The sequence below is a fragment of the Mauremys mutica genome, chromosome 7 (assembly GCF_020497125.1).
Source record: "Mauremys mutica isolate MM-2020 ecotype Southern chromosome 7, ASM2049712v1, whole genome shotgun sequence".
Taxonomy (NCBI): Eukaryota; Metazoa; Chordata; order Testudines; family Geoemydidae; genus Mauremys; species Mauremys mutica.
In genome coordinates, this window is record NC_059078.1 from 111,723,836 (window position 1) to 111,795,924 (window position 72,089).

The 72,089-nt window shown below is 40.3% G+C and overlaps 1 long non-coding RNA gene across 1 annotated transcript; it reads right to left on the reverse strand.

Annotated features, from left to right (window-relative positions):
* Nucleotides 1–35,586: 35,586 nt before the first annotated feature.
* On the reverse strand, nucleotides 35,587–49,323 carry LOC123374095. Its single transcript, XR_006581002.1, has 3 exons — nucleotides 49,235–49,323; nucleotides 47,580–47,732; nucleotides 35,587–35,782 (listed from the first exon to the last, which is right to left on the reverse strand). It is a non-coding gene; the product is annotated as an uncharacterized LOC123374095 (long non-coding RNA).
* Between the last annotated feature and the right edge of the window lie 22,766 nt (nucleotides 49,324–72,089).

Below are 72,089 nucleotides of genomic sequence, written 5' to 3' on the forward strand. Positions count from 1 at the left end.
TGGCATGACAGACTACACAAATGTTTCCAAAGTATAAGAAAAAGACAAACTCTTTTGGGGTGGTTAGAGACAGGCACATCCCACCCAAGATAAGGTTCACACTATGCTTGGGGTTTCTTTCTGGATGGAGCACAGATTTGACCTCGGGCCTAAGGCCCCTGGTTCTGAATAAAAGCTTGGCATGTTCTGTATTTTATTGTTTTTGTAGAAGAGCAGCACAGCTTACTGATGTAAGACTGCAGGACTGCTCTTCCTGTCATGAAGAAGTGATGTGTATCTCATCAGGCCATCACAGGGAGCACCATTTTACATAAATGTAAACATGGAGGTTATTCCCTGTTGACACAAATCTGTGCTCACTGGCAAGGTCAATTAACTGTTAAATATATTTGGTATGACTAGCTCCTTGCAAACAAGCACAAGGTGCTTTCATGAAGTCGAGCTGTGGCTCTTTGGCTTTCCAGGAGAATGTTGTGGCAATGTCTTTTTAATTGGTGGGGTTTTTTTTGGGAACAGGCGGAAGCTGGTGCTTTGCCAGGATTATGTTGCCTTTCTTCTTTTGGACTATTTTCTTTCCTACTCTTTTCCCTGTGTGCTTTGTTATAATAAAGACATACAGTATTCCAGCCCTCTAACAAATGTATAATAGATGAGTATCTTTTAAATTAAATAGAACTTGAGCTGACCTGTCTCTGACTTGGATTTCTTAACAGAATAAAGCAGAGCCTTTCCAACAGTCTGAAACCTGTGGTTCTTCAACCTTAATCTAGGTATGATTAGTGGTTAATGGACCTTGAAAAGTGCCTTTATTTATAACTGCCACAGGTTGCTGTTGTCTAGATACCAGTCTCCAGTTTTCTGTTCCGTCTTGAAATGATATCCATAATAATGGGGCACATATAATTATGTACCTATATGCTATATTTTCTTTCAGAAACCACCTTCTTTGGAGAATGATGTCGTATATTTCTTTGACACTGGAAACAATGTGCTTCTTTATTCAAGTCACTACTGATAACACCGTATCTGTTACATAGACAAGACCCAACTATCAAGTACTCTTCATGGAAGAGAACATCCGAATATGGGACAATTGGCCTGGGTTCCAGGAGGTGAAATCACAGCAAGGGGTAGTAGTGAACATGAGATTGTTTTGCAGCCAGATGTTCTCAAAACACAAAAGGAATTCTGTGCCACTGCTAGGTGAAATGGACTCTTGCCATTTGGTGAAATCCATTGAGTAGCCTCTAGGTCAGGGGTGGTCAATTATTTTTTGTGAAGGTCCAGATTTCTTGGTCAAGGTATGGTCAAGGTCCAGACTCCAGAGAAACATTTTTCATGACAAGTGCACCTGTTAAATGAGCACATACAATGGTGTGTAATGTATCCAGGGCCTATTGCAGGGGTAATCAATAAGAGGACCGCTTGCCAAATCTAGACTGCCAGAGGCTTTTGACCAAACCACAAAACTCTGGGGGGCCATGGGCAGTTAGTGGGGGAGGGCAGAAGAGTGACTGGCTGTGTGCTGTTCGGCTTGGGGGAGCTTGTGCCTGGGCTAATATGTAACTCGGGGGAGGGAGGTGTCCCCCACCCCTCTTAAATGGATCCCCATCCCTGTGGGGCTGACAGCAGGAGTCCCGGCAGATGCCCAGGGCTGAGTCCTGGCGCACCTCCCATGGGGCTGAAATCCTGAGTCCCAGTGGGGCTCCTGCTCCTGCTGGGACTCGGGGTTTCAGCCTCACCTGAGGTGTGCTGGGATTCATGGCTTCAGCTGCTTCAGTTCCGGCATGCCTCCTGCAGAGAGAAAGCCTTGGTTCCAGGCAGTGCTGCAGCCCTGAGTCCCAGCGTGAGTCCCAAGGGGAATAAAGCTCCAAGTCCCAGCCACGCGCCTTCTGCTCACACCAGGACTTGGGGGTCTGGCCCCACCTGAGGCACGCTGGGACTGAAGCACCCCCTTCCCCAGGGCTGAAGCCGCAAGTGCCAGAGTGCCTCAAGCAGGGCTGAAGCCCCGAGTCCCGGCATGCTTCCCGCAGTCCACTGAAAAGCCTCTCATAGTCCGGGTTTGAACCTCAGGCTGCCTACTGACTACCTGTGCTCGAGCTCATTTTCTTTTTAAGACTGTCTTAGGGCTAGTCTATGCTAGAATCGCTACAGCAGTGTAGCTATGCCGCTGTAGAGCTGCTAATGCAGACACTCTTCCGACGGGAGAGAGCTCTCCCATCAGCATAATTACTCTACCTCCCCAAATGGCGATAGCTATGTTGGCAGGAGATCTTCTCCCATCCACATAGCATTGTCCAAACTGGCTCTTAGGTTGTTGTAATTGACGTTACTCAGGCGGGTGGCTTTTTCACATCCCTGAGTGACATAAATTATACTAAAGTAAGTGCTAGTGTCACTTAAGAAATCACTACTAGAGGCTCAATCCAAAATTCCTGGAAGGCAACTGCAGTCTTTCCACTGAAGTCAGTTGGTGTGGATCAGACATTACCCAGAAGTGATCACATCAGATACTACTTGGTTTTAATTGTTTGGGTCAGATAACAGAAACCGGATTGCAACATTACGTGATCTCTGCCAATATTCTTGATACTTCCCAGTCAGGGTTCAACCCAGAATGTGATACAGAATGTGGAATGCGTAGGTGATCTTATGGCTATGGCCAGAAGACAATCATCTCTGCTAATACTGTTGAATCTATAGTTATCTTTTGATATACTAAATCACGAGTGCTTCTGATTCTTTATATGGTCAGGCAGAGTTGCATTAAGCTGCCATTCATACTCCTCAGGAATAGATTTCAGAAGACAGCTACTTCTGTCAACCCTGCAATCAGATCTGAATCTAACATTCCCCAAAGTTTGGGGATATCCAGACTTGGTATTATCATTTGGGTCCATTTCTATTTTGCAATATTTATTATGAGTAATATTATAATGGTTGTACCTAGAAGTTTCAGTCGTGATTGGAGCCTATTGTGCTAGGCACTATGCAAATGTACAATAAGAGACAGCTGATGCTCCAAAGAACTTAAAGCTAAATAGATCAGGGTAAGAGAAAGGAAGTACTGTCTCCTTGTTACAGAGGGGGAACTGAGGCACAGAGAGATTAAGCAACTGGCCCAAGATCACATACGGTGTCTGTGGCAGAGCTGGGAAATGATTCCAGAGCTCCTACATCAGTTCATTGTTTTAACCACAAGATCATCCTTTTTTCATATACTATTTTTATATATATAAAAATCCATCCTTGGATTTTAATTTTACAATAACTGCATATGTAATTAATTTTATATATAATAGTTATCCATTAATTAGAACTGGAGATGGTCAGGAAATGATTTTTCCTATCCTGATTGGGACAAAAAGTAGATATCTCAAAAAATAAAATAAAATAATTGTGAACTGAAATTTGAGAAAAATAATGATTTGCGTCATGTTTCATTTTGTATTTGACCATTTTCTAAATGTTTAAAAAACTATCAATCATTTTAACTTTCTGAACAAAAAGTTGTTTTGAGCAAAAGAAAAAAAAAGGAAGAAGAACCACCTTTTATTTTGAAAATGTTAAAAGGGATCATTTTGGCAAAACTTTTTTTTTCAAACAGGTAAATTAATCAAAAACAACCCTTTCCTGTGAAAAATTTCAGTTTTAACAAATCAGTTTTGTCATACAGAAAATGTTTCAATGAAAAATTCCCCACAGCTGTAATTAGATTTCTCAAGGCCGAATGCATACACTTCTATCAACCCATCTGTTTTCTATAGTACCCATCATCATAGTTTCTAAGTGCTTGTCTTACTATTAATATTTTTAAAGTGCTTGCTTAGATTTTTAAACCACTTTAGTTTGAAATGTCTTTTCATCAGATTTCTTTTTCCTTTTAAAACTATAAACAGAGTGTTATTCTTATCTGGCAGACCTGCATCTCTATCCTGAAAGATGTCTTAATCTACTAGGAGATTAATTCTGCATCAGTGTGTTTTAATCTTGAACACATAACTCAACAGATGAATATTCAAAAGCAAAAATAATTCCTCTGAGTTCTTTTCACATAAGGAAATTAAGCATGGTGACAGGGCAAGTGCAGTTTTGATGCCAAAAATGGGGAAAAAAGATGGAAATGGTATGTAGCTAGCACATAAAATATAAAGATTTTGGTTGAAAAAAACATTAAAATATAATTATGTGACGTTCTTCTTTAGCATATTTTTCTGATGGATCAATTACTTAGAAAAATGCAAATTAGGGTAGATAGGATTCTGATTGTCATATATTATTTTAATATAGTCTCATTTCATTATTTATCTATACATTTATGAGCTTTGCAGTAAAAAATAGCATTGAAGGAAGAGAACCACCTGCACAATTTAATAAATAGTCTTTGAAAGGGATGATTTAATTGATTAATAGTAAACACGTATCCCTACATACAAATGTGCATCGAATAAGACATCCTTTCATAAGGAGTTTTCAGTCTAATGCAGGTAAGACAAAAAACAGAATAATAGTGCAGGCAAAAGAGACCCTTGAGAGATCATAGAGAGTCAGCAGTAGGGAGAATTCATGGAAGAAATGGATAACTGACAGATGAGAGGTGAGAGACACATGGTGCAAGACATGAAGAGTCAGCCCCAACGGTATAAATAATTATCCTTCCATTCTGAGCTTCATGTTTCCATCCCTGGCGCCCCCTGTGTTTGATGTAGTATCTCATCTATTGTCTACCAACGCTCCCATCTTCCATAAGCACTTCTCATACTGATCTGTTATCTGCTCCAATATTTTCTGGCTCAGTTGGTGAAGGAATCAATGTTTTCTGGGGCAAATGGATCCATTCACCTTATTGGTTATTCTGGTGCTTGCTGGTGCCAAAGATTTGGGCACACTGAATCATTAAAAACTAAGTGGGGAAATGGGATAGCAGGAGGAAGCACGAGCAGGAGAGTGCAAGAGGGGAGGACTCCTGTATCATACTGAGAAAGCAGGATGATCAGCGAGTTATCCTAAGTGCCTATACACAAATGCAAGAAGCCTGGGAAACAAGCAGGGAGAACTGGAAGTCCTGGCACAGTCAAGGAACTATCATGTGATTGAAATAACAGAGACTTGGTGGGATAACTCACATGACTGGAGTACTGTCATGGATGGATATAAAACTGTTCACCAAGGACAGCCAGGGCAGAAAAGGTGGGGGAGTTGCACTATATGTAAGAGATCAGTATGACTGCTCAGAGCTCCAGTATGAAACTGAAGAAAAACTGGAGAGTCTCTGGATTAAGTTTAGAAGTGTGAGCAACAAAGGTGATGTCATGGTGGAATACTGCTATAGACCACCAGACCAGGGGGATGAGGTGGATGAGGCTTTCTTCCGGCAGCTAACAGAAGTTACTAGATCACAGGCCCTGGTTCTCATGGGAGACTTCAATCACCCCGATATCTGCTGGGAGAGCAATACAGCAGTGCACAGGCAATCCAGGAAGTTTTTGGAAAGTGTAGGGGACAATTTCCTGGTGCAGGTGCTGGAGGAACCAAAGAGGGGCAGAGCTCTTCTTGATCTGCTGCTTACAAACCGGGAAGAATTAGTAAGGGAAGCAAAAGTGGATGGGAACCTGGGAGGCAGTGACCATGAGATGGTCGAGTTCAGGATCCGGACACAAGGAAGAAAGGAGAGCAGCAGAATACGGACCCTGGACTTCAGAAAAGCAGACTTTGACTCCCTCAGGGAACTGATGAGCAAGATCCCCTGGGAGAATAACATGAGGGGGAAAGGAGTCCAGGAGAACTGGCTGTATTTTAAAGAATCCTTATTGAGGTTGTAGAAACAAACCATCCTGATGTGTAGAAAGAATAGTAAATATGGCAAGCAACCAGCTTGGCTTAACAGTGAAATCCTTGCTGATCTTAAACACAAAAAAGAAGCTTACAAGAAGTGGAAGATGGACAAATGACCAGAAAGGAGTATAAAAATATTGCTCAGGCATGCAGAAGTGAAATCAGGAAGGCCAAATCACACTTCGAGTTGCAGCTAGCAAGGGATGTTAAGACTAACAAGGAGGGTTTCTTCAGGTATGTTAGCAACAAGAAGAAAGTCAAGGAAAGTGTGGGCCCCTTACTAGTGACAGAGGATGTGGAAAAACCTAATGTATTCAATGCTTTTTTTGCCTCTGTCTTCACGAACAAGGTCAGCTCCCAGACTACTGCACTGGGCAGCACAGCATGTGGAGGAGGTGACCAGCCCTCTCTGGAGAAAGAAGTGGTTCAAGACTATTGAGAAAAGCTGGACGAGCACAAGTCCATGGGGCCGGATGCACTGCATCTGAAGGTGCTAAAGGAGTTGGCGGATGTGATTGCAGAGCCATTGGCCATTATCTTTGAAAACTAAGGCGATCAGGGGAGGTCCTGGATGACTGGAAAAAGGCTAATGTAGTGCCCATCTTTAAAAAAGGGAAAAAGGAAGATCCAGGGAACTACAGGCCAGCCAGCCTCATCTCGGTCCCTGGAAAAATCATGGAGTAGGTCCTCAAGGAATCAATTCTGAAGCACTTAGGGGAGAAGAAAGTGATCAGGAACAGTCAGCATGGATTCACCAAGGCAAATCATGCCTGACTAACCTAATTGCCTTCTATGATGAAACAACTGGCTCTGTGGATGAGGGGAAAGCAGTGGATGTGTTATTCCTTGACTTTAGCAAAGCTTTTGATATGGTATCCCACAGTATTATTGACAGCAAGTTAAAGAAGTATGGGCTGGATGAATGGGCTATAAAGGTGGATAGAAAGCTGGCTAGATTGTTGGGCTCAACGGGTAGTGATCAATGTCTAGTTGGCAGCCAGTATCAAGTGGAGTGCCCCAAGGATCAGTTCTGGGGCCGGTTTTGTTCAATATCTTCATTAATGATCTGAAGGATAGCGTGGACTGCACCCTCAGCAAGTTTGCAGATGACACTAAACTGGGAGGAGTGGTAGATATGCTAGTGGGTAGGAATATCATACAGAGGGACCTAGACAAATTAGAGGATTGAGCCAAAAGAAATCTGATGAGGTTCAACAGGAGAAGTGCAGAGTCCTGCACTTAGGACGGAAGAATCCCATGCACTGCTACAGACTAGGGACCGAATGTCTAGGCAGCAGTTCTGCACAAAAGGATCTAGGGGTTACAGTGGACAAGAAGTTGGATATGAGTCGACAGTGTGCCCTTGTTGCCAAGAAGGCTAATGGCATTTTGGGCTGTATAAGTAGGGGTATTGCCAGCAGATCGAAGGACGTGATCATTCCCCTCTATTCGACATTGGTGAGGCCTCATCTGGAGTACTGTGTCCAGTTTTGGGCCCCACACTACAAGAAGGATGTGGAAAAATTGGAAAGAGTCCAGTGGAGGGCAACAAAAATGATTAGGGGGCTGGAGCACATGACTTATGAAGAGAGGCTGAGGGAACTGGGATTGTTTAGTCTGCAGAAGAGAAGAATGAGGGGGGATTTGATAGCTGCTTTCAACTACCTGAAAGGGGGTTCCAAAGAGGATGGATCTAGACTGTTCTCAGTGGTACCAGATGACAGAACAAGGAGTAATGGTCTCAAGTTGCAGTGGGGGAGGTTTAGGTTGGCTATTAGGAAAAACTTTTTCACTAGGAGGGTGGTGAAGCACTGGAATGAGTTACCTAGGGAGGTGGTGGAATCTCCTTCCTTCAAGGTTTTTAAGGTCAGGCTTGACAAAGCCCTGACTGGGATGATTTAGTTGGGAATTGGTCCTGCTTTGAGCAGGGGGGTGGACTAGATGACTTCCTGAGGTCCCTTCCAACCCTGATATTCTATGATTCTATGTCTACATTGCATACCACTGGCAGTGGTGTGTAGGGTATGTGTAGCTACATGCTGCAGCAAAAAGCAGGCTGCATCACACTGTGGTGTGTAACTACATGTGGCAGTGAAAGGCCCTGGCAGGGTGGAGGCAGTGGGGAAAGGCTCTGGAAGCGGGAAGCTGGTATAGCCTTTCCTCACTGAATCTCCCTGCTGGAGATTTTCCTCACTGGGCTCCAGCAGCTCCACACTGCTGGAACCTTTCTCTGCCACAGGGAGATGTCAGAGTCTTTCCCTGTAGCCTCTCCACTGCCAGAGCCTTTCCTCATTGCCAGATCCTTTCACTGAGGCAGGAAAGACTCAAGGAGCAGGGAGGCACTGGGACACTACATTGCTAAACATATCATTGTGGACAGCAGAGGCACTGCTTGGGTGCATGGAGAGCCATGTAGGGTACATCCCATATGAGTTCAGGCATGTCTTTACTTACCTAAGAAGTGCCTCACTGTCTACACTGCTATTTATACCTTTGCTGAGGGGCGTGCAGTGTACTTACTCTACACACCACAGTGAGGAGTGTACAGCATAGATGGACCTGAAATGTGGCTGAATACATGTTTTGGTGAAGATTCACATTAAGAAGGGAGGCAGCATATCTATTGATCACAGCAGGACAAAGTTGGGCTTGCATGACTTAGTGACCCATGCTGCATATTTCAGGAGTAGCCCAAATAGGTTCCCTGTGGCCTCTTTCATTTAGTCCCCCTTGGCTGAAAGTTGGAAGCTTCAATGCTGCATGGTAAAGGAGGAGGACAATGTGAAAGGACAGCTCTCATTAGACCAAATGCAGGGAAGGTTCCTAAAAAGATAAGGACTCGGATCTCTCAGAGTCTTTATTGCAGAAAACAATTAGCTAAGAGACTTCACTTAATGGAATATGCATTGTACTGTAACATGAGCCAAAGATATAGTTATAGCCTTCTAATAACAGGAAAAAGGAAACAAACACAATGCTGCATATATTGGATGCTTTATATGGTTTAGTCTTTTTTTTCAACTGTTGATGTAAAGTATTTGATGCTTTTTGTTGCTCTTTTCTGGTATTTAAGGAATTTGAAGTATGTTTGGTCTCCAGAACTTTAAACTATATTTACTCCAATGTTTACATGGTTTACAGATAAATTACTGATAAGGATAAGGATTTTCTTTTCACAGATTCAGTGAAATAGTTGAATGATTTGACTTTTAATCTAACTATTTAAACCTCCTAAATCCGCTGGTAGGGGGACCATCCCTTCCCACTCCCCCTCCGTAGGAGATGCAGGGAGTGCTAGCCAATATATGTGGACAACAAATTACTGGAATCATAGAGGAGATTCCCAGATGGTGCAAGTCCCTATAGCTCCATTAAGGACCCTACACCAATGGTCTGCAATTTAGGACTGCCTGGCATTGTTGGGGCTGTTCCAGGCCTAAGAATCAGGGAGCCATAAACCTCTCTTTTCCTTCTCCGGCTCTAAGTGGTTCTCTTCTGCCGCAGAAAGTCTTTATTAAGTGAGTATGTAACTCTTTGCAGGATTGATCCTTTGTTAAAGTCACATGTGTTTTAGCTCCATTTAGATTGTGAGATCCTTGGATCTGTCACTGACCATATTTCTGAGGAGCAGCTAGTACAATGTGACCCCGATTCTCACTGGGTTCCTAAGTGCTATACAATACAAATAATCATAATAGCATTTCCTGGACACACATGAAACAAGTGTTTCAATCTAAGCAGGGCATTCGTTTTTTAAATGTTAATTTGAACTATCCAGACAAATGTGAGCATATTCCAATGGCCAATAGCAGTAATAATGGAATCTAAGAGTAGAAGATAGTTATGTTTGAATAAGGCAAGTCATGCCCATGCTCCTTGGCAACTCTAGAGAGACCCCCACATTTCCAGCTGACATCTGAGTGGAACATAAACTTGTTCCAAAAAACTGTTAAGAATGGAAAAGATCAAATTTGTGGTTTGTTTGATTCAGTTTTAGGGGTTTTTTTAGATAAACACATGATAAAAATGAAACTCTTCCAAATTTACTATCACACACTTTGACTCCAACATATTGAATAGGACAGGAACTTTCTAAGCGAATGGAGCACTGAACTCCTGGTGACTTTCATTGAGAATTGGATGCCTAACTCCCTTAGGTCTCTTTGAAAATCCCTGCCTAACGTCGTTTGCCCACTTAAAAAATGAAAATAATCCAGAGAGAAGTGCATGACAGTAAAATTGGAAAAGCTTCATTTTTATCATTTGTTTGTTTAAAAAACCTGAAACTGAATCTTTTGTCAGGTTTCAGAGTAGCAGCTGCGTTAGTCTGTATCCGCAAAAAGAACAGGAGTCCTTGTGGCACCTTAGAGACTAACAAATTTATTTGAGCATAAGCTTTCGTGGGCTACAGCCCACTTCATTGGATGCATGCAGTGGAAAATACAGTAGGAAGATACATATATACACAGAGAACATGAAATAATGGGTGTTACCATACACACTCTAACGAGAGTGATCAGTTAAGTTAATAGCTCACCTTAACTGATCACTCTCGTTAGAGTATGTATGGTAACACCCATTATTTCATGTTCTCTGTGTATATATCTTCCTACTGTATTTTTCACTGCATGTATCCGATGAAGTGGGCTGTAGCCCATGAAAGCTTATGCTCAAATAAATGTGTTAGTCTCTAAGGTGCCACAAGGACTCCTGTTCTTTTTGTGAATTTTTTGTCTTTTCCATTCTTAACAAATTTTGGAACAAGTTTATATTCAGTTCAGATGTCAGCTGGAAATGTGTGGAACTCTCCCAAGTTGCCAACAAATGATGTGCATTTGCGAGGGAAAGATCACAGCAGATACTCCATTTGGATTGATGCAGTAATAGGGAATCTCAATTGGTTGCTAATTAATGATCGTGATTCCTATTTATGTATTAATGTTTTTATTATATATTTTGAGGTCTAAAGGACTTCATTACTCATGGTGAGTAGTATCTTGGTCTTTGAGTAGTCTCATTGATTTCAACTCAACGTAGGTTAAGGTGACATAATCTGGCCCTTAGAGCGGAGATGGAGCCTCTGGAATTTCTCCGTGTTAGGCTGTCAGGTGTCCAATAATCACCTTGACACTGGCTCCATAAAACAGATGAACACAGATATAACTGTATGTCCCTTGCTGTGTGTTGACTTTGTTAATGATCAATAAACCTGGCCCACACAGGTTTGAAGCATCCCACGCCTCTGTTTATTTTGCAGTGTTGCTATGCATTATACTGACTCAAACCTTCTTTGGGGGAGGGACACTCTTACTCAGTGATCATATTTACATGTTATCTGATGCATGGCATTTTCCTGGTTTATATAAACAATTATAAAAAATAACCTGGTCAAAGAGATGGCATGGTTAACACCTGAAGTGCTGCACTCAGTACATTGCAGTAGCTCTGTTCAGTAGCTCGAATTAGCCATTTCCCAGCATCTGATTTGCTTGTGTGTGTGAAAAAACAACAACCCTTCATGCTTTGCAGACCCATGGACTCCTGCATATCTTACCTATGTATCTATATGTAATGCCAGTGTCTTACTGCCGGATTGATACTCAGATGAGGGTAAAAGATCACGTGTGACTTCTCATTTATAACTCTCCTGCTGAGCGATCATTGTGGCTGAAAGGAGCAATGTGTCTTCTTAATTTTTATATTTTTCAGTTTGGCTTCCCCAGCCCCCCAGGATAATTTCCTAAATGGTCTTGCTGCTTTTTGTGATAAAAGTCCAAAGTGTCTATTGTACCCTGCTTTGAACTGTTAGCAGTTCCAATGCAATCATAGAATGGAGGCGGTAGAACAGAGCCTGTCTCTGCCGTGCCAAAAGGAAAGCTCTCATCAGTTTCAGGTTGAAGTGCAGAAGCAGGGCAGTGAGAGAGCAGTGTTAATAAAAACACTGAAAATGAAACGTTAGCATGGGGTGGTGAAAGAGCTCAATTTTATTTTGTTTTCGCACATTAGGTTTTGCTTAAAGCAGACAAGCACCAGGGAGAGCGTTCTGAAAAGGGGCTTTGTATAGGAGCTAGAGTTCTATCCATCAGATTTGTCATTTCAGGAATGTAGCCAGATGTATTGACTTGCTAGCAATTGCACTGGTGCCATCTGGCCTGCTGGAGGCTGTATTAAAGATGGAAAAAACTGAACAGGAGAAATGAAATTTGTTCATCATGCCATTACCCTTGCTGCTTATTTAAAGAGGGGAAAAATGTAACTTCTTGGCAGGAGGTTTACTATTTGAAAATCAAATATATGGTTTTAAGGAACACGAGTTCCAAAACTCAACACCAAGCAATGATATTTATATGAAGACTTGAAAACTGGCCTCCACTGTTGTCATTTTGTATGTTTTTCAGTATAAAAGCACTTTCAAACCCTACTGTTCTGAGTGGAATGAAAAAATATCAACCTTAGCCCACTGCAATATCCAAAGTGAGTCACTCTTGATTCTCTTTAATATCTGATGGGTTCACATTCCCTTTTGTAGTTGTCTCCTCTTTTCTGAGTACTGTACTGTATGCACAATATTTACTACTTTAGACAGGGGAGTTGCTTTCTATTGTATTCTAACTTAAAATCATTCCTTTGCTGACTAATACAAACTGTTCTCCTGTATAAAACTATACCTATTCCATTCCACTAAACCATTCCTATAAAAAACTAGAACTATGCTTACATTTATTGTTTTTATATCAACACTCGCCCTGATGTTCCTATTTTAAAGACTAAAATCCAATAAATGTCAGACCTTAAATATTTCCATACATTCTTCCTATCAAGGTGGATCTTTAAAATTAATATTAGAAGAACTAGGATAAAGTTCACCATGAACTTTCTATCTAGGTACATAGGACCCAATACAACACTCATTAAAGTAAATGGAAAGGTTTCTTTCACAACAGTGAACATTGGATCAGCCCCTTGAATGCCCCTGTAACTGAAATATCTGAGCTCTTCACATGCATTGATCAGTTGTTCAGTGTAAGGAAGCACCACCCTTTTACAGGATGTGGTGTACCCATCCCTTTGTCCATGGCCAACTCTGTTTATCTGAACCCACTTTTCCCTGGCCATTCCTTCCGCTTCTACACTTAGGTCCATACTACCAGAGGATTCCCCAGGAGAATCCTTTTGTAGCCAGGTAGGCTGGGTTTGGAGCTGCAAAAAGCAGCCCCGACATACCAGTGTACCACTAAGCAGAGCCATTGATATGCACTGCATCTCCATTTTTGTCCACTTGCAGTATCCTAGAAATAATTCCAAATAGCTTTGCTTTTAATGAGAAGGATGTTTCTATAATATGGCAGCTGAAGTGGAAGGGGCTGGATTTTCCCCTCAATGCATTCATTGGAGGGCAGTTTTCTGTTGCTGAGTTGTTGGGTTTTTGTTGAAAATACAGAATGTTAAAACATTACTAATGTCGTGACAGCAGCAGACTGAGAGTGCTCCATGAGATGAGACAGAGGACAAAATGCTCCTCTGTCCAGGAACCACACACTGACTAGGTCAAGAGAAGCATAAAACACCACAGAGGAGGAGAAACAGAGTTTACTCTGCTTGGCTGTCTCTCTGCAGGAACTTCCACCCATGCAGAAGTTGTGACCGGAGTTTGGTAGTCATAGGAAAAGTGTAAACTGCCCACGTCAACTACTGAGGGTTATGATGGGGAATGGAGGACAGTGGCCAGTTCTGAAGTTTGAAGGAGGAATGAAAGAGAGATTGGGGGAGATGGCAGAATTGTATAAATGTGGGTTCAAAAGCAATAATGCTTCTCCTCAGAATTTCTGTCCCTTTTTCTAAATCCCATCCATATGAAAATTACCAATAAGATGTAAAATTATATATTTTCATCCAAAATATTAGAAAAGTCTCAGTGGTACAGACCTTCAGCATAGCAATAGTTGATTTTTTGGAGTCAATATAGCATTATATAAAATATTATGCCAATTAAAAGAACTAAACAAAATTCAAACTAAGTTGCAAGCTTCAACAAAAGAAACAAAAATAGTGTGGATATATTTTTTTTGTATAATTTAACATATAATTTCTCATTTATCATATACACACAGAGATGTAACCAAATAATTCATTTTACAATTTTTAGTATTTTAGAACCATTTGAGAGAATACTGATATAGATATATAATTTATATTTTATCATATGTTATTAATTTAGGTAACATACACATTTTACATTTTTTTGCTTCTGAAGTAAGAATTATTTTTACAATCAAGCCATTATAATATTATTTAATTATATAGGGCTCAAATCATTTTTTTAATTGCAGTTTATTATTTTCTTCACAAATCTGTTTTTAAGGGTTTTTCTGTTTTTTGTTTTTGGTAGAAAAAATATGGACAGTTAGTTATTAGAGGAGAAATTTACCCCAATGCAGAGAGCCAGTACAAGACATATGTGCAATGTAAGTCCCACTTAAGTCTGTAAATAAGACTTAAGTGAGACTCTAGAGATGTATAGACCTTGTTGTGGCCCTCTGCACAGAGGCCATTTATACCTAGGATAGTCTTCATTATGATTTTTTTTTCCAGTGGAGTTCCTGTTGCTAAGTAATCTTTGGTATGTGTTTAGTACATTCAACATCAGTCTGTATCTAGTCAGGTATATCAAATAGCGTGGACCCATTCATTCTCTGTTTTTGTTGTTGGTATAGCTGATTGGGAATTTTGCAGCTAAATGGTTTTTCATTGGAAAATTCTGATGCATCACAACTGAAATTATTTGTGGGAAAGGGTCAGTTTTGACAAATATTCCAACTGAAAAAAAAATTGAATTATTTTTTCCTGTTTCAATAGTTTCAAAATGAAGGGGTTTTTTTTTTGTTGTTGGCTTTTTTTGATTTAAAACAACTCCTTGTTTTGAAATTTTAATTAATTAATTTATATATATATATATATATAAAAAGAATTAAAAAGGTCAACACTGAAATGAAAGTTTTTGAAATTATGAAAACTAAATATTTCTCTTAAACCATCTGTGATTTTTTTTTTCAGATTATCAATTTGCAAAAGCTTTTGAGATTTCGACATTTCATCGTGATTTAGGATGGGAAAGATTTTCAAAATCTCAGAAATTCTCATGGGATTGAAAACCCTTTCCCACCCTGCTCTAGAGCCTGCATGGTCTTTTATGTGGTAAATATGGCACATCCCTTGTGCAGGGTCTCTGCACACCAGTGAATTTCACCCAAAGACATTTGCTTTCAATCCAAAAGATGCTGGCTGAATTTATGGGAAAGTCTGTTTAAAAAGTTGCCTAACTCATTTACACTGCTTATGGTTAAACAGTTTCACATGGAGCATTAGTATTAAAAATATAACAGCTCATCTAATTTCTCAGTATATTCAATCTGATAGTTTGGGCCAAATTCTGCCCTTGGTGTAGGCATGTGCAACTCCCATTGAAATCAAGGATGGTTTTGCTTATGAATCTGAGGATGGTACTTAGCCTATTATGTTTTTAAATGAATTCAGATGAACAGCAAGTTTTGATGTAAAAGATTAACAAATCTAGTTCACTACAGAGGATAGTGGAATAATGTGGCTATATGATCCAGAACTGGCTGCAGAGTGTAACATCTATGCAAGACACACTTTTTACATAGATTGATAGATTAAAAAACTAGAAGGGACTATTGTGATAATCTAGTCCTGCCTATATAACAGAGGCCATAGGACTTCCCTGAACTAGAACATATCCTTTAGAAAAGCATCCAATATTGATTTTTAAATGGTCAGTGATGGAGAATTTATGTATTCTTTTTCTAGTGTATTGTACACCCTTATTTAATAGGTTTCTAATTAACTCTACCTGTGTTAGCCAGGAAGGTGAGGACTAGATGGCTTTACCTGCAGGTCTTTTATATAACGTTCATCAAAGAAGGGCTGGTGATTGGATGTAGTCATCCACTTCTAGACCACTCATCATGTGAAATCTGGCACAATGTGGTGGTGGCTTTTGGGCACTACCCGCAAATAACTGTTTGGTAGCCCAAGTGAATGAGTTTGTGGTCTCATTCCTTTTTGTGGTTGACAAGATTCCAGATTATAAACACTGCCATTACATTTGGCAGGTAGTTAGTAATCTCATTGGCAACTTCAGCAAGGAGCCAAAGGACTCAATGGCCTGGGGATTGACTTACCTTTTCAAATCAAAGAATGGTTCTCCAGAGGGGGAGTAGAGGCTCTTTGATAAGGAATTTGAGGAAGCTTGCACTTTTACTGCTTGTATTGTACCTGCTTCCTGGATAAACAAAGTATTGTGAACTCCAGGGTTAGGTATCATTCATGAGTGCTATGTTCAACCAAAAAATTAAAAACATATTATAATGCGTAGCCAAGATCCTGGCCTTTTGGTTCTTAAACTCATCTAAACATGGCCCAGGATTTACTTTCAGTGATGTCAGGATTTCACCCCAGATACTTGGAAGACTGCAAATTGGTGCTTTGCTCTAGAAAAGGCCTGCTATGAATGAAATCTCATTTCTTAGGAAATATGTTTTCTTTCAACTCCAGATTTTCTAATATGGAACATCAGCTCAATGTATTAGGGTTGAAATTAGGAATGTACTATCCAATGAGAAACAGCTGTGAGAAATGGTTCCTCTAGCATTGCATGTCACTTCTGTTATGCTGCCAAACAAAGACAGATCTTGATAACTGAAATGACTGCCGCCTTGCTGTTCCCTTCTACAGTTCAGGTTTGTCTGTTGCAAATGTATTGTTGTGCTTGGTAGAAGGTGTCTAATGGGATTCAGAAGAACTAGTTATTGCACACTACTTTGCTAAGGCTGACTGCACTGCTCTTAAGTGCACTTAAAAGTCAGCTGACTAAAAGAAGACATACTAGGAAATTCTTGAACTGTTGTTGTTCTCATTCCTATGCTGTCCTTAAGCCCCATTCTGCTGGCTGTTCCCAAACCCCCATATTAAGTGCAGTATTAACCTAACTTTGCAATTAAAATGTGCAGTGTGCACACAGTTTTATGCTCTCTCACACTAAACACCCACACGCATGAACGTGCTCACACAAACACAGAGTATTACATGGAGGCCCTTAGTTAAATCACTGTCCAATCAATAACTCTTACATTAAAAACACTACAGTATATGTCCAGTTTCCTTTAGTAGGTGATAATAACTCTTTATTTTAGTAAACCTGACACAGGAAAGCAATTTTAGTAAACACAATACCCAAAAGCAATTTCGAAGTTACTTACTGGTATCTAAAGCAGAATAATCCCATGCAGTTAGATTATTTTCTTTGGGTCCACTTTCCAGCCTGTGTTTTTTTTTTAACCTTTTGAATACCCCATTATCCATCTACTCAGGTGCTGCTGTTTCCTCATTCAGCATAAGGTAGCAGGGTAACCAAGATATACAATATTATTTAGATAGGTTTAACTATCTGGCTATACTTTGTGCGCATGCACATTGCCCTGAAAACATGCCTAACTGGGGAAAAACTCCAAACACAAAAACAGGCTGGGCTTGAGTGCACTGTAAAGTTGTACCACCCAGTCAGAGCTCCCCACAACATGGAGGGGCTGCATGGGATGCATCTTCCCTGGGAATTGTACCTCACCAGCTCCATATGTTGATACAGTTGGAGAGAAAGCTCATGACCCTGCATCTTCTCACCCTTCCCTGTCCCCTTTTGGATGATGTGCACCTACACTGGGAGTGTTTGTCCCTAACTTTTGTGCATGGCATGGAATATTGTTTGTGTCCTCCCCTTCCCTGAAACACCCGCAAGGATAAGCTGGCCTTTTATTGTTGAAATTACTGTATCAGCCATTCAGTAACAGCAGTATCAATGTCTTTCAAAAAGACACATTTGTACTAGCCTGACATAAAGGCTTTAGACTATCAAAACCCTTCTTTAACCATGCCAAGAAAATAATTGAAAGCATATTTAACTATATGAATGTAGAAACCTAGAGGAATTTCACTGGTATTGTGGTTAGTTAAAGACAAATACTGAGAGACATTTAGACCATGGTTTTTATGAGCCACATATTCATATCCCTGAAATCTGAGAGAAAGTCTCTAACAATGATATCCATTTTAAAATCCATTTCAAGGTTCTTTTGAATTGTTCTTGTATGATTTTGGCCACATCAATAATTTTTACTGTGGGAGCACTCCAGTCATGAATCTGGCCTTATTCATTGCAAGCAATTTGAACCTTCTTTAGGCTATTGTGCTTCTTTTTTGACCACACTGGAATGCTCTTCAGCTAGTTTTCCAGCTTGGTGGATATTTTTTTCCCCAAAGGCAACCTCTCTCCAAGATTGCAAAACTCTCCCTTCAGATCAGAGCTTATAGGCTCGCTCTGTGTTATCACCTGACAACAGTATCATAGCTGTCAACAGCAGATCTGAAGGAATTATTTACCCAAGCTGCAGTGAATTACAGAGGACAGGAGTCTATCACCCATAAAAGTCTTTCAATTTTCTAAGTCTGTTTCTAGTTCTAATAGCTTTAATCTGTCCTCAAGCTGGATTTCCCTCTTGTTTTAAATCATACTCAAGACACCTCCTAATAAATTAGTTACATGATTTGTAACCATTCTACCCATTTATGTATGAATTTATTTTATTTCCTTACATTTTTTGAAGTCTCTATAGGTGTCTACCCAATGTTCTGGGAGTGTAATATCTTTTTGTACTTGTTACTTTGTTGTTACATTCATGATTAACACTTCTGTGTTTGTGTTGCGTTAACACACACATTCTTTAACTTGCAATTCTGGGGCGGGTTAATGCAAAGTGGGACAGGATTAGGATGTGGGAGTATGTCAATGTTAATGCTCAACTAGCGGGATTAGGATAAGGCTATAATTGAGCAATTCAGCTAACCTGGGATTCATTGGAGGGTTTTCAGAAGTACAATATACTGGCATGTCAATGAAGGGAACTTTTGACTGTCAAGCAAATGTCATATTGAAAGGCTCTAATTGCATGGTAACAGGGTTAAGCACTTATCTCATTCTGCATGTATAAATGTAAGAATCGCTGCTGTTTTTGGCAAAAGGTATGCATGAAAATCAGCATTTCTGAATGTTTAAAGATAATGGGACAACGAGAAATGAAAAAGTGTTTTGTCTGAGGAAGTCAAGAATGGTGGGCAGATGATAGTATTTATGAAATACCATTAAAGACACACTATCTGGTAGAATTTAAAGAGACTCTGAAGTGATAACTAAGCTCAAGGGACTTTTAAAAAGGCATTTTAACAGAATGCCTAGTGCCAGCAATTTACTAGATGAAGACAGATGAAATTTCACATATTTCTGTAATCCCTCTAGTTCATGGATTGAAGTTGGTAAAACTGTGTGGCTTTAATAAATTCATCAGAGATGAAATTCACCCCTGTGCAGAGGACCCTCAAAATAGGACTTAAGTGGGAGTTAAATGATATGTATGCCTTGTTCTGGTCCCCTGCACAAGAGTGGATTTCACCCTCAAAGCATACAGTTCTGCCTTTCAGATGTGTAATATCACAATTTAAAATTGGTGAATGCACCCTTGATAAATGACCCCAAATCCATACTATTTTAGAGGGTCCGAAAACACGGATAATTTTTGTAATGGTTTTACTTTCTTATATACCTGCACTTCCAGTCATCACATCATTGACTTTAGTTGGTGTGCTTAAAGTGATCATATTGCTTAAAAAGTCACGCAATTTGTCTTGTGTGTGTTTATATCTGAATAAGTAACGAAATATTGCCTTGTTCTGATGACATCACAGCTATGGGCTAAGACTAAACCTTTCCGCCTCTGGCTGATGGGGTGGGATTTTTACTCTGTCTGAAATATGGTGTGTGTGTATCTATATACACACACGCACTACACTGGCAATATGCCAGTTTGTATGATTGTTTTATTGGGTGTCCACTGTTATTAAGCCTTCCTGTTTCCCTCCCATGCTTTCACTTTATACTTCTGAACTGCATTTCTGTAACCAATTTGCATTACTCTATATTAAGTTTCACATGCCATGTGTCAGCTAAGTTATACATCAGAGTCAAAGCTTTGAATTCGTTTTGTTGGCCTTGCCATATCTACTACTAACCCAAATGTGTGTCATCAAGGGATTTCACTAGTTTTGAGATGTTTTCTGTGTCTGAGGCCATGTACGTACTGGATAGATTAAAAATTAGTAAAGGTTCAAATAATGAACCCTCTGGGACTCCTCACAATACAGTTTCCACACAGCTCTCTAAAGATCCTCTTGTGTTCTGGTTTTTGTGCCCATGCAGCTATTGAACTATTCTGTTGATGTATGCAGAGACTGGCCATGCCATCCTATGTGTGCTCTGATCTTGACTTGGGAGCCTTTGAGGGCTACTGCACTACACAAATAAGAGCCCGATTGACATTTGTTATATGCTACAGCTGGTAGAAGGTGTATTTTTATTTATAATATTTGTAAATCAAGTACTTTAGAAACTATCTTATGTTGGCTATAGTTAGGTTTTTCTGAAAATTAGTCACGGCACTATAATCTTGAGGACTGTCTAATACTGTCCTGTATCACATTTCCTAATAAGAATCAGATCCTGAAGATTCAGCAATGGCAGTCCACACAACATCTTTTTTTTTTTTTTAACAGTTCTCTTGGTTCCTGTATGGGCCACACATTCAGATATCTGAATACTATGTTAGGTTTTGCCTATTTGCTTTAAATGTTGCACTCTGCGGTGAGTGGAATGGATACAATGGGCCTTATTCTTTTCTCATATACACCACTGAGCAGAGAGTCAGGCCCAAATGACTTAATTCTGATCTTACACTGATGCAAAACAGGAGTAGTTCAGCTGAAGTCAACAGAGCTAGTCCAGTGTAAAGCTGATGTAAAGAGATCAGAAACAGGCCTATTCAGGCTCTCAGTCAAGGATAAATTTACTCATGCTAGTGGCAGTATGTTCACAAAGCTTTGAAGTGCTGGTTTGTCAGAGTTCACAACAGTTCACTTCAGCTCCAAATAAAATATTATCTGACTTGGCTTTCTAGCACCAGTAGATGTAACAGTAGAATGGTTCTAATTCATTTTATGAATCCAGTTTTCTTACACTAGGTTCTTTATTGGCATTCGTGCAGCACTTTCTTTAAACAGCCTTTCACTGAGGAATAACAACAGAGTGTTTATATAGGACAATAGAGCAGACATCGTTTACTGTACAGGGTTGGATTTTAGCTTATGCAACTAAAACAAAGGGAAATGAACACCCCCATGTGGTATAACCTCTGTACAAGTTTAGATTTGTTATTTTAAAGTCTGAAACTCTGTACTATTTTAAGTTTGAATTTTTGAACCATATACTGTATAACGTTCTGTGTTCTATATGATGCTTGGACACAATGGCTGCCTTATGTTTTTAAATTTAGTATGTGTACAGGAAGACAACTGCCACCTTCTCTGAAACTTTTAACAATGTTTCCTTGTTGCATCCCATCTAGCCTCCTAGCTCTTAATAGGCTGTATTACAAAGCCACCTCACATTTAACAAGTCAGTTTTCCAGTGCTAGCTCAGCAAGGAGTCTGCAATGATTTCTATACATTATATCTACATTGGTTGATCTATGTGGAAGAAAATTGAATCTTTTCAGCCACCAAGCTCATATGGCTTATAAAAGTTATCAGCCAGAAGCTCCAGTAATGGATGGGCCAAAGTCAGCACTTCACAACTGTACCACATCCAATTTTGGGGTGGAATTAGATTCAGATTTCTGCATCCAAACCCTCCTCGATGATTTGGATCTTTGAGGGACCCTAAACTCTCAAGGGCCCTTTTTCCAGTTCATACTGGGCCAAAATATTTCAAAACAGCCATTCCCATGCAATTTCAGCCCACGCAGTAGAAATTTTGTGAAAATAGCTGACTTAATAAGATTTCCCACATATTGGGGGTGAATTCTTGCAAGAAGAGCTCTCAAGATTGTGGCACTGCCAATCTGAACCTGAACCTTAACCCTGAAATGAGATCCTCTACTCCCTGTGGAATGAGTTTCAGGGCTGACCCGCAAACCTGGAGGTGTCTAGGGATCTGTGTCCCAGTACCATGAATATCACCCCGAATACACCTGCTCATCTCCCCTCCGCTCACCCACTTGCTAGCAGTGCAGTTCTAATAGAGTTCCACTACCCAAGATGCCACTGGGGCCCATCCCCTGAAGGTAATCTGCTCCATTGAAAGCAATCAGCAGAACAGGAAATACAATCCCAGATTCTATTATCTTTCCCAAGAAATCTCCATGAGGCTGGAGGAAGAGAAAATATGCTTTCCCTGGCCCCAGCCCTACTAAATCTCCCCTCTCCCACTGCGCATATCCCACTCCCCTAATAGATCCTACAAAGAGAAGACGGTGTCAGGGAAGAAGCTGAGCCATCTTTCTGTATGGAAAAAGTGGGGTGAGATCCATGCCTGAAGGGAATGCTCTGTATGTGGATTGATGGGTCATGATGTGGCTATAAGTGAGGACACCAGTATTTCAGCTACAATCAGTCCTTGTGACACATGGGTCCCAACTGCTGAGATATACCCTTAATCTACTGCTGGATATCTCTAAATGCATATCCTAGCAGAACAGGGTAAAATTAAGGACCAAATTCTGTTCTCAGGTCCCACAGTAAAGGCAGCTGAGAGAGCATGTCCTAGGGCAGTATTTTACTTCTAGTTAGAAAATATTTTATAGTAACTATTGGAGTTACACTTACTGATTTGCAGCACTTCTGATGAAGAGTGCTTTTGCTCTGTTTCTGCTGGGGAATATAACCCCCCTTGGAAAAGAATCTGATTTAATAAGGAAATTCAATATTTGTGTGTGAGAGACACAGAGAGTGAAGTCTATTTCTGTTCTCTTCAGTAATGAATATATTAGGGGAAATTTGAAAGTAATCTGGAGGCTTCCTTGGCAAATCTTTGATTTACTAACAATCCAAGCATGATACTTATAGAATCAGCAGCAAGTATCTGATATGAAGAAAATGCAATCTGATTTATAATCTAGCTAATGTAGCCAATGATTTTAGTTTATTATCCATTTATTGTGTGATGTTATGATTCATCAATATATTACATATATTTATTGTATGTAAATTAGAGTTGATTTTTGGGATTATAAAAGTATAAGACTGATCAATATTTAGAGGAACCAAGTAGGAGACATGAGTAAGACAAGCTGAAATGCAAGAACCTGTTGGTTGAGGCCTGCAAGACTTAAGCTTAGCTAGTTTAGGCCTTGGAGACAAGAAATGATGGCGTAAATCAATGACCGAGAAATAACCCCAAAATTATGGGAAAAGAGGTACCAACTGGTAATATTGTGAAAGTGTAGCTGGGAAGATTAAATTTCAATGATAACATGCTGTAACAACAAATACTGTCTCCAGCAAGTGCCTTAACTGCAAGATAAAGGTGGTACATCAATGTTAGTGAGAACCTACACATCCTATAGAATTCGGGGTCCCCCTTGTGTTTCTAGGGGACAGAGACCAATAAGAAACAGAGGGCTAACACTTTCATGTGCATGCACAGAAAATAGGTATAGACAGAATCAGAGTATAAAAGAAGGGTGCCCAGAATAGGAAAATTGAGCTTCCTGTGGGAAACTCTTGCAGGAACCTCTCCCGTATTGATAATTAATCCACGAGAGCGCCAACAAAATCTAACACCATCTTGGAGGATGTGAGTATGTCTGTAGGTATAACTGGCACAAGGTACTTATCTTTAGGAATTATATATTCATTGACATTTATAATGTTGTTGGTAACTTTAGTGAAATTGCTAAAAGATAGATGCTCTTGTAATTGTATGTGATATTTGTCTATGGTTTCATGTGTTCCTATGGGCTCTAAATCCAGAACAGAGATAACCCTATTGAACTTGAGACTGTAGCCGCCTGAGCCCAACCCACTGAAGTGTGATTAACATTAAATAGGATAAAAGGCTACACTAATCATATGATGTAAGTGATATACTACAGTCAAATGCATAGCTGAGAATGCATGGCTTGGATTCCAGTGGCTCAAGACGTTAACCTCATATTTAAAGTTAGGTGCATAAACCTGTGTTTATGAGCTTACACTGGATATTTATTAGTAGTATTTATTTATATTCCTAAAGAACTCTTCCCTGTAGTATCTAGACTACGGTAGGTGCCCAAGTTTAAATTCTGTGTTTGAAAACTGGACCTTGTGTCTACTAATTACAATATTTAATATGCTGTAGCAGTAGGTGATTGTTGAATAACCAGCTATTGATTAATAGTTAACATTTGGGGGAAAAGTTGCATTGAGGACACTTTTTGGACTCGGCATTCATTCTGGAACTATTGCCAGTAGCTTGCTATCTCAGAAATATATATAAATATATATACAATATATAAATAACAGTGCTTTTGTCTGACTATGCCGATTCACCAGACCCAAAATGTTTTGCAGAAACTTATCTGGTTTAACAAACTTAGAGTGAACCACAGACAGGATTCCAATGGAAGCCTGCCTAGTTTCCTGCTAGCTCGCTTGGTGGGCTGCTGGGGAGTTTGAGCTTCCAGCATCTGTGGGTCCAGGCCAGTCCTGCCAAGCATACTTCCTTGAGGTTGGGGACCCAGACTCCCTGCCACAGAGCCAACAGCTGGCTGCTTCATTTTGAAAAAATCCAACCAAAGCAGTTCAGTTTTTCCAGAATGAAAAATATCTGAATTTCCTTTCCACAGGAAATGTTGCCATTTCAAATCAGACCAAAAACTCTTTCAAAATGTCAGAATTTTGGAGGGAGCAGAAATTCAGAGTTTCAGACAGCTCCACTCAGCACTCCCAGTTTGGGCCAGACTTTCAAAAGAGCTCAGTACCCAACAATTTGAGCTTTTTTGAAAATCTGGCCCAAAGTCTCACAGTGCACTGACTTCATCTTTGAAGACTTGAATACAAATTCTTTTATAAGCACAAGTGCAAAATGAATTTAATGGCCTTGCCTAGAACGCAGTTTGAACGATTAGCTGCTGCACAAGAGAAACCCAGATCTGGAACAGGATAAGTTGTAACAGGTTGAGACTGAGCTACAGTGCTACAAAGGCATGTGTAGCATTTCACAGTGTTTCTCTGTACTATGCTGGTACAAAGCAGTGCTATTAGTCCAATTAAAATAAGTCCAACTGCTATACAGAGACTCCAAATATTGGCCCTTTAAACTTGAACTCTCCTAATTTTTTGCAGAGGGACTGATCTTTTGATGTCTGCTAGAGTAAGATAGCAGCGAGGATGATGGGTCTTGAATCCTGGTCCACAGGAGTCTTAGGAGCTAGGCTACCCCAACCTGCCACCCAATGACCTGCTAAGAGCTGCTAGAATAGCAGCTGAACTCCAAAAGAGGACTTTACTCCTGGCATCTGATAGGTGGAACCCTGTGGGTCCTGATTAGTCCCGAGCCTCTGTGTAACCCAAGCACAGGAAGTTGTCCATACAACTAGGTTCTCCCTGTTCAGGACTGCTTCCCCTTCGATACCTGCTCTTATTGCCTGCTGCTGATCTCCTGGTAACCTCACCCTGCCTGACACCTGACTCCCAGTTTGCCCTCTGGCCTGTCTTGGACTCTGATGCCTGTTTCTGATCCAGTCTGACTTCCAGCCCCTGCTTTGACCACCCAATCATGACAGACTTGATGCTGTAGCATTACTGGGTGCATGGTAACTAAAGTCAAGAAAATGATAAGCCACTTGCAGGCATTTTGTGAGTGGGACAAAAAGGGGAAATTCACTGAATAAATTATTTGCTCCAACTCTAATTAGGTTGGCAAGTTTTAAGTGCGATGATCTCATTACAACACAATTGTGAAGTCAAAATAAACTATCTAAAGAAACTAGCGAGTGGTTTCTGCAAAGTTAAAATGTCTGTAGTGAGGCAAAGTGGTCTCCCTCCGAGCCTGACAATGAGGGCCCACTACACTCCCCCTGGTGGTTGGAGCCAAACCAGCTAGCCCCTCTCCCGCTCCATGGAAGTGCAAGAATGGGACAGGAATTATAAAGAGAGGGCCCCACCACTCAGTTGGCACCAAGCCAGGGAAGGATGCAGACATCTCAAGTCCTCTTCAGGACTCTGGACCAGGTCCCTAGACGCCCCACACTCTGCCACCTGAGGGGACCAAGGACAGAGAGGAGTTACTGGGACTACCATTGGCTGTCTACCCAGAAGCTGCTGAGGATGTGTGGCCAACAGAGCCATGGCAACAGACTACAGTAGGAAGTAGATGAAGGGAACCAGCCATTAGTCCAGTTGTGCTGCCAGGAAGTGAGTCAGCTTGTTTCAGTGAGATCCCTGCTGACCCGTGGTCAGTGGTGGGACCACATGCCACTGTTAGGGCCCTGAGCTGGGACCTGATTGAATAGGGTGGGCCTGTGTCCCCTTATCTCCTGCCACCAAACCCATCTCTGGGATGGTGGCTTACTCACCCTAAGCCCAGAAGGCCTGTGCCTTGTTTGTGACCTGTCCCAGCCAGGAGGCTGTGGGCCCTAGTCTGTAATTGCTGTCTGCTCCAGCCCAAAGGCTGAACCTAAAGTCCGCTTGCTGCTTTGCCCTACCCAGAGGGTCAGAGACCCAGACTGTTACTTGCTATCTGCCCCAGACAGGAGGCTTAGGCTAAATACTGCTCCTTGCTCTGCCCTATATTAAATCCAAGGGGCATTCTAGTAAGTGTCCAGGCAGCAGTGTGGAGCTCACACTAAAGCTAGCTATAGATGCTGCTGGGTGGCAGTCTGGAGATGTTAGCTCTCTGATATCTGGCCTGGGTTCTAGACTCATGGAGCCTTATATAAGGCAAGGTATTTGTCTTGCAAAGTCTTCTATAGGGGGCTGATCCCACAAACCTACTTCTGTTGGATTACTCACACAAATAGGGGCTTTCAGGTTTGGATCCTTTATACTATAAAAGCTGTTCCTTATTCCTCAAGTGTTATCTCTAAGGAGTTATGGAGATGTTTCTAAACTGCTTTTTTCATAACCACTGAATGCTCAAACTCTGCCCATGTCAACTGCTTCCTACCCAGATAAAGTGAAGGCAAGTTCATTTGTAGCAAATGATAGACTGAATATTTCATTCGGAGAACTTCAAAGTATAAATCAAGATAGTCCAGTGATAAAAATGCTTGGCTGGGAACTCCTATTGGCTTTTCAAGATGAAATACGACATGAGTGTATTGTATTTTTTATGGGCACAAATGTTATTTTCCCCTGGCTTTCAGAAGAGGCCTATTACAGCTTCTTATACCATTCACCATTGAGATAAGTTACCAAATTAATCCATTGTATCCATTAGGCTGAATAAACATTGGGATTTGTTCATCTTTAAATCCATTACATAGGATTTCCCAGGTGAGGTAAGCTGTGTGTTTACTCATGTAGCAAAGCTTTTTAAGTATGGCATTTGGAGCTATATTTCCCCCTCTCCCCTGTCAAAAGCATACAGGAAGCGACTATTCAGATCTTCAATATTAATATTTTACAGTTAACAGCACAGCCTCTTCAACAAATGTCAGATGAGTTTCAGGTATAAATTCTCATGAGCAAATGACACTCTCAGGTCTGACCAAAAAAAAAAAAAAATGGTAAAAGCTAGAGTTTGGTTTTATATATGTGTTTAAAGAGCAAACAATAACCTCTAATGTGAAGATTCAAAATATGCTCTAACTTTCTAGAAAGATATTTCCAAACTCACGTGGTTTTATAGATTTATACTTGCAATGTCTGCAAAACGATGTTGTTTGATTCTCAAATGTTGAAATTATATAAACAAAAACACAACACTTAATTCATCAAATGGTATTGCATAAAGGAACATCTGAAAACAGATTTAAGGCTTAGTTGACCTTGATGTGAAATAACTTTTGTTCTTGAACTCTTTTAGATGTGTGTTGATGTAATGGGATCTGCCTACCCCGCACTAGCCCGGACAGAGTTAAGAACCATGTTATTGACAGTGGAAGTCCCGCCTCCCTGGCAAGACTGGGCATGCTCCAAGTGCTCTAGTAGTATAAAGGGAGGGAGCCCAGCTCATTCTGGGCTGGAGGCCGCAGGGGAAGGACCTGCCTGGGAAGCTCCTGTGGCGGGCCAGCCACAGCCCCTGCCTTCACCGGGAATCGGAGCCGCCCACGGCCTGCCTGCACCCCGGTGACTGGAGGAACTCTTGGAGACAACTGGCCCTGCTGAACACACAGGACCTGACATCTCATTGGAAACCCCAACACAGACTCTGGTAGGAAGTGACCCAGGGAGGGTGACGGAGTGGTACCGCCCACCCTGGGGAAACTCAGCATGTTTTGGTCGGACCTCCCTGCCGAGTCAGTGGCAAGCCGCTACACCACTTTTAGGGCCCTAGGTTGGGGCCTGGTGGAATCGGGTGGGCCTGGGCCCCCCTACTGGGACTGCCATGCCCCATAAGGGGTGCCCCAATGCTATAGACTCCGGCTGTTAGGCCTTGCTGCCCTGCATCAAAGGGCAGCTCTATAGACTCTGGCTGCTAGGCCATGCTGCCCTGCACCGAAGGGTGGCGCTACAGACTCTGGCGACTAGGCCACACTGCCCTGCACTGAAGGGCTGCTTTATAGACTGTGACCGACGGGCCACACGGCCCTAGGGGTGTGAACCATTACAGTTCACTATAGCTTAGAAGTAGTTTAGCTTAGCTTATAGAAATTGGGCTTTTTATTTTCTACACAAAAATTTGAGCTTTCAGGAAAAAAATCAAAACCCAAAATACTTTGGCTGAAAACTGAAATATTCTGAATTAAAACCCAAAATACTTTGTTTCAGAAATACTGCTATTGTGCCTCATGAGAGTTTTAGTTTGAGAGCATCATGCTCAGTGGTCAAACTATATTTCCCATGAAGCACCCCAGTCTCCCTTAATGGTGTGTGTGTGTGTGTGTGTGTGTGTGTGTGTGTGTGTGTGTGTGTGTGTGTGTGCGCATCATGGGAGGTGTAATTTGCCTGGGGATCCTGGCTGACAGAGGTGAATGGGGCCGTGAGGCACCGTGATAGGATACCTAAATAGAAATATTTCCATGTATTTAATGAAAAATTTTCTGTGTAAAAAGACTTTTTTTTTAAATGTAGTTGAAAACCCAATTTTCCATTGAAAAACAGTTTAAATGGAAATTTTTTGACCCATAGCGTTCACTAGGGAGCTATCTTGTTACTGTTAAGTTTATACATTTTTCAACTTAAATCAGAGACTCAAATGCAAATTATCTTTGGATTTGACACATATCCTACAAGTATTTGGGGAAAAAACAGATGATGTAGTTACATCATAATACTCTTTTCATTCCACTAAAATCCCAGGAGGATTTAGTTGGGAATTGGTCCTGCTTTGAGCAGGGGTTGGACTAGATGACCTCCTGAGGTCCCTTCCAGCCCTATATTCTATGATACTAAATAGCAGCTACTAAATTTACACATTTTTAAATTCACAGGTCCAGATAACTCGCATCTAAGAATTTTAAAATTGCTCGCTGAGGAGCTCACTGGGCCATTAATGATGATTTTCAATAAGTCTTGGAATATGAAGGATGTTGCAAAAGACTGGAAGAAAATTAATGTTGTGCCATTATTATGAAAAGGTAAACGGGATGACCCAGGTAGTTATAGGTCTGTCAGTCTCATATCATTTCAGGACAAGATAAATGAGCAGCTTAGCAGGACTCAGTTAATAAAGAATTAAAAGAGGGATAATGTATTTAATGATAATCAACATGGTGTTTTTTTTTTTTAATTTATCCTGTTACCCTAACTTGATAACTTTGTGTGAGATTACAAGTTTGGTTGACAAAAGTATAGCATTAACATAATATATTTAGGCTCCTGTAAGGCATTTGACCTGGTATTGCATGTCATTTTGATTAAAAACTAGAATAATATAAAATTAACCTGGTACATTAAACGGATTAAAAGCTGGTTAACTGTTAAGTCTTAAAATGTAATTGTAAATGAGGAATAATCACAGAGCAAGTATGTTTCCAGTGGGGTTTCATAATGATCAGTTTTTGGCCCTACACTATTTAATTTTTTTATCAATGACCTGGAGAAAACATACTTCATCACTAATGACACAAAAATTGGGAAGTGGTAAATAAGAAGAGGACTGATGACTGAACAGAGTGATACAGATATGTTGCTCATATGGTTTTTAATATGGCTAAAAGTAAATTAATATATCTAGGAACAAAGAATGCAGGCCATACTTTCAAGATAGGGGACTCTATCCTGGGAAACGATGACTCTGAAAAAGATTTGGTGCTCATGGTGGATAATCACATGAATATAATCTCCCAGTCAGGGCCAGTGCAAGGAAGTTTCGCGCCCTAGGCAAAACTTCCACCTTGCGCCCTCCCCTGAGCCCTGCAGCAGCTTCCCGCCCCCCCCCTCTGCCCTGAGGCGTCCCCCGCCCCAGCTCCCCCCCCGGGGAGCTGTGCAGCACCTCCCCAGCCCAGCTCACCTCTGCTCCGTGTCCTCCCTGAGCACGCCGCCCCCGCTCTAATTCTCCTCCCAGGCTTGCGGTGCCAAACAGCTGATTGGCGCCACAAGCCTGGGAGGCAGAAGAATTAGAGTGGAGGCAACGTGCTCGGGGAGGACGCGGAGCAGAGGGGAGGAGCCCTGTGGCAGCTCTCCCACTCTGCCCTGAGGCACCCCCGTGGCAGCTCCCCACCCCAGCTCACCTCTGCTCCGCGTCCTCCCCGAGCACACCGCCCCTGCTCTAATTCTCCTCCCAGGCTTGCGGTGCCAATCAGCTGTTTGGCGCCACAAGCCTGGGAGGCAGGAGAAGCGGAGCAGCAACCGCGTGGTGGAACCCCAGGCTGCCAGTGGCACGCTGACCCAGAGAACCCCTGGGCTGCCGGCGGGGGCTCAGACTCCCTCTCCCTCCCAGCGCAGCGGCCGCTGAAACGCTTTACAAAAAAATTGGGGGTGCTGCTTTTTGGTGCCCACAAATCTTGGCACCCTAGGCAACCGCCAAGTTGGCCTAAATGATAGCACCGGCCGTGCTCCCAGTGCAACGCTGTGCCCAAAAGAGCTAATACTATCCTTGAATGCATAAACGGGTATCTTGAGTAGGAGTAGAGATTATTTTAGCTCTGTATTTGGCACTGAGGCAACGGCTGCTGCAATACTGTGTCCAGTTGTGGTGTCCACAATTCAAGAAGGATGTTGATAAATTGGAGAGGGTTCAGAGAAGAGCCATGAGAATGATTAAAGGATTAGAAAACATGCCTTATGGTGACAGACTCAAGGAGCTCCATATATTTAGTTTAACAAAGAGAAGGTTAAGGGGTGACTTGATTTCAGTCTGTAAGTTCCAACATGGGAAACTAATATTGTATAATGGGCTCTTCAATCTAGCAGAGAAACATGATCCAATGGCTGGAAGTTGAAACTAAACAAATTCAGAGTGGAAATAAGGTGTAAATTTTGAACAGTGAGGGAAATTTACCAAGGGTCATGGCCATCACTAGCAGGATTGGATGTTTTTCTAAAAAAATATGTCCTAGAAATTATTTTGGGAAGTTCTATGACCAGTGTTATCAGTTTTTCACATTCAAGAACCTTCTAATGTTCACCAAAGTCCCGTCCTTCCCCCAGTGAAAAACACCAGGAAAAAATGCTATAGTGAAATGTTTCCAAGCCCCCAGCTTCCCAAGACAGTCAAATTTGCACTGAACATTTAGCCTATGTGCTGAAAAGAGCCATATCTAGGGAGCCAAAAGCAGGCTCTTGCCCCCTTGAGTTTCACTCAGTGTAATTTGCTGAGATTATGGGGGTGTTGAGGGAATTTAAATTAATAACCAGTGAGCTTGGCCTATTTCTCTTCTGGCTGGTGAGGCCAGCAGCATTGTACTGGATCCTTTATTGAAAATGAATGTCAGTGCTTACCTAGGAAGGGCAAGAAATAAGCAATTTGTAGACATTTGCTCAAGAAACTAGATATTGAGGCTGACAAACTCTCCAACTATTCCTTGTAGTGAATCCCCCTTATTCAGGGAGGATTAAGGTTGTGGCAAAGCAATCTGGCAACATTTGGAATCCTTGGGTCTCCTGCAGGGGGGGCTCTAGACATTTCGCCGCCCCAAGCACGGCGTCATGCCGGCGGGGGGCGCTCTGCTGCTCGCTGGTCCCGGGGCGCCGGTGGACCTCCCGCAGGCATGCCTGCGGAGGGTCCGCTGGTCCTACCCGAAGCTGGGGGACCAGAGGACCCTCCGCAGGCATGCCGCCGAAGGCACCCTGCCCTGCCGCCCTCCCGGGGACTGGCAGAGCACCCCCCGAGGCATGCTGCCCCAAGCACGCACTTGGCGTGCTGGGGCCTGGAGCCGCCCCTGGTCTCCTGGACCCCAGACAATTAATTTTAAAGGGATGCGTATGACATGGATTGTGCAATGGTTGTGTTAGTATAATATTCTTTGTGATGAAGACCAGGTGTTCTTTCTGATTTTCTTAGATCTGTCAGCTGCCTTTGATACCACTGAACGTGAGGGTTTGTTGACACAACGGTGGGCCCTTGCTAGGGAAAATGGAATTGCTTTTGAGTGTCTCTGCTCATTACTTTGTGAGATTTGGATTATGCCTCACTGGCTGGGACCCATCTTGAGTAAGACTGTGTGTTGGGGAACCCAGCCAAGATTGGTAGTAGTTTTAGCTCTTGTGAGTGGGAGAATTTGCCTGCCATTTGGTACACAGGTTCACATCCTATGGGTTCTGCTGAGTCCCCAGATGCTTCTGAATGGCCTGCTGGGAGCAGTGGTAAGAGCAATGTTTTCCATTTGTCTGTGGCTGGGTGGTTGCAAACATCTTTCAGAAACAGAGCTCACTACAGTTGTATCTTTAGCACCTCAAGACTGAGGGTATGTCCAGACTACCCGCCATATCGGCAGGTAGCGATCGATTTTTCGGGGATCGATATATCACGTCTCATCTAGACGCGATATATCGATCCCCAAACGCGCTCCCATTGACTCCGGAACTCCACCGGAGCGAGCGGTGATAGTGGAATCGACACGGGGAGCCGCAGACATCGATTCCGCGCCGTGAGGACGAGAGGTAAATTGATCTAAGATTCTTCGACTTCAGCTATGCTATTCATGTAGCTGAAGTTGTGTATCTTAGATCGATACCCTCCCCCCCAGTGTAGACCAACCTTGAATTACTGCAATGTGCTCTAGGTGTGGCAATACCCTAACATGACTACAGCTTTCAGAACCTGAATCTAGCACAGAATGTAGTGGCTTGTGTTGTGAGAGTTCAGCCATTTTTGGCTTGAAGTATGGAGAGAGAAGTGAAATCTGGTAAATTCTCTCTTCTCACTTATTTCACCACCATGGTTCTGATCCAGAAATTGTGATATCTTCTGGTGTTGTAGTGATAATTTTAGAAATAAGGGTATTGTACAGTACATTAGTGCTTTGTGAATCACCATTCTTCTCTGGTAACTGCTGTTTTATATTCAACATCTGTAGTTACTGGTCTGAGAACTGGGGGTAAAAGTTTGCAAAGAGCTTAGGACTTCGACTCCTAAGTGACCTATTTAAAAAAAAAAAAGAAAAAAGCTCCCAGCTTTTCTTGGCCAATCTCAAGGTATCCAAAAAAGATAACATAGAGCTGGAGAAAAGGGACAGGTGAACATCTTATGAAAGCAGGGCTAAATTTAACCAAAAATACAGATTTGGATTGACCAAAAATTTTGCAAATTTCTGTTGATTTTGCCAAATTGTTTTGGTAACCCCCCCCCCCCATAAAACCCCCCCCAAAAAGCTTAAAATGAAAAAAAAATTGAAAAAATCCAAATGTTTTGCTTTGACATTTTTCTAAATGAAATGTTTCAATTTTTTTTATTAAATGATGTGTTTCACAATTTTCTTCAATTTTATCTTTAAAAACACTAAAACCCCATGACATTGAAACAAAATGTTTCATTTCAGGTCAAACTTCTTTGCTCTGAAATGGATATTTTTATAAAACTTTCTAAAACCTTTTTGCTTTACCAATTTTTTTTTTTTGAAAAAGTTGGTTTCAGGTTGCCCTTTCTTCCCTCCCTTAACTGCCACAGGATCAAAAATTCTGTTATTTCACAGCAGTAGATCTTACCCAGTTAGGTGCCTAAAGGTGCAGATATGTCCCTGGTAGGATTTACAAAAGCACCTAAATACCTTTGTATCTCTGGCACTTGGAGCCTAAATACTATTTTCAAAAGGGCCAAATTGATTTAGGAACTTTCATGGGACTTAGGCTCCTAAGACATTAGGTGCTTTTGAAAAGGTTACCCTCGGAGACTACAGCCTATCATTTAACTGTTTTCCTCCTCTTCACTGGTCCATAGCTGTTAAAAGTGGGTGTACTTGAGCTTCTAAAATAAGAAGCTAAAATCAGAATAAAAAGTGTGGGTGTAGGCTGTATACCTGCCTCCAATCCTTTGGTCAAATACTTGCCATTCATTAAGTTTGCAAACATTCCATTCTGTTTTTTTCACTTTAAAGTGCTAGAGTAAAAACTAAGGCATCTGTTGAACTTGACCCAGCAAATATGTTAAATACCAAAATATTTTGAAATAATTAAATCTAGTTGAATACATTTCTAATTCAAATATTATTCATATTTAACTTTTCCCTCCCACTGCCCCCTTAAGTTGGATCTCATTGTTCTCACTGGACTGTGATTCTTGTTTTTCTAAAGAATTATCTGGGCTACCTGACTTTTGTGCTTGGCTATCAAACTTGCTGAGTTAGGAACACTGAGGAAAGCTTAATGCCTTCTCCTGCTGCTGATTATGTTTGAATGGACTACGTCTGTGAACTAAAAATATCAAGCATGCCAAGGCAAATATTCTGATTCTCCTGAACTCATTAAAAGAAGTTTGTTTTAAATTTGAGAGCATTCAGGTTATTATACCAGGAAGACATGGCAGTACAAATACATTAGACATGTCAATAATTATCGGAACTTTAAAGAGTTCCTTTAAAAAAATGTCAAAAGCTGTTTCTTATAGGAAAACATTATAGACTTACAAATATTTTATTCAAATTTCACCACCTATGGGGAGAAACTTTTCTTTTCAATGAAGTGCTTTCCAAGTTTGGACGTTCAGTCTGATACCTTATATGAAAATAAGGTAAATCCATTAACTAGCTCATATTTCATGCTAAAAGGGAGCGATGGCAATAATTCAGCAAACCGAGCATGTAGGGGCATGAACACCATGTAGAAACTCATGTAACTTACTGAGTTTCAGGGTAAATCATGATTGGCGCATCAGACTCCAAAGAAACCCTTATGCATTTTTCTCTCTTTCCTTACTGTAAGTCTGGTCTGAGATTTTTTTTTTTATGGAGTTAGCTGCCATTCAGTCTCAGTTAAACTGCCAGAGTCTTAAAATAATAAAAGCAGGAAATTCTTGAAAGATAAATTCAATATGGTAGCTACAACTGGGCTTCACTGGACTGATTAAAATTATATCATATTCTGAAGCATATTTACAATGAGACTAAAACACATTTGACATTTATATTAAAATAAGAAACAGAAGAATACATCTTATCTCACTTAATGGACATGGCATGGCCAATATATTCATCCTCAAACTTATTCTGTTTATAGCCTGCACAGGACAAGGTTTATTTGAACTGATTCTGTTTTGTTCTGTCATGTGGGTTTCTTCCGTGAACTGCAGATGTTTTCCACAAGTTCTCGTGTCACTCTGCCTGGCTTTTCTTTTTGTTGCCGTGCCAGGGTTTATCAGCACTCACTTCTGGATAGTGTTAATGATGCAGTCACTTCCTGTCTGCCAAACAAGTGTAACATTCACCAGACTTCCCTGTACACTACAGAGCAAGTCAGGCATCATTACCTGAAATGGTGGAAAAAAAGAAAAGAAAGAAAAAGAAAAATACCCACACCACAGATGCCAAACCTTAAAGGGATGTTAATACTGTTTATAGACGCATTTTGATATATGCTGAACACACTTACGTGAAATGTGAGGAAAAAGTAGTCATTTCTGTAGAAATTTCTGCAGCCTTTCAGATGAATGACACTTATTTCACAGTGTCGTACTTTTAAAAATTTGTTGTGGAAGTGAGCTCTCCATTTTCTTCATTTATGGCAACATATTGTGTATATTAATGGGAAGGAGGAAGTTAAGAAATGATGAAGGGGATGAAATCAGTTTCCCCTGTCCAACATGGTGTCAGTTCAGGGACTGGAATGGTTGAGACTGACAATTAATTGTTCAGTTGACCAGACTGTCTCTTTTCCACCACAACAAGAAAGATACATTTCATTAAGGAGCCCATGTGAGAGAAGATGAGTCACAGAACTTTACATTGAATGCCAGGGCAGGTAGAGGAAACATATCTGGATATAGCTATTTCAAAGTACAGTAACTCCTCACTTAAAGTCATCCCGGTTAACGTTGTTTCATTGTTACGTTGCTGATCATTTAGGGAACATGCTCATTTAAAGTTGTGAAATGCTCCCTTCTAACGTCATTTGGCAGCCGCCTGCTTTGTCTACTGCTTGCAGGAAGAGCAGCCCGTTGCAGCTAGCTGGTGGGGGCTTGGAGCCAGGGTGGACCAGCAGCTCCCCTATCAGCTCCCACTATCAGCTCCTTGCTCCCCTAAGTTCCCTATGCAGCAGCTGCCCAGCAGGCTAGCAATTGCAGCTGTCCCTCTCCCCACTGCCATGTGCTGCTCTTGCCCTCTGCCTTTGAGCTGTTCCCCAAGACTCCTGCTCGCTGTGCGGAGGGGAAGGAAGGAAGAGGGAGGCTAATGTCAGGGTGTCCTCCTGCTCCTGCACCCTGCTTACCACATCTTCCATAGAGCAGGGGGGATACACCAGGATTCAGGACGGAGGGAGCTTGCAGCAGCTGCGGTCTCAGCATGCTGATCTAATTAACAAGGCAGGGTACTTAAAGGGGAAATGCACATATCTCCCTCCATTCCTGCTGCCTTGTAGAGTGAGAGAGTTAACCCTTGAGGGCTCAGCCAATTGCTAGTTCATCATTTAGCAGTAAGGGAAATATCCCACCCTCTGACTCCTCCACCTCAACCAAACTTCACAATCATCATCACTGTGTACCAGTATTAAATTGTTTGTTTAAAACTTCTACTGTGTGTGTGTGTGTGTGTGTGTGTGTATATATATATATATTTTGTCTGGTGAAAAAAATGTCCCTGGAATCTAACCCCCTCATTTACATTAATTCTTATGGGGAAATTGGATTCGCTTAACATCATTTTGCTTAAACTCGCATTTTTGAGGAACATAACTACAACGTTAAGTGAGGAGTTACTGTATAAACAAGTATTTCAGTTTGGATAGATCTGCAGGAGAGAAGCAGGGATAAAATGAGAAGGAGGTAGGATTTCTGCCACTTGACAAAACTTGGCAAAACTTGTCCCAGACATTGAGTGTTTCCAGAACTCATTTCTTAGCAAATGTTTTAAAGCCAATCACATTTGTCCTTGGAAACTTCAAACTATGCCAGCTACAATTTACCCATTTCAAACACTTAATCATTTTATAATTCTTACCTAGGAAAGTTAAGCTATTATCCCTTGATGTAGGTTACTCTTCCACCTACTGTTTGTAAAGAAAGAAAATAGCCAGCACTAGCTACCACTGAGGAGACCAGGGTAAGTCAGAACCTTTCAGTCATCCCTTCCCTGGAATGAATCCAATCCAGTGCACTGGGCCCATTTTTTTCCCCCTCCTGTCCTCTACATGGAAGAACAGCAACAGCATTCAAGAAGAACTTGCAGAGGGGCTGAGAAAGGAAAGACCCAAATTCTTGGTGTTCCTTTCTCCAAGTATCCAGCTATAGCCAAGGCCATGGATGGCGGGAGGGCAGAAGGAGAATCAGGACCTCCCATTCCCATCCCCATGGCAAGCCCACTTCACCAGACCAAGTTAGACCTGTCTGGACAACTGAGCCCCATAATCTTACCTTCACATGGAGAATAACAGCATCTGTTACCAGGAAGATCTTACAGGGTATAAAAAAATATATGTACTGTTGCTTTAAAAGTGTATCAGAAAGCCAAGCACCTGCAGGCTGGAGAAGGTTCTAGGTAGAGATGGTGAGGAATTTTCTACTGGAATAATTTTCATCCAGAAAATTCTGATTTTGCTGAAATTTTTTGATTTTTTTTGAGACAATTGAAAGGAATGATTTCATTTTGGCTCAGTTCAACCCAAATTGGAATATTTAATTTTGAACTGACCCAAAACATTTTCTTTATAATTAGTTCAGCAAAAGATTAAACTGCATTTCCTTTGTGGCACATTATCTTATGGAAGTTTTAGTTCAGGCCATCATTCTCTCCAATCAACCAGGCTACTTATAGGACTACATCTCCCATAATGCAATACAGGTTTGAGCTGGGTGATGCATCATGGGTCTTACATGACTGGGTGACTTCTGAGAAATTTAGTCTGGTCAGGAAGCTTGAGAGAGTGGAGACATGGGGATCCTGAACCACAACTCCCATCAGACAGTGTGCCTTTTAGGAAAATGCAGTTTAATATTGAACTGATCAGAAATGAAGCATTATGTACAGTACAATAATCCAAAATGAACCATTTTGTTTTCAGAGTGTCAAAATATTAATTTCTATTGAAAATGTTGAAAAAAGTTTCAATGTTTCTGAATTGAATTTTTTTCAGAAAAAAATCAACTTTTCATCCTGATTTAAGTGGGAGGAGCAAGGGGGACAGAAAGTTGAAATATTGGAATTTTCTGTGGCTTGGAAAATCCAAATTTCATCCAGTATTAGTTCTAGGCAGTAGCTATACAATGAAGTGGAGGGAGACAAAGTAACTTTAGGAATAATAGAGTTTCCCTTATTCTTATAAAGTTCCTCATTCATCAGTTGAAGAAAGTGACTTTCCTCTCTTGTTCTTAGTCCACATCGTATTACACCAGGGGATAGACTTTGGAAAGGCCAAGATTCTCCGAGCTCCTTCCTGAAAGCATTCCGTACCAGCTACTGCTGAATATCAGGGCTTTCCACATCCCTCTACTGGGCCAGGAAAGACATGTGCTGAAGAAATAGGAATTGTCTCTTCCTCTTCCTATTGCTCTGACCTGAATAGAATGGCTGGCAAACTTAAGGGGAGGTGCCACTCCTTTTTACCTACCTTACCATCTCTTCTGTATTTCTGTAAAATTCAGTGCTGATCTCTTGCAAAAATGGTGGTTAATTACTATTGTAAAATATTTTAACTGTGCTATAGAGATGTGGAAGCTGACAGAAAGTAGGAAATTAATAAAATGCAGACCTGATATAAAATTTAAGATTAGTGGTGATGGTGTCTTAGCGTTAGTTGTGTGTGAGAGAAAAATCTCTAACTTGCTGTGTTATCTATCGGGACCTGTGTTGTGGCCAGACTTAGTAACCCATGACAGTTTTGAACTTCACTGTGATACTTTCCCCCACAGTCTAGATATCCAGTCATCATCCTACCATCTCTCCAGCTAGTGACATTGTAAATAAGAAGTGGGCAGCATTATCTCCTGTAAATGTATACAAACTTGTTTGTCTTAGCAATTGGCTGAACAGGAGTAGGACTGAAATATGGGCCATTTCCTTTTAGAATGGGACTTTTTTCACTCCAAATAGTAGCTTTCCCCCATAAAAAATCATAACATGTAATGAAAATTTTGCAAAAATACCAAAAGTCCTGATTTTGAAACAGATCCATGCACAGAAACCCCATTAATTTCCATAGGATTGCCTTTTATTATATACTTGCAGTGTCAATTGAAATATTCCTCCAGATAATCTATTAGTTTTTAAAGATTTTCTAAGAATTAGAGACAAACAACATAATGAGGATCTGGATTTCAAACGGTCCAAACTTTGAATTGTTCAGATATGTGATTTTTGGTTTGAGCCGCTCTCTGATAATGAATTAATATCTTTATTCCTGGATCCAGCCTATACCTTGCATTGGGTGACAGTGTTTCTCAACCTTTTTGATATCAGAGACTGGCTTGCTGTCTTCCTGAACTGTGTCAGGGAGATGTCAGGGGCTGGAGCTGGTCCACGGGCTGGCTGTGGAGAACACGGGGCTAGAACATATCTTTTAGAAAGAGATATGTGAATATGGGGATCTGCTCCATTTGGAATGTTACAGCTGATCCCCAATCAAAGATGGGGACTCTTATGTTGTAAAGACTTTTAAAATGTGGTTTTCAAAAGAAAGTAAAGGTGTTCGGTGCCGAGCTTCTATTGAAATGTCCAACTCACATTAAAATTCAATGGAAATTGAACACTTAATGCCCTTAGGCTCCTTTGACATTTCCAGCTTTAAAGAATAAATAAAGCCAAATGCCATGGCTCTACAGTGGAGATCTGACAGTAGCATATGGCCTTGCATAATTTACAACAATTTGTGGTTTTATTTGGTTATGTTTCACTTTATTTTGTAATTCCAATGTGTATTTAACTTATTAAACAGTTGTTGTTCAGTGGATCCATTTTAAAATACACCTACTGACTTCACTGCCATATTCAAGGATGTAAAACCCTATAAAATGACACAGTTCCCTTGCAACTACAAAACTTTGGTTTTGTGTGTTTGTTATAAAATTGAACAACGGGACAATTGAGGTTTCTCAGTTACAACCTCAACCTAAAGTGACATTTTAGTGGTTAGTCCCTGCATTTCATAAACCTCAATTATCCATTTGAGAACAGCACAGTATTTGGACGGCAATGCAAGCTTTTACAGAAAACTTTTCAGAATACAGAAAGATGTAAGCAACCTCACCCAGGTCCCATCTCTTCAGTCTCCCTAGCAGAGCAGCTGCAGTGAAAAAGCCCCACTAAGGATTCCCCCACCTATACACGTCCCTGTGTTACCACTTCCCTGCCTCTTCTGCAGTTTCATTGTTGGTTTGGTGGGTGATGGTAATGCATCCTCCATACATACCCTCTTCCTGCCCACATTATCCCATGCCTCACGAAGGGCCTCGGTGAGGCCTGCAAGCATAGAGATGTCTGAATCCCTCCCATTTCCACAAGTAAATGGGAAGAACTGTGCACAGAGGATATCCTTTGGGTGCTGTTGAAGGAGACATCATCTGGCCCTTTATTTTTTATTATTACAAGCTAGAAAGATAGGAGATGACTTTGCTTATATACGGTATACTATTTTACTTTCTGCACATTTCCCCTTCTTATGCCACTTTATACACCCTTTCTATCTTCTTCTGTCCATATTGACCCCACTGGATGAAGTTATTCAAATGTTGAATATATATACCTTAATGGATGAGCAGGTGCAGTTTAAAATGAATGAATTATAAACTCAGTATCACCCACTCACATTCTTCAATACCACATTTGTTTCAGTCATGATCTTGGAATTACTGCAGGAAGAATAGACATTTATTGAAAGCCCTGTAACACACAGTGTACAGTTTGGCTGTGAATGTGATCAAGCACTTCTCCAAAGTCCACTGAAGTCAAAGAAAAGGCTCTCATTGACGCCAGATGGGTCAGGCTCATTTTATTATGGGGCTGAGAAAAGAGAGAGAATTGAGAAGCTGTGTTGGTTTGTCTTTAAAAGTTTGCTTGTAGGAGGTCAGCATAAGGTTGTAGGCTTAGGCTGGGTTTGAAGGGTACGGCCTGCCTGCCAAGTCCCTTTCTCAATTCCAAAGTCTGAGGAACACCACAACCGAAATAACCCTAAAAATTGGGTTGGGTGACCAAGCAAGACTTTCAAAATTGTGAAAATTTACCAGTCTGGTTACAAAATTTACTTGTTTGTCCTCTCCTAGGATGGCTGATGAGAGAGAAAATGATGAACTAAAAACTGGGTAAAAATTGCCTCTAAAATAAAATTATTCACTTTGTGTGAGTAGAATTTTCCAGGGCTGTTCAATAAGAGGACAGGAGATGTCCACTTGTTGTCTCTTGTCCATCCTATACTTAGACTGTAAGCTTCTTGGGGCAGGAACTGTTTTTTTTCCATGGTACTTATAGTATGATAGGGCTCTGATTGGTTGCCTAGGGTTACTGCAATTCAAATAATTAAAAATAATGAGTGAGTTTGCACTGGGGTAAGAAAAGGTCAGGCTGACCTGAGATGGGGTTGGAATTGGGCAAGAGTATGCTGTGTCATTCCTGATTACTGACCTAAAGATCTTTTCCGTTGTCATAATTTTTATAAACCTTTGAATCTGTAGGATTTATGTGTTTTAATGACACAATATAAGCCTATCTTTTGGCTCAAATGCATTGGTGCAGTCCTTGTGAACAGATTATTTTATGGTACTAACAGCAATCCAGCAACCAAACAGCCACTTGGAAAGCGGTGCCTGTGTTAATTTTTATTGGACTTATGTACGACTACTCAGAAGATGAAAATGCTTAGCACTGAATAACAGAATGAAACAGGTTGACAAAATTATTGTAATCAATTAGCTGAAACCCACGCAGTAGTTTGAAATGTTCTTTGAATGAATCACCTGCTGGTGGTACATTTCCTGGTAGTGATAGGTACATTTTCTGGGTTCTTTTATTCATACTGCAGATTGTGTTGGCCTGGTATGGAGGAAGCTGGCATGGTATGTGGAAAGCGCATAAAAATGAAAACCTGAAAATGTTAAATTGTGACTGCCAGCTTTCATGTATGTGTCTGTGCATTGACTGCTATCATACTGACTATTGCTTTGATCTTTATTCTCAGGACTTGTTGTAAGAACAATTCACAAAATGAGTTTTTAAAAACAAGTTGTTGCAAGTCGATGCTTGGATGAGGAGTATGTCACCTAAAAAGACCCCCCCCGCACCAATAAAACCTTAATTTATTCATTCTGAGTAGATCCTGGCAGCATGGTCAGTGATATCACCAGCATGACTCAGGACTCAAATATCTGGATTAGACCTCAAGAAAAGCTTGTACTTTTACTAAGGAAATATTTTTTCATGTCTCTTGCAAAACCTGTGTCTCCTTTCTTTAATTTTTAAAATGGAAAAACAGTGTTTCAGAAGGTGGCGGACACTAAATTAAATAAATTAGATTTTATTAAATTCAGTTTGATATCCACAAGCCCATATTTTAATTAATCACTGGCATAAATTCTTTGCATAATGATTGAATTGGTCATTTTGAACAATTTGTGGCACACATGTAGCTTCTTTTATATCAGAAATAGTTTAGAAACCATGCTTGATTTTGATTTATAAGTATTTACTGAATTGTTTCAGTTAATTTCCAGCCTGTGGATTTTTTTCAAGACTGGATGGCTTTCTGGAAGATATGCTTTCGTTAAACAAGTTATTGGGCTCAGTACAGGAGAAACTGGATGAAATTTTATGGTCTGTGATATACAAGAGGTTGACTAGATGATTTAATGGCCCTTTCTAGCCTTAAAATCTATGACCTGCATGAACGTTCAGTCCCTGTTATTGATGTTGGTCACTTGCGTCACATTGTATTGTCTCTATTCCACATACTCTGTGTGTTCCATGACAGGATGGCAAAGCTTTTGAACAAGAGAATAACTATAAGCTTTAATTTATGGGTGGGGCTAGTGGAGGCATTGCCAGAGTGTGTTTATGATTAATCGTACTTCTAAGAGTTTATTCAGGGTGCCCAGAGCTTGTGGTGTATGCTCTTTGATGCATTTATTATAAATCAAAAGAAATAAATATCAGTCTAGTACCTTGGGCACAAGTGCATCTCCTTCACCAAGGAAAGAAACAGTGTGCAGTGCTTTTATAATATGGAAAGTCATATATAAAAGCCGAATAAATATTTTACTATTATAAATACCAAGACACAGAAATATTCAGTGACTTTCCTAAGGTCAGACAGTGAATAAATGACTGAGAAAGAAAGAGCACCGAGGAATCCTGTCTCCCTGTTCAATCTTTACACAACATTCTCGCTCTAATTTTTTCTTTCTCCATTCACTTTAATAAGCTCCTGATCTTGGCAAATTCAGTCTTTGGGGTTTCTTTTCCAGTGGGTGGGTTTTTCCAAATGGACCTGGATCTGCTCATTATGTTAAAAGCCAGATGCCAAAACAAGAGACCAAATAACGGTGTGGGAACTTGCATAAAGCAAGAGAAACGAATGCCATCCTTCCTTTTCCTCTGCCGTAGGATCTGCTATAAAATTCAATGTCTAGTTAGGATTTCTTGTTAAAACAGGATACAGCAAAAGCCTTTTAGATATACAAAACTGCTACTTCTGATGCTGGAAATATGAGAGAAATAAAATTATATACTCCATGGTGAATGTCAGAGCTGGAAGAAAAATAAGACTGTCAAATGCCTTGAGTCCCATTTGGGAGACTATGACAGACTCAAGACAGATGCATGAGAATAAATCTTCTTTTAATGAACCACATTTGGCTCTGCTGGGCTGTATCAAAAGTATTGCCATGGTGTCTGTGCAGCCTCAGCAACAGGAAGCTGAATTGCCAAAGAGGTAATATCCTGAGTCTGATCATTATATCATAATCAAACAGTCTCTAAACAAGAAGAATATAGTGTCTTGTGAGTCATATTGGACTAAACAAGTTTGCTAAATATCTTAATTTTTGTGGGCTCAAAGAGAAGATGTCAAGGGACTGAGAAAAGGAGAATCATAGAATATGTTATTGCAAATTATTGCAATCATCCAACTGCATATTGTTCTTATTTTAATATTGCCGTGCTGAATGTATCACTGTAGTTAAAGCAGCAAAGAATCCTGTGGCACCTTATAGACTAACAGACGTTTTGCAGCATGAGCTTTCGTGGGTGAATGCCCACTTCGTCTCTTGCATCCGACGAAGTGGGCATTCACCCACAAAAGCTCATGCTGCAAAACGTCTGTTAGTCTATAAGGTGCCACAGGATTCTTTGCTGTTTTTACAGAACCAGACTAACACAGCTACCCCTCTGATACTTGACACTGTAGTTAAGATTCCATTATAGATCTCATTTTCCCAGGGTCTATAATTCACCCATAATAATTTGCTGAAGGTTGAAACTTGGCAGACAGGGCTGAAGACCGGGAATTAATTTTAGTAACACTTTATAATGAATGCTTTATAATTAATGTTAAATGAAAGTGGAATTCCTAAGGAATTACACACAGCAGTCATGCAACATGCCAAGTGCATTCATCATCATTAATGTTAATAAAATGAATATCAAAAGTAATAATCAGGATTTGCCATTATTAAAAGGTGTTACTATAATTGTTTTACCATTTACATGATATTACTTTTAGAGGGACACGGTCGGGATTAAAAGTCACATTTAAAAAAAAAAATAATTAAAAAAAAAAAAAAGAAGGCAGCCTGCTCTTACAAACCCTATTCCCATAAAGAATTCTTATTCATGCATAGACTTCTGTTTGGAATCAACTTGAGTAAGAATTATTCAGGTGAGTAATACGAATACTTAGACTCTGGTCAGGCAAACACTTATGCATATGAGGGAACTTCTCACATACATAAACTTACTCATGTGTACGTATTTACAGGATTGGGGTCTTACTTCTAACACGAGTTTTCTTCCCTATATCTCAAAGCACTTAAAATAATGCAATTATCACTATCCTCATATTTCAAATGAGGAAAACTAAGGAAAAAAGAGATGCAGTAAAGTTACCGGTTCAACATCATCCAGCAGTTCAGTGTCAGAACTGGGAAGATAAACCATGCCTTCTGACGCCCAGTCTCTTATCCACTGGGTTTGGTACCTCCATCAGAATTTACACCGGTGACCCTTCTGTTGAGTGTTACATGCAGCACCTGAAATTATTAAATCTGAACTTTTTTTTTAAATAACTGATTTTATTTGTTATTACTTTTTACTGGTTACACTTTGTGTGTATGCATGCCCATACTTTACTCAATTTGGACAATAGATCCAGTGTAGTCAACTTCACCTTTGTCTTTAGCTATTTTTTGAGTAAGTGTGGTCAAACAGTATTGCCCAAATACAAATTGTGGTGAATTGTGGCCTTTTTTTGGTGAGTAGGCAGTACAAATCACGAGCAAACCAGTAGTGGTCTATAGATTATTCATGAAGTATCCATTTTGGGGGTTCAGAATTCAAGCTTCCAGATTGGTCACTTCAGTATTCTAGCAGGCAGATTGCACACATTCAGCTAAATCAGTCAGACCATGTTTGAAGCAGTTGATATGTACAAATTCAAGATGTAGTCCAGCCAGGAAATCCACCCCACAGGAGATAACGGGGGCATGAAGCACCCAAACTTCAACTCCCAACAGGATCTGTGGCACCATGTAGTTAAATTCAAAACAAAATATTTCAATTCATTTCAACAAACTGAAATATTTTGATTTGGGTCAAAAATAAATATTTAATTTCAATTTTCTATTGAGAAAATTTAAGAAGTTTGGCACAATCAAAATCTTCCCATGGGAAATTTCAATTTTGCAGAAAGTGCATTTCTGGTCAAAAAATAATTTTGACAGAAATTCCTGACCAGCTCTCGTTCTCAGTTACCCAGTCTAGAAATAGAAACTTGTCTTCAGCACACCTCTGTTCTTACTGTACACACTTAGGAACATGTGGAACACAGAGCTGAGACGAGCAACAGTGCTGCATAAACAGCCTGCTTAATTGGCTGGCACTTATAGTAAGCAGTAATGGAAAAGCTCTACAAACCGGATTATGTATTTTGTCTAAGTCATCACAGTAGTTTCTCAGCTACTTACAGTTATTCCTTTACAGTAATTTTCTTCCTCAGTTCAACAAGGCTCTTTTTTGCACCATACAAAAATGTGATAATTGCTCTCACTAAGGAACTGTACTCTATCTCCCATCATGTCAATGTTCTCACTCAAGCTTCTCAAATATGGCAAGAAGACATAAAATTAAACATAGACACACTGGTGCCACTCCCCTCCCCCCATCTTTCTCTGAATTGATGGAATATTTTATATTTATGGTGAGGAACAAGGAAGGCTAGTTTTATTTGAATTAGGGGTGGAGGAGCCTGGAGAAGTTTTCCCTTCTGATATAGCATCTGATTTTAAGCCAGAGGATTTGAAATTGAAGGAACCAAATCAGATCACTAACAGTACAATGGTAAATAAAGAAATATGTCAGAGAGAGAATAAAAACAAGCTTTCAGACCACACCACCCTTGACACATGACGTTACCAGCTGCACAAAACAATATGGGTTTCCAGAATTCTTTGTCTGCTTTATGAATTGAAACAGAGCAGATAGAGATCTTTCCATATTACACCTGGCCTTGGGGAAGGGAAATTCTGACTCTTTCTTTTCAATGTACATTAAGTATAATTGCCTCAAAGTGTCTGTTACTATGATCCCCTCCCTTCCTCCTTCCCTCTCCTTCTGTACTAGGGATCAGTGACTTGTGATTTCATTAGTTTTTTGTGCTTGATTGAGGCACTGTACAATGATGTGCTAGCGCCTTTCTTTCCTTTCACCCTCCCTTTTTGACCACATTGTACACTCCTTTTTCACACTAGTGAGCTGTTAATCACATGAGTAGATGCCCTGAAATTACAATAAGGCCATTTGGTTGCCCTCATTTACAATCTGAGCCTGATCTGTTATCGGTTAGAATGACTGAAATAAATTGACATGCTTGCAATTTCTTCTTGCATTTTGAAGCTGTTCAGAGACAATATTACTTACAGTTTCATGTGTTTCCCCCATACTGCACCATTAATGCTTTCTGTAAATGTCAGTTTCTGTAGCTGCAGTTTCGGTCGCTTGATTATCTCACACTCCTGTCATTTAGGAGAAACCAGTTTCTCGCAATGGTAGCTTGTAGGATGGCTGCTGTTGCTGTGGTAGGAAGCAAAACTTATGTGAGTTAAACACATCCATTATTTTCCTTATGTATTATTGGGGTTTTATAAATGCTACAACAAGGGACAACAAAAGAGTCACACCACTGACAATCCACATAGATATCTTTAAAATATAAGATCATTTCAAAATCTAAAGCTTCTTTCGTAAAAGCATTGAGACTAGAGATACTAATACTATTAGATTATACTAATACTATTGTAAATATTGGATATCAGTGTAATGCTTAAGTGTGTCCACGTACAATATGTGTACCCTAAATCTGACTTTAACAGAGTACATACAAGAGGTATGGTGGGGAGAGGAGAAAGCCTTTTGCAAAAGCAGCAACATTTTAAATACCATTGAGACAGCATAGCCTACTACATAAATAAAGAATATGATCCATATAATTCCCAATATACTGAGTTTCAAACTTACCTGTATAAAGACAAATAGCAAAACATAATACATTAGCTGTAATGGCCTGTAGAGAAACTCTAGTCAGAAAACTCAAAGAACAGAATCAAAATATATGACCATTCATTGAATTTGTCTGAGTTTGAAGGTTATACTGAGAATCATTTGTCTTCTTAGTGGTAACATGATTACTAGTATCTTCTTGCAATTTAAAAACATAACTATAACCTCTAAGGTGAGCACATTATATCACAGGATATCTCATTAGAGGGTCAACCCAATTCCTGTAAAGATCTCAAAAATATTTCCTTCTTCAAAACAAAACAAACCAAAAACACACACACACACACACACACAAAAATCCAGAGTCAAATTCATGCAAAATTCCTGGTAGGTCATTGTGGTGTTCAAGATTCTGTTTAGTCTTCTCAGTATTAAGCTTTCATTAGGTATGAATGGTTTATTATTTGACTCCAAAAACTCTCCCCAGATGGGCTGAGAGTGTTTATTTCAGTAGTAACTTTTGGCCATAAGTAAAGTAAAAAAAAAAAAAAAAATCTATAGATTCAAAGGGTTCCAATTTAGCTCTCTCAGGAGCTCCAGTGTAGCAAATATTTAACTCTGGACTTATTTTCTACCTTTTCTTGGCTTTATTTTCTTGATGCAGTGAGTAGTGAATGTTGCCTCACTTGCATATGGTTGAACCCTCCTCAAGATCTGCACTATGAAGCCCTCTGCCCTGCATTGCACTTGGAATTGTCTTTTTGAAAGAAAATAAGTTGTAGTCTGAGACGCGTGGACGGAATTGTGACACAGAGGCTTATTGGTGATTGTCACAGGCTGCTCCCTTAGCTACCAGGTGCGCCACACTGTCTAGCCTGTTTTTGTCTCCACATGGCATGAACATACCCAGACAGTTCTCCTTTCACCATGTATATCTTTTATTCCTCTGCAGTTTTGCCCAAGAACATAACACAGGCAGGAGCATTTCACACAGCCTCTCTCCTCAGCAGAGCTCCCCTTGCTTCCTGTTCCTTTCACTTATATACTTCCAGTTACTCCATTATCCCAGTACTTACCACTCAGGTGCTCATAATCCCCCAATAGAAAGTGTTTAATTGCTCACAGCTGAGCCTGCAGCCTTCTTCACACTGCAGTAATGTCCAGTGATCAAGGTGCTGCTGCTAGCACTGTCACAGTGGTTCACTATTCTGTCACCAATTCTCATCAGGTCTCATATACTCACTACACATAACATGCTGTTGTCATGATGTATACCTAAAAGGTGGCATGTAATAGATCCCTGGAAAACTAAGAGCTCACTGATCCTTAATATTCTTTCATGATGTATGATTAGGGTGTGTACAAAGAGTTATGGATATGTGCTAGAATTGTGTTCTTAAAATGTATCTGGCAAGCAATGCATAAGCACAGTCAGCCTTAGACAAGGCATTTGTGCCTGGTCATCAGTCAAAGACAATGAAGATACATTTACATAAAAGGTAAACAAAGCCATCAACCTGGGGGTGGGGAGAGATTCTTTCATTTGGTGACCCCTAGTTCTTGTGTTATGAGAAGGAATAAAATAACACTTCCTTATTTACTTTCTCCACTCCAGTCATGATTTCATAGACCTCAATCATATCCTCCCTTTGTTGTCTCTTTTCCAAGCTGAAAAGTTCCAGTCTTATTAATCTTTCCTCGTACGGCAGCCATTCCATACCCCTAATAATTTCCATTGTCCTTTTCTGAACCTTTTCCAATCCTAATATATCTTTTTTGAGATGGGGTGACCACGCCTGAATGCAGTATTCAAGATATGGGTGTACCATGGATTTATATAGAGGCAATCTGATATTTTCTGCCTTATCTATCCCAGTCATAATGCAAACAGAATGTTGGGAATCTTTTTGACTGCCACTGCACATTGAGTGGATGTTTTCAGAGAACTTCCACAATGACTCCAAGATCTCTTTCTTGAATTGTAACAGCTAATTTAGACCCCATCATTTTATATGTATAGTTGGGATAATGTTTTTCCAATGTGCATTAATTTGAATTTATCAACACTGAATTTCATCTGCCATTTTGTTGCCCAGTCACCCAACTGATCATCAATCAACTGATTGTATACAATATTACTGTATTATAAAAGTGTATCAAGTAAGGTATTTTATGAAAACTAATGACACCTTGGTAATTAATATCATTGTGAAATGTATATATTAACACTATATGAGCAACATGGATACTCAGTTATATTATGCTTTAAAGTCTGTGACCAAACAGAGGGAGAAACTGGTCCTCTTTAAAGAAGCAATGGACCTTATTATTCATCTCAATGTTCCAGAAGAGGGCTAGACATTTCAGGGCAGATGGTTTTGGAGAAATTTGGGATGTGGGGTGTATTGGGTCACTTAGCTAGTAGTAACTAAGGTTGGTGGAGACCAGAGTGTGGCTGTGGTGTAACCAGCGGGCTGCTGGATTCAGAGCGGTTGAACTGGGGCTGCTCAAGACACAAACAATCAGCGACACAACCTCTCACTGATCTGGATTGCACTAGACAAGACAACGTGACAAGAATATATTCACTTGTGCAATAGGTTCAGGGTTCCAGACAGAGCCAGGCCACGCTGTGGTTGAAAGAGTGCTAGCAATGGCTTCCAGTTGATGGTTGCATTGCTCTACCACCAATTTCCTGATAAGTGTTGTTAGGTTTATTTTCCCCAAGGTCCAGGTCCCCCAATTTCACAGAGAAATGCAAGGCTGGGGCCAGAAAAGCAGGAAACTTGGACTTTTCTGTAACACCTCCTATTCAAGATTGGTGGCATTTTAGGAGGCAGGGCTTCCCAATCTAGTGGAGCCCCATCTAGTGGAGCCCCATCTAGTGGATGCTCAGGAACCATTAGGAAGGGACATCCTAGTTCCACAGAAGCAGGCACACTCCACATGTCTCTGCCATTCTCAGTGCATCATCATTGGTCCCTTTCTTACCTAGTAATTTAGCTCTTGGAGTTCTGCTGATGTAGGTTAGATCCTCTGCAACTGCCAGCAGTAACTACTGAAGGATCTCAGGGGGAACTGATACAGTTCTGAGCAGAAATTCAAAGGGTGTGCAGGAGACTACAACAAACTTTCACCAATACCTTGCCCCATCTCTTCATAATCCAGTAGTGCATCTTCTAATACCTTGAATACCTGTGAATTCACAATCTTGAAGGTAAGTTTCTCAATAAGACAAAAGAGCTTAGATTTTACCAGCTGTCAATTAGCTCCCACCTGAATACTTCTACCCAGCAACCCATGTGTTTATAGTTCTGCTTTATCTTTGCAATATTCACTTATATGAACACAGATAGCAGTGATATTTGCCCTACAGCATGAGTGCCATATTGTGTGGGATGAAGGAAAGGAAACGAGATGAATAGGGTGTGCAGATCCCAATTAAAAAAGAGTGAGAAGTGCACATCCTCTGAATTTATGAAACTCAAATTCATAGTATACTGGAAAAATTGCTCTAAGCAAAGCACTTTGGGAGGTTATTATTCAAAAAGCATGCAGGTATTGAAATTTTAGCAGCATGTAGGAAGAAAAAGTCTTATAATAGTACTGAGGTGCCAAAGATGTTGACATGCCTTCACTATCACACAGATTGTAACAATAATCAAGGCAAAGTAAGGAGAAAAAGAGAGCTACGTGTACATATACTGAGTTATATCTTGCCTTTCATGTAGTTCAGTTGCTAGTGCGAGTTGCCATAATAATTTCTTTCTGGGAAAGGCAACCACATATAATTTGAAACTTTTCCCACCACAATACCACATTTTTGTATCTAAGGTTCTGTATGGTCTGGAAGTGGAAGTGGAATGGCATATGCAATGAATGAAGGAAGGCAAAAAATAAATACAGGAACAAAAATAACTTTGTTCCAGACCGCGTCTGATTTCCCTCACTCAGTATGTTTGGCAGCATTCTGTGTGTCTAGAAAAGTGACACATGTATTAAAATAATCATAATGGTATATGTACTTGGGGGCACTCTCTCTTTTAAAAGTTTGCTAAAAAAAATAGATAATGAATGGCCCTGATTCTTCAAACCTTTATATCTGAACATCCTGTGTTGAAAATAATGGGATTATAGGCCTGTTCCTGCAACATTGAAGTTAATGTTTTTTTCCCCCATTGGCTTCAGGAAGCATAGGCTCAAACTCCACATTCAGGAATTGACATCTCAGGAGCAGGCCTTAAGAAAGCAATGAGTGCTTTGCAATACATAAGGAGCTGTATTTGTTACGCCATGAAAATGTCTTCTATTCAAATATGGTAGCTTGGGGCTACAATTCTTGTTGAAGGTGGAGTTAGCATAAGGCAAGACTGGAAAAGACTGGGCTGGCCAGTTACCCTGGAGGGGCACCATCTGTCACAAATGAATAAGGAGAAGAGGAGAATGTAGTTTGAAGTTGAACATAGCTGGAAAAGATCCAGCAATTCGGAGTCATCAATGTGGAAAATAACATACTGACAGGTCTCCAGGACAAAAAAAGAAGAAGCTTAATTTAACCCTTTATTATTACAACTGCTTGAGTGAGTCTTAATGAACTGCTTGATGTCTGTAAAACACTTTTGAAACAGAAAAGTATTATGTATAATACATGATGCACTGTTTTTGTTTTCTTTAATGCTATATAGGATATAGAGCTGTATAGTGGGTGACAAAGGAAACTGATGCTTTAGGAAAATCAAAAGTTGTATAGCTCCAGAAGATAGAATAGTACAGTCACAAACTTGAACACATCTTTAGAGTATTGACCAACTCTTGTACAATGACTTGAACATCTGGATCAAGCCAAAAGGAAGAAACCACAGTGTGAACCAGTTTACACTGGAGCACATACTAAAAAAAAATGAAGACCAGTCACCCACTTACCTCGAAAAAGAAGGCCAATTCCTTTCCAAATATTAGACACCCAAGGGAAGTGGTGAAAGCCCCCTCACTTGAGTCACTTAAAATTGAAGGTAGCACTATAGAATATACAGTTGAGATAATGCACGCCTTATCAAGGAATAAACAATCTAATTGATCTTTGGCTTCCATCATTAGCGGTTCTCTGGGTCACTGATTTTATTTAATATTAGTTTTGGGGACTAGGATATTCAGTGAAATGAGATTTAGGTAATTTTAGTCCTGGTGCCAAGAGCTGCACATTCCACAAGCACTGTCTGAGACTTATCTGGTTGTCCCCTTCAGCACATGATGTATTGCAACTCATAGTGGGCAATTAAAGATAATCCTATCAGTATACTGAAATTATAGTCCTTTTCCATTGGGACCTATAAGAAATAATCATGTTTATTATCCATTTTTCTGTTTCCCTCTGTGAAGTTTTCAGATTAACTGGCCAGAATAAATTTGAAGAGTCAGTCATCATTTCAGGAATCCTGGTGCCAGAGGGCTTCTAACACCTACGGTATTTTTAGCTCTCCTGCCAAACATTTTTTTCCCCTTCATTCATTTGCAACTTGGCTGCTATTTTATTTGATACTCGGGGAGGGTGGGGAAGGCAGCATTATTTAGCCCATGTCCTAGTCCACATTGGAAAAAAAACCCTAACAACACTTAATACTGATTTTATATAACTTTGAATGACATCACATCACTGCTTCCAATTCATTCTTCCCTTACAAGGGCAATATTATACATTCAGCAAACTGTCAGAGATACTAAAAATGGCTTGGGAGCAACAATAATTGTGAATAGAGTGAGTAGGTTCCCTGTTCTGACTTGTTTCAGGGGCTCAACTGTTGGAAAACAGCCTAAAAAAATACCAATTTAGAGAGGGGAAAAAAAGGGACCTAAGGCATTTGCAAAGGCCAGACATTAGTTCCATTTAGGGCTTAAACCATCCCACACTTAATTGTAGGTCTGCTGCATTAGCTTGTAGGGGTAGTAAAAGCATGTAATTTGAGCTAATCAGATCGGCACAGGAACTGGGTACTTAGTGCCAAGTGAGACCACGGAACAAAAGGACAAATGTGATTCCAGAAAAAGTAGCTTTTTGCAGAACACACAAAATCATAGGCAATTTTTGCAAACCAGTCGTTCCGAAAAAGCACAGAAAGAAGTGTAAGAGTCAAAGTACCTAAGATGCTTTGGGGTACAATCCCCTTTTGAACTGTGAAACATTTGGTCCAGCCTTTAGGCAGTCCTCACACAGGCAGAACTCCCATTAAACTCAAAGGGTGTGCAGGCACTCTGGGACTGAGCTCTAAAATCAAAAGGCCCATGTCAGTGCCCAGTGATCCCTAATAGGTAAATTGGATAGGTGGATATGATCAGTGGCAGGGGGAAAGAATCCTTCCCCCGGCTGTGGAGCAGCTGCAGAGTCACTCTATGGAGGCTACTTGAACCTGCTGATCCAAATAGTTCTCCATACCCCTTATCTGCTGTCACTTTGGGGTGGATGGATGGAAGATTTCACTGTGATAGATCTTGCAGCTCCCCCTCAGATCACCCCACATGAGAATTCAGTACCACTGAAGATATGAGGGCTGAGATACAGTGAGACAGTGTCCCTCTGTCCATCCTTATGGCTGAATTTTGTCCTCAGATATGTATATCCAATTCCCATGAACATCACTGGAGATGTGCTTTTGTATCTCAGGGCAGAATTTGGTCCCAATTACTTTAATCCTTTCCTGGAAAATACATTGCAAGGGAACTATCTTGGTCCCTGTGGCCCAAGATCTCTCCTTCTCTAGCCGCTGTAAGTAACCAGTTTCTCCTCCCTTGGTTTTCACACCTCAACTGCTAGAACAGGGCCTCATCCTCCCTGATTGATCTAACCTTGTTATCTCTAGCTTGCTTCTTGCTTGCTTATATTTACCTGCCCCTGGAAATTTCCACTCTTGCATCTGACGAAGTGGGCATTCACCCACGAAAGCTCATGCTGCAAAACGTCTGTTAGTCTATAAGGTGCCACAGCATTCTTTGCTGCTTTTAATGAAATGTAGTTTGCTATATGAAAATGTATTGAGGCAAATAATAAATATCTGTCCGAGACACTTGCTGAGAAGATAGTGTGCTTAATAACTTGTGGCCACTCTTGAAAGAGTTCTGTTCTGCCTGTTTTAAATAAGGTTTCCACTCCCCCTGCCTCATTGAAATATGATGTGATATGGTTTAAATAAAGACTAATGTGCACAGATTAGCATGATTAATTGTTTTCAAATCACAGTTGTTTCTGGAGTGGTGTTAGCATAAAAATACTGGTAAATCAGTTAGCCAAATATCAGTCAATTTCTGTTTGTTTATATATGTTTTGCATCTGATTTAACCATGTCTGAACTTACCATTAAAAACATGACTGATAACCACCTGAAAGTGAGGATTCCCTCTCCCTTCAGAGGGAAAACAAGCCAGATTTTTCTTTCAGTTGTATCCCATACAATTCCAGCAATATGCTACATCAGCACAGAATTTGAACCAATGTTACAAAGACTGAGTTGGCCAGAAAATAATTTTAATTTCCCCATTGAAAATTTGGACAAAAATGAAAAAAATTTCTGTTTTTGTCCAAATTTTAGTGGAAAATGCTGACTTTTTGTAGAAAAATCAAAACCCAAATATTTTGGTCCCCAAACTGAAAATTAAGCAAAAATCAGATCATTTTTTTTCAGGTTGTTGCCGAAAATCTTGAGTTATCTAGTGTTTTCTAACAAACAAACAAATGGATTTTTTTTGAGGAAAGCAGTCACTTTCCACAATAAATTAAGTGTAGTAAAAAACCCAATTGAAAACAAGTTTCATTAATGTTTTTTGATGAACCCTATTTATAGATCCAGAGATCTGAAGGCAAGAAGGGGCCACTAGGATCATAGGTTTCTTATTGAAACGGTAAATCACATTTAGGCTTCAGTTAAGTGAACTGGATCAGAACCACATTGGCTGGGTGAGGGTAGTGTCGGATGGTCCCTATCCACCCACTAATAAGCCCTCAGGTGTTCAGCTCAGCCCAGCTCCACTAATTCTCCTTACCAATGCGCTCTGGGATCACCGACTGCATTTTTCTGGCTGATTCCTGCAAGGGAACACTATGGTTACCTGCCCAATCTCCCATTTTCAGCACATCTGTCATCCTTCAACCATAGCATCACAATGACTAACACAAAAATAAGGTCTGATTGTGTCAGAATATGAAGTGTAAACATTAAATAAAGCATTTAAAAGCAGAAGAGTTGTATCTGCTCGAAAATAATTTATGAGCCCTATACTTAGCGGAACAATGGATGTATTATTGAATGCATTATGATTTGTTTGAATCTGCGTGGTTCATATGGAGATTTGCAATTCTTTTCTCAGGTGATTTAAAAGGGAACTTCTTACTCTATCAGCAGATCATTTTTGTTTTTAAAATCATAAGAAAAACCGTCAAATAGAGGAGAAAATAAAAGGAAAAATCTGGCTTCAGTTGTCATGTAACTTACAAGACAGAGAACAATTCCGTCAGTAAAAAGAGTGAGTACAGAATAGAAACATGTTGCTGTGTTTGGTTTAGTCAGATCCTCTTGCTACTTAGAATTTATCTGATATTAAATATTCAAGATTTTAAAGAATGGGTCCCTGAGGTTCAACTTTAAATCTATGTTTAGTTGCTTAAGTGGCCAGATTTTCAAAGGGCCGAGCAGCCAACAGATCTCATTTGAGGTGGAGCTGAAAGTTATAAATAAATAAATCAGTTCCAAGCGGGAAATTCTGATTGCAACATTTAAGTCCCAAATTTGGATGAAAAGTCAAAATAGAAAACAATTTTTGGAGCAAGAACTTCTGAAAAATTTCAATTAGGAAATCTCAGAATGTTTTGTTTCAACATTTTTTTACCAAATCAAAATGTTTTGACTTTCCTAAATTGAACTGCTACATTTTAGTTTGTCCATCTAAAAGGAAAAGTTTACTTTTGGGTCAATAGACATTAATCTCTACATCCCTCTAAGCCATCGGGGTTCTTCAGGCCCCATTCTTTTCTATTGGCCTTTCTCCCCAAACAAACTACATTCCTCGTAATGCATTAATGGTCTTTCCTGGTAGCTGAGCTGCCACAATGCCTCATGGGAATTTATTTGTCAAAACCCTGTTTTCTGATAGAAAAATGTTTCTTTGAAAATTTTCAACCAGCTTTACATTGATGTCAATGGAGTTAGCAATCTAACCTTAGGCATCCTTGCTTGAAAATCTTGGCCTCACATTATAATTGGGTTATTTTCCTGCACTTGAAAACTGTCTTTCACTATAATGTCCAGTTTTCAATTGCTCTTTCAAAGCTACCCATTACCTTGTCTTTGTCCAAAGTTGAATATATCTGGAAAGCTGGAAGTAAATCCTTCCATTTTTATGGAATTATTGAAGCAATATCCAGTCATCCCTAGTACACACATCAGAGTGTTTGCATGTATAAATTCATGTCTAATTGTGGGTATATAATTATCAAACTCTGTCCAAATATGACCAATAATGCTTTCACTGAAGTCAACAGTAAAACTACCATTGACTTCAATGGGAGAGGAAAAATAGGCTTTAGGATATATTGCGCCTTTAAGATGCAGCCCTGGTGAGGAAGGAGCCATGCTGCAGCAGAAATGTTATGGAGAAATACTGGCTGATTCAGCCAGAATTCCTTCAGGGGCCCTCGGGAAGCACATGCTGATGTGTTAGCTCTGCCAGCTTTTGAAAGGGTGCAGCTTGTGCTCCCTACTGTGTTCAGCCAGCTGCTGCAGATGGAAGGGTGGAGTCACGCTGCCCTTCCTCTCTGCCTTGGGGAGGCTGGCACAGGGTCTAATCCTGCACCCATTCAAGTCAATAACAAGACTAACAATGACTTTAATGGGCGAAGAATTAAGCTTGCAATGCCTGTGCTGTCCCACCAAAATATGGCCAGGATCCGAGCACCAGAATTTGGCCCTTGCTATTTCCTCTGAGTTGTGTTACAGTTCAGCTCAGTGGTCGTTCTGGTTAAGAGAAGCATTGCTCTGTAAGGGTTCTGTCTGCTGGCTGGAGAATTCCTAGATATCATTTGCACAACAATTCTCAGTTTGTTGAAAATTAGATGGTAGATAGAATTTTTAAATCCATGATCTCTGTTTGTGCATTGGGAAGGAGAATTTGCTGCAGAAATTTAATCCTGGCTTTTATTTATATTTTCTATTCTCTCCCCTTCACCTTCTCCCACTTCCCTCCCGTCCCCTCCCCCCCCCCAAAAAAGAAAGAAAATCCTTGATAGGAAACACATACCTTCTTAATCTGTATTCTTGTTGAATGATAAGAAGAGGAGCCCTCGTGTCTACAGTTTTTAGACAGCATAAAGTCTATTAGAAACAATGGAAATCATCAAAGCTGAGCCCTAGGGAAAACAAACTCTCCCATCTTGCTGTCTATACATGAAGAAATTCTGATATTAGGTGTTGTAACTGACGCGATTTGACATGCTCACTGAATTTTGAATAATTGCTTCTTGCTGAAAACATATATTTCCTTTTTACTATGTGGCTGATGCACTGTGCTTGGCATTTTTAAGAGAGCCATAAGGAAACAGTTGCTTTGTGGGTTGAAAATAAAAGGCCTCCTGCTCTTTGAAAGACTCAGGCACAATTATGTCCTGGAACCACACTGTGGGGTGGATCTCTCCTCTGCAATGTGGAGAAGAGCTGAGAATCCATAGTAGATTTAGACTCAGACTTTGGGCTGAAAGGCACTGGGGTTCCAGTCTGGATTGACTCTTACCAAAATCTCACAAGTTGTTTTCAAGTAGCAGAAAACTTGGGCAGAAGTCTCACAAGAATGGCTGTTCTTATATGTTTTTGGGTAGATCATGCACCTGATCCTGCAAAACAGGCACTTTTTGATTGTGGATTCAGTGAAAATCCTCACAGGAGTAGTCAAATACTATTCAGCCTGAGTAAAAGAGAGCAGAATGTAGCTCTCAGTCTTGGCCCATATGAGACCAATGATAAAGTAACTGTGGCTGGAAGCTGAAGGTCTGCATGCAAAAACAGCTTTGAGAAATTTGATAGAACATTGACAAACAGGCCTTTGTGGGATATTTTTCCTAGAGATGATGCTAAAACCACAGTTTGTGCAAGGTGAACTGTACAAGATTAAAAACTCAAACAATGTATGGAAGTGTAAAGTTGAAGTCAGTAAGACTGTACATTTATTGAAAACTTTTTGTGATTCATTGCAATCCAGTGAATATTACATACATATGGTATCGGTTCACTATGAGAGCACCAACTTCCCTGTCACTTTGGATTTTGTCTTTTACGATGTTAGGGAAATGTGTTCGCTCAAAAAAATGAATGCCATATATATCACATAAAGTGTTATATCTTGTGTTATGTATCAGTTAAAAGCCACCAGGAATCAATCCATGTTACAAAAGTTCAAGGAGTTTCTTCATAGTCTATAGCTGCCATCCAGCCTCTATGCAAATCTTACTCAAAACTAGTTTGCTGAAGCAAGTCTTTAGTGTTAGACAATTATAACCCACTTACAATCCAGCAACTGGAGGTGTAGTGAAGACACAGCAGTATTATGGAGTACAGAAAAATTAATTAGGTGGGCCCTTAATTTCCCAAACACGTTCTTTCATTTTGGACTAAAACTTTTTTGGAATTTGCTTTATAAAATGAATTTTGGAGCATTAGGCTTTCAGTATAATGTCTCTGGGAAAATGTGTTGCTAATTAATATAGAGAGTTTGGAGAAAATAACAAAGCTTTTTTGCTCCTTGAATATTTGAAAAGATCATCCACGGAATGCAGTCAAGAATCCCCTTTTGTCATGCTTTTCATATGAGGTATATTATCTTTGTGTTGCACGTCTGTAATGTACTAAATATACTTCTGTCCTTTTTGTATGCTGTCAGCAGATGCATTGAGGGCCACCCTTTATACTTTGAACTGACAAGCAGTGTTGGAAATTTCAAATGGTGATATTTATATTTGAATTTACAAGTCAAAATTCATGCTGCTGTTGGTTTGTTGTGTAAATCATCCAAAAGGGAACAGAAATAATACCAAGTGATTAATTTAAATAGTCTCACAGTGTTGATTTAACTTTCACACCGAGTGGATTTCATAAATACTTGCCGTGAACTGCTCTCAGATGACCTGCAGACCAAGAAAAAAATTGCAATAATTTTGAACAGTGAATAAATCTGAGAATCTCTCAGATGATTCACAGCAGCACAATCATCAGATAAATTATTCAATACAATGTGGATTTTCAAAGTACCCTAAGGGAGCTAGACACCCAGCTCCCACTGCCTTTTGAATGGGATTTGGGTGCAAAACTGCCCTCGGCTTTTTGGAAAATCCTAGCATACGCGTTATTCACTCTGCTCTGGCTCTAAGGACCCTAGTACTACTGTGCCTTTCTATAGCAAAGCTCCTCGGTGAAATCTGTCACTATCCCTCATCTTACTACACACCGGAGAATAGCAGGACTAGGTAGCATGGTCCAGCATAGAGAACACTAGAGTGGGAGCTTAGAGTCCTGGATTCTATTCTCATCTTTTTCATGATTTTCTGGGTAATCACAAGTCAGTGATTTAACTTTTCCTTGTGGCTCAGTTTCCCCAGCTGTAAAATGGGATAATGATGAGAGGTCAGAAAATTGCTCCAAACCTGAAATTTCAGCTCTAGTAATGATGCTCATCCACCATTTTAAAGAGCTTTAAAATCTCTGAATGGAAAGTGGTGGTGGTATTTATTTTTTTTATTTATTATTTGTATTTTGTTGGTGCCTAGGGCCCCAGCCCCTTTGTGCAAGGTGCTGTACAACTACATAACCAAAAATGGTCCCTGCCCCAAAGAGCTTACAATCTACATACTTAAGTAATATTATTACTTCTCACAGACAGAGAAGCCAGCTAGTGTCACAATAAAGCAGCCCTGCACACAAGGTTTAGCCTCCTTTGCACTCATAACTCTTAAAAATATCTAGCACACAATAATACTAGTTATACTCTTCACCATCATATTGTCTTTACACTAAGACTATATCAAAACTTCTGCAGCTGCAAAAATGATGCAACAGTATTTAATATTGACCCCCCCCCCCCAAAAAAAAACAACCCGTAAGGAGGAGGAGAGGATGGATTCGGATAACATGATGTTTGTAGCAACCTATGTAGCACACTACATATTTGTAGTCTGAACCCTTATAGTAAAATCCTATTAAATATAGCATAGATGAAAACAAGAGTCTTATTGCAATTTAATAGGGTGCTATGTACATGACTCTGAAAACCTACAGAATTTAATCATGAATGATATCCTTGCTACAGGTTTTTTGAACTATATGCTAGAATTCTGTAACATGGCTATTATTGTTTATTAATTCTATAGGATCATCCAAAAAATCTTATACTTTTACATTAAATTCTATAGGATTTTTTCCATAAAGGGAGAACAACAAAAAAATGGTATCCCACAAACATCTGCTAAAATCTGACCGGAAACAACAGATACTCACAACAGCTTGTATCTATTCTTTAGGAAAGAATTTACCCCTGGCCTGCATGTCTCATTAAGTGAATTCTTTGCCAGGCTGTTTACAAAGAAGGATATGGTGACAGATGCTGTAAACAGTCATACATTTTCCAGGGCAGGAAGAAGAAATACAGAAGGAAATCAAGATCACAACAGAATACTGTCAGTAATTTAAAAAGTAGAATGTCTGGAGACTGACAAGCTTTAGGTCCTTATTCACCAAAGCACATAAGCACAGGCTTGATTATGAGCATATGCTTTAGTCCAGGGATCGGCAACCTTTGGCATGCGGTCCACCAGGGTAAGCCCCCTGGCGGGCTGGGCTGGTTTGTTTACCTGTCGCGTCCGCAAGTTCAGTCGATCGCAGCTGCCACTGGCCGCGGTTCACCGCTCCAGGCCAATGGGGGCTGCGGGAAGCAGCAGCCAGCACATCCCTTGGCCTGAGCTGCTTCCCACAGCCCCTATTGGCCTGGAGCAGCAAACCGTGGCCAGTGGGAGCCGTGATCGGCTGAACCTGTGGACGTAGCAGGTAAACACAGTGGCCCGTCCCGTCAGGGGGCGTATCCTGGCAGGCTGCGTTCCAAAGGTTGTCGATCCCTGCTTTAGTCCATCCGTATTAAGCAAAACTTTGAGCTATGCATAGAATTAACTTTATAATAATCATACCTAGTTCTGATATAGCGCCTTTTATCAGTAGATTTCAAAGCACTTTACATAGTAGTATAATTATTCCCATTTTACAGAGAAACTGAGGCATAGAGAGGTGATGTGATTTGTCCAAGGTCACCCAGCTTGCCAGTGACAGAGCTGGGTCTTCAGAATCCCACTCCCATTAAGTCTGTGCCTGAGAGCTTTGCTTAGTGTGAAAGTCTCTTTCCCCTCCCCCCTTGCACAGAATTCTGAAGGAAGCAGAACAAGGGATACCACAAAAGCAATTTAAATGAATTTGCCTTGCTGTGGTAATGTAAGGGACTCAACTATCAGGAAAGATAAAGAGGAGGCTGTGCACATACTATAATTTACCTGAACTATAGGAATTAGATGGAAATTGGAACACCATAAAAAATCTAATCAATAAGACAATCAGTGAAGGGGTAATCTGCTTAACTGGATTAAGGTTCAAGAGAAGTGCACAGTAGTAAGTCCCATAACAGATCGGTTGCAGAATCAATATTCAGATGTATTTTGATTTCATTTTGTTTGCTTTAAGTAGACGGAAGTGTGTGCCCTAACCTGATAACACGAGTAATAATGAATAAGAGAAGGCAACAATTCAACATGATTTGAAAGATCTTGAAACTGATGGGTTATTTTTATAATTCAGTCTGTTGAAATGACTATAAGGAGACAAAATATTCACCATAAAACAGGAATAAATATTAATAGTCAAAAACTGCACAAGATTAGGAGAAAATTGAAAAGGAATTAGATCTGTTTCTGGAGAGAAAAATAGTTTGAGGGATTGTAAAAATGGGATGGCCCTAGCAGGATTTCCTAAAAAATTGGATTGACCTTACTGTGTCTAGGGAACTATTGATCTATCTAGTCTGGTGTCCTGTTTCTGGCTCTGACCCACCTTTTGTCCTTGGTAGAAAGGAGGAATAAATCATAGAATCAGGGAATCATAGAAGTGTAGGACTGGAATGGAGCTCAATGGGCCGTCTTGCCCAGTCCCCTGCACACAAGGCAGGATTAAGTAATAACTAGATCATTCCTGACAGGTGTTTGTCTAACCTGTTCTTAAAAACCTCCAATGACAGAGATTCCGCAACCTCTCTAGGCAATAATGCTAACAATCACCAAAAGCCAACTGAGTGCTGTAATGTATCAATATAAAATCATATATGATGAAAGGCTCTACACACCATTGAAGCCTTTAACATGGGATTTATGTGGTACATACGTCCCTTTGCAGGCTCTCTGCATTGAGGTGAATTTTATCATTCAACAACCTTGTCATTGCAAATCTGGTACAAGAAACCCATTTTACTCTAAGGTACTTTTGCAAGATTAGTGTTAAAAATTCCAATGTGCCTAGGATTTTTTTTTTTTGAGCAAATGAGAATAATGACCAGCTGCTTCTACAGAGGACATGATTCTGCAAGGTGTTGAGTGTGTTGGCTCTAATCCAGCAAAGAACTAAAGTACATGCTTAATTTTAAGCAACGAGTAAATCCATTGACACTATTAAGCATATACTTAAATGCTTTTCTGGTCTGGAACCAGGTTGTTCAGCCCCTCGCTAGATTAAGATCACAGTGCATGGAGGGACAAAGTTTTTTAACATTTTTAGGGCAACAATGGTCAGTTGCCCATTACCTTGTACAATCCGACTTGTCTGACCCAGTGATGTTGGGGTGACTTTTAGGATCTGCTAACATACTGCCTGGTTTCTGACAAAGTTCCTAGAAATGAAAGCTCTGAATTGTTTCAAAGGGACTATGTATCATGGTGAAAAATATTTCCTTTATTGTTTACCATCAGATTGGTTTTTGCTTAGCTACCTTCCCTTGTTTGAACTCAAGAGAGAAACAATCTGTGTAAATATATTAAGCTAACTTCTGCAGGCATTAATATTTATTATAACTGTACTTCAGTGGACCACTCCTGTAAGGCCAAATCCTGAGTCCAGTGCTGAGTAAAATAGTCAGTGGGAACGGCAGGATTTCAGTTCCTTTAAAGATTTGATCTGCCTTAAAGCAAATTTCTTCACAATACAACTTCAACTAATAGGAGCAGAAATTTGCACACTGCAGCATATTGAAACAATATTGGACTTTATTCTCCTTCCACTATAAATGAGCTCACTATAAGAAGGTTCTGTTCTAGAGTATAAATATATTTTTGTTGGTTCAATTTTTTTAAATGTACTCTGTGTCATTTCTTCTCCTAGTGTTTAACAGCTTTTCATTGAATCCATTTTTATAACTGACTCTCAGCAGATCCAACGCACTGCAGCCTCCCTAAGTGTCAGATTGTGGGTGGTCCCTTTCATTTAGGGTATCTCTAGCCAAATGTGAATAGAAAACAGCTTTTGGTTCTGCAGTTTTGGACTTTAACCTTAAATACCTACTAGAATGCAATCATCCACATATTACTGGGTGCCAGTAAATAACCTATTCAATTATTCAGAGCTCCAGTGGAATAGATATATTTTTCTTTGGCAATTGGAAGCATTAGAGCAAGATCGTGGCTGTTTTTTTTGTTTTCACATTAAACTGAGTTAGAAATTTTACTGGGAGGGGAGAATTACCAATTGTTTCTTATAGTGAAATAAGAATAATATAGAAGAAGTTCTTTCCTGGTAGACAGGAGGCTAAATTTTGCTCTGTTATATGTACTGTAAATGGCAGCAGAATTTGGCCTTCTGTCTTTTTACGTGTTAGGCCAGATTTTGGATAGCATAGAGATTTAGAGTATGTCTACGCTTCAAACTGTTATTCTCTGCTCAAAGAGGCATATCTGCTGGAGCTGGCGTGCTAAAAACAGTGTATTACCATAGCAACACAAGTGGTGGGAGGGGCTAGTTGTCCTGGGTACATGCCTCCTCCCATAGCCTCTGCAGTCATGGCCTCACTCTGTTTTTAATGAGCTAGCATGGATATGTCTTCTTGAGCTGAGAATTACATCCCCAACCAGGGCCGGCTCCAGCTTTTTTGCCACCCCAAATGGCAAAGAAAAAACAACAACCCGCTCCCTATTGAGCTGCTGCCGAAGTGCTGCCGAAGAGGAAGAGAGGGAGTGACGGACCCGCTGCCGAATTGCCGCTGAAGACCCAGACGTGCCGCCCCAACAACGGACGGACTGCCGCCCCTTTCTATTGGCCGCCCCAGGCACCTGCTTCCTTCGCTGGTGCCTAGAGCCGGTCCTGCCCCCAACTCAAAGTGTAGACATACCCCAAGTCTGTGCAGAATTTTACTATTATTTTATGGTATTGTCTCGGAATCCTAATAAAGAATTAGGTCTTCACTGTGCTAGGTCCTGTACAGGTATTTTTTAAAAAAAGACAGTCCCTGCCTCTGAGATCTCACAGTCTAGGTGTTGGAGAGGGCGAAACAGGTGGATGAAATAGACAAACGATAGGGAGAGAATTGAAAGATAAACTAACAACGTAACAGAGTTTAGTAGAAAAGCGGAAGTCTTAGCTTGCCACGTCCCTAATCAAAGCCAAACAGGAGTAATATGTAGGTGCCGCAACAGAGGTGGGTTTAAAGGAAGGATTTAAAAAAGGATAAAGCTGAATTTGACCTTCAGAATTTCTTTTTTTCTCATTCAAATAGTTAGCTGAACAGAATGTGTTTCTTTTGTTCTCTTCGGAAATTGCTACGAGGACATTGACACTACAGCATGCAGTAGTTTGGCTGGAGTGCCGCAAAAGCTTCTGATCTGAAAGAGTCAGGTTTGATTCCATCAGACATTTTCCCTCCCGGAGGACTTTCCTACCATTTTTGTAATACATCAGTTATAATGTGCTGCCGCTGCTCCCTTTCTCATAATCATACAGCTCCAATTTGTGGCTCCCCAGAGAGTCATTAGAATGTGGCGGAAGGGCATTGGGTTAAATCTAGTTTTACTCAGCAACCTGTTTTTTATCATATTTTCCTTATGAATCAAGAATGAATTTTGGCACATTGTACACAAAGAAATGCTGCTCTGGGTGGGAGAGTATCTAGTGGTTGAAGCAAAGGATTGTGAGTCAGCAAAGGACTGTGAGGCTGAGGCTTCTGGGTTCTATTCCAGCCTCATCTACGGACTCACTGTGTGATCTTGGACAAGAAACTTTATCTCTGGGATGTGTTTTCATGTCTGTAAAATGGGAATAATAACTCCTCACAGAAGTGCTATGAGACTTGGTTATTCTGGGTGAGATCCTCACCCCTGCTCTGGACCCCTTATGGTGGTTAAAAGGGCTAGAGCAGTGTACAGGGGCTGTAAAAAGCCTTGTATCAAGCCTGTGGAAGATTCCCTTGGTCCAGGCTCTAAAGTAGGTAGCCATAAGTTTGGATCCCCTTGCAAGCCCTAGTGCAGTGGAAGGCAGGGGGCAGCGCTGCAGACATTTGGGGAAGGACTGGGAGGCTGTCATAGGTTATGACTGGGAGGCTGTCATAACCTAGACAGGCCCCTAGGCCTGTCTAGGTTGCCCAGAGGACAGCCCAGGATTGGAAGCATGCAAAGAAGGTTAAAAGCCAACTTAGTCCCCTCTTTCCCTATGGGCAGCAAATTCTGTGCTGTGCCTCTTAGAGAGACAGTATAGAATTTCACCCAGAGTAAATATAAAGAGCTCTGAGATCCCCTGCTGAAAACAGCTTCTCTATGAAAATGCAAAGCGTTTTTGTGTGTGTGTGTGTGTGTGTGTGATTTCCTTGATGCCCTGGTATGTGTCATTCTTTTGTCATTCTAAGTTTAGTTATGTGTATAAGGTGTTGCAGGAATCAAGGACTGTGCTCCATTTTACTAAAGACTCAGCACTGAACTATTTATCATATGCCACAGTAGCTAAGGATGACGAGACAGCAAGTGTGAAAATAGGAGCCTATATAAGAAAAAGACCCCAAAATCGGGACTGTTCCAATAAAATCTGGACATCTGGTCACCCTACAGTAGCTATTATCGCCATCTGAAGAGAATTGCTTTCATTTTCTAATTCTAAAGGCAGAAAAAAGTCTGGTCTCTTGGCTCCAGAGTCTCTGGGCATTTAGGAAAGTGTGAAAATTGTGTAAATCAGAATTTTATTACCTTTAGTGGCAATGGAAGATATGAAATCATTTGTTCTGAAATGAAAGTATGTAATGTTGTATGACAAACAGTTCAATGCTGGGATTTTAGGTAGACAGCGCAATGCAGGGAATAAGGAGCTTGGTTTGGCAGACACATACATATCTGCACCATTCCTTCATTTTATTTAGATTATTCCTAACACAGAGCAATATGTTAGACTTTCCTCCATGTACGTATGTTATAGTGACATGACTGAACATACCCACAGAGTATTGTGTTGTGTATTGTGACTTGGGGAGAACTCTTGTTTATACAGGGAAACAGCCTGCAGTAGCTAGCTACTCCACATTAACTCCTTGTGTGGACATTCTTCCTGCACACTAAGAATGCCTTTGTGCACAGTAGCTTAATTCACTCTGGAAGTGCATTAAGCTAAGCCACCCAAGGGTACTTTTAATGTGCAGTAGAGTCTCCAATTGGGGAATTAGTGTGCAATAGCCAGTGTGTTGTAAATTCACACTCTAACTTGCTGCACACTAACTTTCCCCACATAAAAATGCCTCAGGAAAAGGAAGACCTCCTTACAGTCCTTTTTCAAGGGAAAGCACACAGGCTGATGCCTTTGGACTGTAATAGGAAATCTCTGGCTCGTGATGAGAACAACTAGCTATTGCACATGGGGCAACCAGGCCTTAAGAGAGAGGATTTCTTTAAGTATGTTCAGCATAATCAGGGTATGTCAATGGGCCAAATTCAGTTACAATTGCTCATACCAGATCTGAACTTGACCCGATCTGTGAAATCTCTTTCCTGCTCTGAAAGGACACCCATTGATTATTGGACTTCCTCCAACTAATTGTCCACTTCTTAGGACAAGTATGGTATTGGGCTACATGAAATTCATTCCTGTGTGGCTGCCATGAGCTCACCATAGCAAAATGGCTGTTACATTTTTCCATGGAAAGTATCTTAAAGGGATGTGTAGTACCAATGTTTTGCTGGTGTCACTGTGTAGGGAGATTTGGTCCAATTCTCCACTGTCTTGCAATATTTTTAGTTCTTTGCATTTACTTTGCATAGGTGTAAATTACTATACACCGGCTCTACCCCAATATAACGCTGTCCTCGGGAGCCAAACAATCTTACCGCGTTATAGGTGAAACCGCGTTATATTGAACTTGCTTTGATCTGCCGGAGCGCGCAGCTCTGCCCCCCCCGGAACACTGCTTTACCACGTTATATCCGAATTTGTGTTATATCGGGTCATGTTATATTGGGGTAGAGGTGTACCACCAAAACACCCATGGATATAGTCTGACCCATCTTGTAGACAAAACCCCGACTCTTTTTCTCTCTTGCTTTAGGGCAGGGACTGTCTACTACTTTGTGTTTTTACAGTGCCTAGTGCCAGCACAGAAAGACCCCGATCTTGGCTGGTCCATAGACATGACCATCATAAAAATTATTATTATTAATAACAACAGCAAGACAGGTTGTTTGGTAAAGGTAAACAAATGTTATCCTCATTTACCCTAATAAGAGCCTTTTGACATCAGTGGATTTAGGTTTGGGCATAATATGGTGCAAAGCTACCTCAAAATTGTCCCACTGGGAGCAATAACAATAATATATGAGCCAAATTCTTTCTTAATTTATAGCCACCCTCTTGCCAACCCACTGATTTCAGTGTGTCAAAATCTGCTTTCATTCACACTGGTTCAATTCTCTGTAACTGAGAGCTGGATTTAGCTCTTTTACATTAATGGGTCACAAGATAGTGTAATTGAGAAGAGAATTTGGCCCCATTATCTGTGAGGAAAATTGACTAATGTTTCACAAGGCACTGAATCCATTTATAGACACTAATTCAGCAAAACACTTAAGCAAATGCTTAACTTTAACAGGCTTAAAGCTAGAAGTCCTATTGACTTTAATGGGACTGAAACTCATGCTTAGAATAAAGTACATGCTTAAGTGTTTTTCTGAATCAGAATTGTTTGCTGAATTGGGGGCTACACAGTGTGTAGGGATCTGAATTGCTTTCAGATGTTAGTAAATAACATGTTAGTAAGTGATGTGATCTTATTCCAGTCTGAGAGTAACTAGTATGTACACTTTAAATTTTATTTACTAAAATATTCCTTTAAAAAAGTCTTTAATGCAACCATAACCACCTACAGTAACACTTCATAGTACCATAACCACCTATGTTCAGCAAGTCTGGAAAACTATGGTGGCAAAATCCTAAACCTTCAGACTGTCAAACAAAGCCAAGCAGTTCTTAATGTTGGCTTGGATGTGATGGTATGATTCAGCTGTCTCTGTTATCTTGAAGTTGTTTTTTCAAGTGCTCTAACTAGGGGAGCAAGTGTGAACATCAACTTCCTGACATGCAGTCACCAATTTGTAACTTTTACTCTAAACAGATTATTTTAAAAATGATAACACTGAATTGAATGACGAAAATTTCCTTTGATTTATTGGCAGTAAGTGCCATAGCATTCCCTAGAAAACAAACAGTTTTCTTAGCTAGATTGGGAGACCAGTTATCCTAGGATGATTTATATTGCTGTGAACGACACTTTCCAGTACTGCTGTGCCCAGACAATGGGACAGCTCAAAAGAGCTAAAGCTGCATATATAAAATACAGTCCCAGAGAAATTACATTCTAATCTCAAGATTGCAGGTTTCTGTTAAAACGGCACTGTTGAATATTTGTTTTTGCCATTTTAACAGCATTCAGATATAAGAGTTAAATGGAAAATATTTTTGATGGATCTGTATGATATAGAGCCTTGAGAAATGCAAACTCAATCAGAACATATAGTGTTCTCTGCTATATGTCACCATGTACTTGGACTATGTCAGTTTCTAGTGCCACATAACCATTTTAATTTTTGCACGTGGTTGAGCACGGGTTATACAACTTGATTAATCAGTTCTTTGTTGGTCTGAAGTGTATGACAGTTGTCTATGTAGGTGGCTTTGCCACTCTTGAGGGCGTTAATTCCATAGGCTAATTGGTCATTGTGTACTGTGCCCCAGAATTATAACTCTCCTTGTATTCTTGCCACTTATGCCATGTCTTGGCTTGTTTGTTTGGTGACTGCCATTTTCTAGGAGATGGTATGTTACCTGATCTGTTATAGTGTTCCTCTGTCTTCTTTTGGGTTATTGGTAAGCTTCCAGATGGTTATCTATGCTTTCTTGCTGCAGAGGGTCATGTCCACACTCTTAGTGAGTTTCTGCCATGACTTCTGTTTTTCCTCCTTTATGGCAGAGACCAGTTCTTTGCTGGGTGTGATGGTATCCTCAGCAAATGGGTCTGCTTCAAACCTCTGCTTGTATTTTGTGTTCTGATTTAATAACTCAGATGTTAGGCCTGGCACATAATTTGTTCTGCAGCCTTCTGAAATATTCTTATTTTAGATAATGGACTCCACATTCACAAACTGATCATATTTTTCTGGTATTAGCTCTATCTTTCTTACAACGGCATCGAGGTTGCCAAAATGTTATGGCTGCATTGATCTGGATGTGATGGGACAGTGCTGGAAATGTGGACTCAGAGCCAAACTAAGTTTATTACACAAACCAGCTATGTTGCTGCAAACAAGTACCAGATCAGGGTTGTAGCCCCCTCTCCATCAGCTGTATTGAAAGAACTGGGGAGCTTGGGGTCATGAATTAAGCTTAAGTGGTATGCATCTGCCCAGGATTCTACTAGTTCACCATTTTTCTCAGTTACACTGTAGCCCCATTTGATGCTCTGATTGTTAGTCACCAGTGATTACTCATGTTTTATCATGTTTGAGGTTATGTGAACTAGTGAACTTGAATTGTTTGCACAGCAGTTTGTAGACTGATGTGATGGAAATGCCACTAATGTCTACAGTCAGGATTTCAAAGTCATTATTATCGGTCATAGATGTTGTGTGGATGACATCAGATTTGATGAAAATGGCAATACCATATTGCTCGTGAGGTCTTTCAATGGTCAAGTTCATCCCAAATATCTTCTAGAGGCATAACACCTGGCACTTGTAGTCAGCATACATTTTGGCTATAAGGTCTTGTTTGACATGCGAGAGCTCTTGACATTTTCTGAAATTATGTCAGTGCCACCCTGATGAAGACCCTTTTGAATGACAATGGCGACTGCATTGACCTTCATGTACAGTTGGTCAGTTATGCTGATGACTGTGTCAGTCTGCAAGCATAGACATATAATTTGTTTATATTGTATTGGTAGGTGTACAGCTGGAGTCTCAGATTCAGAGAATCTAACAGGGGCCACAATGTGAATACTTCTGCTATAGCCCCAATGGAGCCACAGAACTTCAGGCATATAACACTACTAAATCACCGCTACAAACTGTATGAGCACCTCATCTTAAACCACCTATGACCAAGCACTGAAAAACACCTAATCCAGGAAAGGCATGCACCAGTCGAGTGCTGACACCACTCAATACACAGAAGATGACCTCAAAAAGGGTGTGGTAACAGGAACGGTGTTTGTTGACCTATCAACAGCATGACACAATGAATCGTTGAAGGCTCTTCACTAAAATATACAACATGACAAAAGATCACCACTTTGTATGACTGATACAATCTCTACTAGAGAAGTGAGGTGTTTTTTTTGTCAAACTGTTGCAATATTCCATTT